The 72,089-nt window shown below is 38.9% G+C and overlaps 3 protein-coding genes and 1 pseudogene across 5 annotated transcripts in view; 1 reads left to right on the top strand and 3 right to left on the bottom strand.

Moving 5' to 3' along the window:
• EIF2S3 (eukaryotic translation initiation factor 2 subunit gamma) overlaps positions 1-13,762 on the bottom strand; it is a 16,887-nt gene extending 3,125 nt beyond the window's left edge. The window contains exons 1-11 of the mRNA XM_055438467.2: positions 13,620-13,762; positions 13,016-13,079; positions 11,929-12,056; positions 11,718-11,839; positions 9,516-9,610; positions 8,148-8,306; positions 6,806-6,940; positions 5,219-5,313; positions 4,664-4,808; positions 2,838-3,007; positions 2,318-2,490 (exon numbers count right to left, since the gene is read on the bottom strand). Coding sequence (XP_055294442.1) covers positions 2,318-2,490; positions 2,838-3,007; positions 4,664-4,808; positions 5,219-5,313; positions 6,806-6,940; positions 8,148-8,306; positions 9,516-9,610; positions 11,718-11,839; positions 11,929-12,056; positions 13,016-13,079; positions 13,620-13,688 — 1,355 coding nt within the window. The 5' untranslated portion in view covers positions 13,689-13,762. The remainder of the gene's footprint in view (positions 1-2,317; positions 2,491-2,837; positions 3,008-4,663; positions 4,809-5,218; positions 5,314-6,805; positions 6,941-8,147; positions 8,307-9,515; positions 9,611-11,717; positions 11,840-11,928; positions 12,057-13,015; positions 13,080-13,619) is intronic.
• A 6,891-nt stretch (positions 13,763-20,653) lies between these two features.
• On the bottom strand, positions 20,654-32,758 carry LOC148772982 (uncharacterized). Its single transcript, XM_088834548.1, has 2 exons — positions 32,148-32,758; positions 20,654-23,195 (listed from the first exon to the last, which is right to left on the bottom strand). The coding sequence occupies exon 1, from the start codon at positions 32,690-32,692 to the stop codon at positions 32,378-32,380; it is 315 nt and encodes a 104-aa protein (XP_088690674.1). The 5' UTR covers positions 32,693-32,758; the 3' UTR covers positions 20,654-23,195; positions 32,148-32,377.
• KLHL15 (kelch like family member 15) lies at positions 32,676-70,939 on the top strand. 3 transcript variants are annotated; one of them, XM_055438014.2, is made up of 4 exons: positions 32,676-32,713; positions 33,280-33,479; positions 47,115-47,826; positions 65,661-70,939. In XM_055438014.2, the coding sequence occupies exons 3-4, from the start codon at positions 47,122-47,124 to the stop codon at positions 66,768-66,770; spliced, it is 1,815 nt and encodes a 604-aa protein (XP_055293989.1). In that variant the 5' UTR covers positions 32,676-32,713; positions 33,280-33,479; positions 47,115-47,121; the 3' UTR covers positions 66,771-70,939. The 3 variants fall into 3 exon arrangements, with proteins under 3 accessions (XP_055293989.1, XP_055293988.1, XP_055293990.1); XM_055438013.2 differs by lacking the exon at positions 32,676-32,713 and having other exon boundaries at positions 33,038-33,479; XM_055438015.2 differs by lacking the exons at positions 32,676-32,713; positions 33,280-33,479 and having other exon boundaries at positions 45,994-47,826.
• On the bottom strand, positions 55,842-56,470 carry LOC129564248 (transformer-2 protein homolog alpha-like; annotated as a pseudogene).
• Positions 70,940-72,089: the final 1,150 nt, after the last annotated feature.

The raw sequence follows: 72,089 nt of genomic DNA, 5'->3' as shown, positions 1-72,089 counted from the left end.
GACTGACCTCTTCCAGTCCTGTGGCCACTGCTGAGTTTTCCAAATCTGCTGGCATATTGAGTGCAGCACTTTCACAGCATCATCTTTCAAGACTTGAAATAGCTCAACTGGAATTCCATCACCTCCACTAGCTTTGTTAGTAGTGATGCTTTCTAAGGCCCACTTGACTTCACATTCCAAGATGTCTGGCTCTAGGTCAGTGATCACGTTATCGTGACTATCTTGGTCGTGAAGATCTTTTTTGTACAGTTCTGTGTATTCTTGCCACCTCTTCTTAATATCTTCTGCTTCTGTTAGGTCCATACCATTTCTGTCCTTTATCGAGCCCATCTTTGCATGAAATGTTCCCTTGGAATCTCTAATTTTCTTGAGGAGATCTCGTTTTTCCTATTCTGTTGTTTTCCTCTATTTCTTTGCATTGATCACTGAGGAAGCCTTTCTTATCTCTCCTTGCTATTCTTTGGAACTCTGCATTCAGATGCTTATCTCTTTCCTTTTCTCCTTTGCTTTTCGCCTCTCTTCTTTTCAGTAGAAGAGGCATATTAGCAATCTTTTGCAATAACTTTTAAGTGTGAAATGATGATGGTATGGGTTACAAAGAGGTCACACAGAATAGAAAGGAAAGGGTAGATTTAGTAACTAAACAGGAAAAGAAAAAAGAGAGAAGAGTCAACAATATGTGTATGTTTCCAAGCTCTATCCACGCAAAGGGCCCTGAAGAAACAGCACCTTTGGAGAAGTGAGCACACCTAGCACCCAAATCTTCATTTCTAACACCATCTCCCACTAAGAGGAATCAGGGCTCCCTGGAGAAATGGCCAATTCTAAACTAGAGCAGGAGAGAGACACAAGGTGACTTCAGAACAACTTGTGCCAGAAAGTAAGGAACTATTAAAAAACAAACCCAACAGAGACATACTGAAGCTTGCGCAGCTCCCAAACTGTCTGTGGGGTTGTGATCTGCTTCAGAAAGCAAAGTAGAGGGTTTATCTTCTGGGAAGACAAAAGTCATTTTCTCTGAAAAGCCCTCTTACATAGTTGGCTTTTGCATCCTCCAGAAATAGGAGGGCAAGGATTGATGCCTCCTGAGTCGGTTTCAGTTGAAGTAGAGAGAATACAGTGGCTATTCCCCAAAAGTCCATAGTGGGGTGTAGTTATCTCCAGAATACGTCACTGTTAATTTAGCATGGGTTTCGTGATAGTCATAGAGATGGATCCCTTAATAAAATAATAGGTTAAAAAAAATGGGGAAATATCAACAGGACATAGGAGCCAGTTTGTCTCCTGGACAAATTCTAGACATCAAAATAAGTAAGGACAGTAATGAATCAGTAAGGGCCTGCTGAATAAAATAGGACTCCATGAACGCATATTATAACTAGGTAAGTAAATAGTGGGGAAGAAAGAAAGTCAAATGACAAATGATGAGTGGCAGAGTTAAGAGTTTTTGGGGCTGGGTAATCACCATTTTGTAACCACTATAATCAAGCTCAATTCAGACAAAAATCATCAGTGGATACTAAGCTAAATCCCTCCCCCTGGGGGGAGGGTGGGGTGTGATAAGGAACAGACTGTTTGCATAGGGTCTCCCCCAAAGAATACCAATTCATTGGAGAAACTGGCTAATGTCTTGTTGGTATGATCCAAATTAACCTCAACAAGGAGCAATTAGATATCATGTGTCTCTAGTTATGACTCCCTGAGGAGACATCACCACCTACCTGAAAATATTCTAACCAAGAATAGATAACCTTAACCTAATCTTAGAAAACATCAAATAAACCCAAACTGAGGAACAATCTAGACAGTAACTAGCTTGTATTCTTCAAAATTGCCACTGACAAGTAAGACAAGCAAAGGCTGAGGAAATTTCAAATTAGAGATCAAAGAGCCATGAAAGCTAAATGCAGTGCATGACCCTAGACAGGAAGGAGACAGAGGACATTATCAGAACAAGTGATAAAACTGACTTTAGACTTTAGTATTTTAACAGTGTTAAGCTTCTTGAAGTGGTTATATAAGATAATCTTGTTTTTAAGAAATATACACCAAAGTATTAAGAGATAAAGGGGCAACCTATTTCTCAAAAAAAGGTTCAGAAAAAGGGAGGTATTAAACCTAAATTCACTGGTTTTTGCATAGGTTGTGTTTATCACAAATCAAGCCTAGAAATACAGATTTCAAAATCATCCGAATAAACAGTTGAGAATTAAAGCCATGGCACAGAACTGTTGCATTCAAGGTAAAGTGTGTTTGTGAGTGTGTTAAGTAAACTGTGTCTTTTTTATTAGACACTGACAAAGGCTAATGAACTTACCGCCAGTGTTTCTCAACTCTTCGGCTAAGTGCAATTTTTTCTCCTACTTCTGTGCACACAGGATTAGTCAAGACAATTTTACCCAAATCAGCCTTGACTGCACTAACTCTTCCTCCTGTCGACAGGGATCCTATATTCACCATAAGCACTTCATTCTTAGACAGCTTTTGTACCTAAGGAAATCAAGTGGCGAAAAATAAACCCCCAAATCAAGAAGATGCTTTCCAACTAACTGCTTATTTTTCTACCACCTTACCAACAAAAGACATCAGCAATTTTTCATCTCTGCCAACCTGATTTCAGTTAAGACTTTTAAGAAAAGCATACATATAACGGGAATTATCATGTCATTGTTATAAAGGACATAGTGTTTCCTGTTTTACTTTAGACTGCCATATGCAACTTTTCGATTTTCAGGAAGTCAAATTTATTTACCTTCTCTCTTTTCTTAATCCTATGTTAACTAAAAAGTATGAACCTCAAAACTAGTCTTAACGTCACTGGCACTTGAAGCACTTACTTTCGCTGCTTTCTTGTCTCCTTCAGTGCGAACACCTAGAAGCCTCCTAAGCAGGAAATAGGAAATTTCCAATTCTGTGAAGATCTCAGGTAAAGCTCCAACTGCACCAAGTACTTGCCCCACCATTCTGTCAGCCCGGCACAAAGTGGGGTCAATTTTTGTTCCAACTCCTGATCCAAAATAAGATATATATGGTTCAACATTTTATTTCCTACAAAGCTGTTTACCCAAAAAACTTATTCAAACTAGTACAGCACATGCCTACCTACACATTTTAATACACAACTTATATTTTCATACTCATTTATTGGCTACATAGATGTGACAATAATTATCTGAAGGAAGAGAATTGTAAACTCACAGGTTTGGGTATTTGAGGATGAGTCTCTAGATTTAAACCGTAAGCAAAGGACAAACAGAGATAACAGCCTAAATAAAAAATGAATCTGAATATCCTTAATGAAGGCTGAAACAATACAAAATTCAGGAGTAGTTTGCAGGATATTTACCTGCCATTTCTCCCCTGAAAGAATAATCAAAAAGATAGCTTAAAGATTTTACGTGATTCCTGGGACTGATTTCAAAATGTTTTAGCTGCATGTCTTTCACGGAGGAGAGAAGACATAAAGATAAGGCAAGAATAGTAAAGTATTGGGAATTCCCTGGCGGTTCAGTGATTAGGAATTGGCACTCTCACTGCTGTAGACCTAGGTTCGATCCCTGGTTGGAGAACTAAGATCCTGCAAGCCATGTAGCACGTCCCCCCTAGAAAACAACTGTAAAGTATTGATAATCTTTGAAGTTGTGTGGTGGCTACATGACCACACGTTACACTATTCTCTGTACTTTTATGTTTGAAAAGTTCTGTAAGTTAAATTTTAAAAGTCCCGAGAGTTTCCTTATTTACAAAACAAACAAAAAGGATAAAATTATACACAGCAAACTCCTAATTACAAAATACAATAGAAAAATGAATTAAACAGCCAAACATCAGAGAACAAAAAGACGAACTCCTTCACACCAAACATTTTCTTTAATCCAAAAGTTATTAACACCTCTGACTAATTGTCACTGTATCTTGCCTTTTTCTGGGTATCTGGTAATACGCTACTGTACGAGACCAGGAAACCCATATATTATTTCAGTAACAGCAAGATAATGGAAGTTATAATCTTTAATTCCCACCTCAATGTTTAACTATGACCTACCATGATTTCGGCTTCCCTGGTGGCTCAGAGGTTAAAGCGTCTGCCTGCAATGCGGGAGACCTGGGTTTGATCCCTGAGTTGGGAAGATCCCCTGGAGAAGGAAATGGCAACCCACTCCAGTATTCTTGCCTGGAGAATCCCAAGGACAGAGGAGCCTAGTGGGCTATAGTCCACGGGGTTGCAAAGAGTCGGACATGACTTCACTTCACTTACCATGATTTAACTGACATTTGTGGGTAACCCTCCATTTGAAAATCATACAAAAACAACAAAAAAACCACCCTACCCCAAAACCATGTTTAAAAAAAACCTACGGTTAGGTATTTTTACATTTTAGGCCATAAAATTTACTTTGGTACTGCTAAAAAGGAGCTACTTTAAAAATTAAACCAAAATTCTTATGTTTAAAAATAATTTTTACAAACATACGAAATCATCATATGACCTAAAATCAAAAGCTTAACCGCATATACATTCCCCTACCCTGCTTGATCATTAAACATCGAATGCTGATTCTTGTTGATGTTTGACAGAAAACAGCAAAATTCTGTAAAGTAATTATCCTTCAAATAAAGTGGCAAACAAAAAACCCCGTAGTGATGAGAGGAAAAGCCTTACCAATAAGACCTCCTGGGGCAGCATACTGAAGATCATTATGCTCTGCGAAAAGCGATACAATTTTGGAAAAGATAGGTTTACACATGAGTTTTCCTTCACTGTCTTTGGAAACAATACCAGGTCTGACTTCTATCTCCTGGCCCACCTGTAAAAATATAAATTAATAATTAGAATTTATGGGACAACACCATTTTCATTACATACGGAAAGTCCTAACAGAAGACCACAAAACTGAAAAGTCATCCTTATTTCAAAGATCGCTATTAAAAAAAAAGATGTGGAAGAGATCTTCAAATTCAGAACCACCCAAATGTTTTAAACAACCTATCATATAAGCCTATCGCCAATTTAAAATGTGCTTCATATTCATAGAAGCCTATAAAGTTTGAGGTCAAACACACTCAAATGATATACTAGTAAACAAAGAAATCTACATCAAGTACTAGACACCGTGAAGAAAAAAATTATTTTTCAATTTGGAGTGTCTATACTATTCTCCTACTTAGGACAAGAGAAAAAATAAAGCAAAAACACAACAATCAAAATCCAGTTTACCTTTAATACTCCTTTTAGAATACTACCACCAGCTACACCCCCCTTAAGGTCATCAACTTCACAGCCAGGTTTGTTGACATCAAAGGATCTAATAACTAAAAGAAAACAAAACAAATTAAAGCCAATTCTATTAACTTTAACTTCAGAAAAATTTATTTTTTTGTAAGTTAACTTTTGTTCAATAGTAGACACATAAAATTTACACAAGGAGACTTTGTCACAAAGTCTAATATTATTCCAGCTAAGTATACTGCAATTTTAATTATGCTGGAAAAAGTAGAAATAACTTAAAAGTACATCAATCGGAGGCATATTATGGTAAACCCATAGTATGGAGTATCATGCAGCTATTAAAAAAAGACTGTTAGAGGGGAGAATAGTTTGAGGGAGAATGGATACATGTGCATGGCTGAGTCCCTCTGCTGTCCACCTGAAACTATTACAACATTGTTAATTGGCTATACCCCAATATAAAATTAAAAGTTGAAAAAAAAAATAATGTTAGAGTATATGTAATGATGTAGAAGGATAACTTTCATCTGTTGTTCAGGAGAAAAGAAAACACTAGTTATGCATAGTATGATGCCACTTTCACATACAAAAACTGAAACAAGAAACGTATTATGTTTATACAGGATGATATGAACAAAGAGAAAGGTGCACAAACAGTACACACCAATTGTTAACTGTAATTTCAGGGCTAAGGGGTGAGGCAGGAATTGTGGACCTTTCTGGTCATATACCTTTGTATGACTTCTGCAACAAGATTTAGTTTCAAAACTTCAAAACCACCCTAGGACTATGTGACCTGCACTTTAGTCCTGAGAGCAGGAACCATTAACAAGGGTCCCTGGTGGCTCAGAAGTTAAAGCATCTGCCCGCAATGCGGGAGACCTGGGTTCGATCCTTGGGTCAGGAAGTTCCCCTGGAGAAGGGAATGGCAACCCACTCCAGTATTCTTGCCTGGAGAACCCCAAGGACAGAGGAGCCTGGTGGGCTATAGTCCACGGGGTCGCAGAGAGTCGGACACGACTGAGAGACTTCACTTCACTTCACACTCATTACAATAATCCAAGAGAACCCTGCCCACAACACACAGAAAAGGCTGGGGGGCACCTAGGTGAAGCTTCAGAGGGTTCAAATGTCTGTTGTGAAAAGGTTTCACCATTTTATGTACAAACCATGAGTTTAAATTATCAAATTATACCAATATTGATACCACAAACTTAAACAAATGAGAGAGACGAATATCTTCATTAATGGTACAGTGAAATCATTTGTCTGGAAGTCCTAATATCCTGTTTCTAACTAAAACATAATTCCATAAGGCATACTTTATTGCTCCATCTTGATCATGTAACATAACACACACTAAGCACAAAAAGACTAAAAGTTGTGTCTGTATTCAGGACTCTCATCCAGTAATGCAATCTAACTCTGCTAATATAATCTCAGAATTGACTGACTTCAAAAAAAAGTTTTTTATGGAGACTGTAATTTATTATCACCTCTGCAGAAATCATTGGTGATTCCTTTAAAGAGGAATCAGCAATGTGGAAAAGATCAGATAAAAATCCTATTACTTACCAATAAGCCTGGGTTCTGAAGTAAAGTCTCTTGGGGGTACTGGAATTTTTTTTACTATGTACTCACAGACAACTTCAATATTGTATTTTAGCTGAGCAGAAATTGGGATAATAGGAGCGCCTTCTGCTACTGTACCTGTAAGACAAAATTTTCAAAAGATCAAAATCTTCAGTTTTATAGAGCTTGTTCTTTATATATTACATGAAACAGTTAAGATTATTAAAATAGACGCCTAAATATACCCACATATACCCAGAGCAACAGGCAGAAAATGATAATTCTTTTCAGAAAAGTGTCAGTATTCTATGTTTGTTTTTACTCCTGAAAATGAACACATTGCATTCAAGGGGAAAAAACTCAAATTTTACTAATAGATATATTTAATATACCAAATCAATAACACTCCTGGGAAAGACCATTTTACTAGTTGAAAGGTTTCTTCAGTTCAGTTCAGTTCAGTTGCTCAGTTGTGTCCAACTCTTTGCGACCCCGTGAATCACAGCAAGCCAGGCCTCCCAGTCCATCACCAACTCCCGGAGTCCACCCAAATCCATGTCCATTGACTCGGTGATGCCATCCAACCATCTCATCCTCTGTCCTCCCCTTCTCCTCCCGCCTTCAATCTTTCCCAGCATCAGGGTCTTTTCCAATGAGTCAGCTCTTCGCATCAGGTGGCCAAAGTATTGAAGTTTCAGCTTCAACATCAATCCTACCAATGAACACCCAGGACTGATTTCCTTTAGGATGGACTGGTTGGATCTCCTTTCTAATAACATGCAACTGACCTCCCAATAAATGTCAAAACAAAACTATAGTCTCTTGCTAATCAAAGACTAATGGCATACATAATATCTGCTCCTTATTAACTAAATGTCTAACAGGTTCATGAAAGAAATGTACCAAACACAATGAGGCTTTAATCAAAATGAGACATTCTTTTTTGTTATGAGAGAACTGGATGCAGAGGAAGTCAACCTTTCTCACAAGAAAAACAAGAATCTAATGTGAACAATAAGATGTCTTCCCTGAAATGAAAAACACCATGCCATTAAAGGAAAGGAATACTAACAATAAATCATTATCAGTTCCAATTCTAAAAGTAGCTACTCAGTAAGGATAGTGTAAGACTGAAGTTTTTTTATGGATTTTAAAAATATTTATTTTTTTGCCCATGCCACAAAGCTTGTGAGATCTGTTTTCCAATTGAGGGATTGAATTGGTACCCTCTGAGTGAAAGCAGAGTCCTAACCAGGGGACTGCCAGGGAATTCTCAAGACCAAAGTTTTGTTTTTTTAAAGCTTTTATTTTACCATCACTGAGGAAGATTATTATGGCTTCTTACCTTGAACAAATGCAAGGATCTGTTCATACTGTTCTTTAGCCTGGCTTTCTTTCACCAAATCAATTTTATTTTGTAGAATCAAAATATGCTTCAGTTTCATGATTTCTATAGCAGCCAAGTGTTCAGATGTCTGAGGCTGAGGACAAGACTCGTTACCAGCTAGATGATAAAGAATAAAAAAGATGCATGAGAATTAGCTAGAACTATCTGTCAGAATAGGAAAATCTATAAGAGGCAGATTAGTGGTTGCCAGGGAGTGAAGGAAAGGGGGATTAGAGTGACTTCTTAATGGGCACAGGGTTTCCTTCTAGGTAGACAAAAATGTTCTGGAACTCAATAGCGATGACGCTTATAAAACACTGTAAATGTACTTAATATCACCAAATTGTATACTTTAAATAGCTATAATGCTAACTTTTATACTATGTGTATTACACTATTAAAAAAACCAAACCAAAACACCTAGCTGACATCTAAAAAAGGAAATGCTTGAATGCCCTAACCCGATTCAAAGCAAAAGTCCTGGATTGTTGCCAAGCATTCAACTTTTGCCCCTGCTCCACCCTTGTGCCTGCATTCACTGGAGTCTCCCGATTATTAGATTCTCTTTCCTGGTCTTAAGCCAGAAACCTAAGAATCCACAAGTTTGGTATTTCAGGGTCTGCCCTTGGCTTTTGCTCAAGCATAAGGTATAGCCCCCTGGCTCTATCCAGTTTTAGAGATGCTCTGACCTGGTCAAGCTCCTGAGAGGCGGGGAGTAATTAAGGGAAGGCACTTAACACAGTCCATGAATTTCAACTACTATCAGACGCTACTCCCTAACAAATAGAGGAAAGAACACTAAAAATAACCATTGGTGTTATCAAGTAGGTACGTTTTGCTGGATACTCCAATGACCATCCTCCCTAAGTGGTGATGTTTAGGTGTCTTATACTCTATCCACTCATCCTACTTTAAAAAATTATATCCCATAGCAACAAAATCTCTTGCCAGCTCACATAAGGTGGCACAACCCCAGACTCGAAAATCGCAGTTCATCTACTAGACTTCAGCACTTATTATAAATGAAATTTGCATCTAATAAAACCATTATACACCAATGATGCAGTAAACAGTTCAAAGATGCACACACACACAAAAATATAAAACTAAAATAATAAATCATTTCATGGAATCTAAGGGGACAAAATGCACTACAGACTTTTGACAGCTGGAAGACAAGGATGTCATACTGGTTGACATGTTAGTTCCCATTCCTATCACCTTTAGATACTGGATGTGGTCCTTAAAGGCCTTAGTTTTCCTTTAAGTATTTCATCTTGGATTTGCTCCACAGCGATTTGTTGAAACCAATTCTGATGTATTTACCTATCAACAGAAGAGCGGCATCCATCACTGCGGCACCGTTCAGCATAGTAGCCATCAGAATATCATGGCCAGGACAGTCAACAAAGGAAACATGCCTAACAAATTAAAAAATAACCATCAGTCCTAAGATCAATACGTCAACATTCAAGTTACAGATTCCCTAAAATTAAATCCCTTGAAGTATAGAATGTCAATAATGCATAAGAATAAGCAAATAATTATTTCTGTAAAGTCAAGCAGTTACAAGACTTGGTGTTTCTAGATTTTAGAAATAAGATCACCTACTGGCTCAATTATACTTCAGAAACAAACAAAAACTTCATAGAAACAGAGATCAGATTTGTAATTAATAGATCTATGGTTACCAACAGTGGGGTTGGGGGAAGAAGGAATCAGATGAAAGCAGTCACAAACTTTTTTAAGATAAAGAAGTACCAGGGGTATAACATACAATAAATATAGTTAACACCACTGTATGTCATACATGAAAGTTGTTAACAGTAAACCCTGAGTCTTCATCACAAGGAAAGATATTTTTTCCATTTAAGTTTATATCTATATGAGATGATGGTCACTAAACTTACTGTGAAAATCATTTCAAAATGTATGTATGTCAAATTATTATGCTGTATACCTTAAAGCTTATACAGTGCTGAATGCCGATTATATCTCAATAAAACTGGAGGGAAAAAAATAAAATATGAAAAGAACAAAAATTACCTATTGGCTAAGAGTAAAATCACTGCAGATCATTACAAAGCAAATGAAATTAGTTATGTATAGAAATAACTGAAGAAACACAAACTCCCAAATCCAATCAAAGAAAATATGATATAAAGTAAATACTGGGAATGTCATTGATTTGAAAGCTAAAACTGTTAACAGAAGGGGCAATGCTATCTGAAAAAATCTGCCAAAACCTTTTCCAGCATCTTGAAAAGCTGGAAATGCTAATCTGAAGTAGAGACGGCAGCACTATCTTAACAAAACTATGCTACTCATTCGGAACCATTATTTTTAATAGTTGTATACTCACACTCATAATCTAAAATAGGGGCAGCAAACTGCCCCACTGTCATAACCACTCAGGCACATCACAACCGCTTTCCTAACACAAGAGCAGAAATAAGTAATTCAAAAGAGAATCTGTGACCTGCAAAGCTGAAAATACTTATTATTGGACAAGCTTGCTGATAAGGGCCACAAGTAGGGTGAGGCAAGAGAGGCACTTGACACACATGTAAAATTTAAGGGTATACCCAAAAAGCCAGTAATCAAAACAAATAATATTTAAGTAGTTAAAAAATCAAAGGACTCCAAGCAACTCAATCCCTGATCACAAGGCATGTGGCACGCCCCCAAAAAATTTTAACTTAAAAGTAAATAAATAACACAGTTTACTTTGACTGTTGTTGTTTAGTTGCTAACTCATGTTCTCTCTTGTGACGTCATGGACCGTAGCCCGCTAGGCTGCTCTGTTCATGGGATTTCCCAAGTAAGATTACTGAACAGGGTTGCCATTTCCTTCTCCAAGATTCTTCCCACCCAGAGACAGAACCTGCATCTCCCGCATTGCAGGTGGATTCTTTACCGCTGAGCCACCTGGGAAGCCCTTATCTTCATCTTGATTACCAGGCCTGATTTTTTTTCCTTAAAGCATTCTCCCTCACCTCAAACTCTGGGCCTCATTCACCTCTCCCTAGTCCCAGCTCTGCCTCTACAACTTCCTTGTGGACATCACCAATCACCATAAACATCACCAGGTGGATATCAGTACCCTTTGATAAAGAATAAATAATAATATTAAGGAAATAAATGGGTTACAAGTCCTTGTATTTAAGAGAGGTGATTAAGAATGGCTTTGTTCCTTTATCCAAGACACAAAACCAACACCGTTTAATAGAAATTTAGGAAGCCTGGCAAAAAGAATCCCTTAAATCCAATGAGCTGTTTCCCTCCGTTTCATTTTGCTTATGTGATACTTTTCCTTAGGAGCACTTACACATATGTGTCTTAAGGTAGTTTTAAAATACCTGACTTTTCAAATTACTGTCATTATGGACCAGAAAAACAAAATAATGGAAAAATAAAGCCATTCAACAATTAGATTCACTGTTTAACATCGCAATTAAATATCTCAAAAACTACAAACCACACAACAAAATATGAAATGTTAAGTGTTTTTAGCACAAAAAAGGTCACCTGACTAATTTGAAGTTCCCTTTGGTCCCTGGAATGTCTGTAGGAAACTCATCGGGTGTGCTACTTCCACAGGATCTATAACATTCTGGCCGAGGACAACTCGGGTCATCAAGTTTATAAATCTAAAAGTTTCAATGAGAAAAGACTTGGATTTGTTACCTGCACATTCAATAATTAAAGTGAGTTTTTCATTTCACTGTACACAGCTCACCTTAGCGTTAGCATAGCCAAGTTTGATTGTAATATTTCTTTCCAATTCATTTTTGAAACGGACAGTGTGGACTCCAGAAATAGCTTTTACAACTGTAGATTTCCCATGAGCTACATGACCAATTGTACCTACAAAGTACAAAAAATTAATTCAAGTGCATTCGGTTACACCACATATTTTTTCAATTTTAGAGTAGAAAACCCAAAGCCATAACTCAGTCAACATCACTGTAAAACCAACAATGACATTGATTTTTCCTCCTACGTATCCCTGATTACAAAAACTTATTATGACACAGGACTGAAGAGAACTTTCCATGTGACAACCTTGTTTTAAACCATATTGAGCATGATAAAAGCTATCCATCTTTAATCACAGAAAACAGTGCCTTCATTTAAAATAAGCACTTGTAAAAAAACTGCATGAAACTTTGTATATCAAGAAACTTTTCAGCATTTTCAGAGCAAAGTATGTATGAAGAGCCCTGACAACACAAAAACGGAACCCAAGGAAACAAGAAAAAAACTCAGGTATGATTATAGTAATGCTATTAAGGCTAGCACATATCTTACAACTTTTTTTTTTTTTTTTTTAAGAATCTCAAGGTAGAGCCTTACTTTTAAAGAGGTTTTACTGTTTTTGTACAGACTCTCAAATACCCCAAATTTACACTCAGTCAACATAACTTCTCCTTTAAAGTTCCAGGTGCCAATTAAGGGGAAAAAAAAAACCACCCTAATTATAGCTTATGCACATACCAAACAAAACTTTCAAAAACTCTGCTCTTGCAACAACCCTGTGTGGCAAGTACAATCACATTTCCCCTCTTTTACTAGATGACTACATATCACGCTATGTTATTAAAAGTTTTCTTTAAGTCTTTACCTTTTCTTCTCACCTAGTCTATAAGCTAGACATAGGCAACAGGGGCCTCCCACCAAAAATCTAGCAGATGCATTGCTCCCAAGAGCTCAACATCTATTTCTCGAATATCGGCATCTTCGTGTAATTCAGGTACTTACACAAAGGGAAAGATTAAAATTATTTGCTGAAAATCAATCAAATCTCCAAGTTAATCTTATCTTACCTATATTAATTGTGGCTTGTCTGCTGATAACTTCATGTGAAAGTGGTGTCAACTTGGAAACATCCTGCAATCAAATATTTCTATGTTAAATCATTGTACATAAGATGAATCAGAAATTTGAGTTTACATTGTTACCTACAGCTCGCTACCATTTGAATAGCCCTCTTCTACTTTTAAAAGCGCTTTTCCTGTACAATCTTGCATTCTGGAAAGCACTAAAAGTTCTTCATCCTTACACACTGATTATGGGAGATGTGGAGGCTCTGGGTCCCCCAACTTTCAGAGCATTAGCACTAAGGAATGTGTAGATACTCCTTTCCCAAAACTTCCAAAGTGAAGAGCCTTAATGACACTTAACACTGTAAGTTTCCAGCCAAATCATTCGGGAGGCTCGGGGCCCCACGACCGCACAGCCCCATGCCCAGCTCCCGACTGAGAGAAGCGCGTGGGGCAGCGCGAGCGCGGCTTAGGGCGCCGGGCTCCAGGTCTCCCTCCTAACTCATGCACCTGACCGCCCGGCACCACCTTGTTTCACAGCCTCTCGGGAGTCCTGGTCATCCCCATTCCTGAGCGCATTCCGCATACTTCCAGAGCCATGCCTTACCAAAGTGGCGAGATCTTGCCGAGAAAGGTGCGGCTGCCCTAAAGTCACACCAGCCTCGCCCCCCGCCATCTTGCCCGGAGAGGAAGGAAGTCGGCCGCGTCCCGGCCTGACCGCGCGCAGGCCCCCTGGCGCAGGGCGGAGCAGCGGAGGCGGAGGACTGGCTAGGGCCCAGGCCTGGGAGAGGAGGATGGCCGCAGCAGCAGAGGCCTCACTGCTTGGACTCGTCTCCTAATTAATTTGTACAGTGCCCGCCGGCAGGCTGACTAAAAAACATAAGGCCAAGTTTCGAGATCTACTCGCGGCAGACCTGTTGGATATTTGTGCAGGCAACGGTGCGGGCAGCCCCAACAAAGGCCCCTGACGAGGGCGGCGTTGCCACCGAGGCGCGCGCTGACTAGGGTGAAGCCACTTCCGGTTTCCCTAGGAATGGCCGGAAGAGTTTCCCGGAACCTGGGATTCTTATCTGGGGTGTGGGGATAGACTGTTGGCATGTCCTTCTTTACCGATTTCCATAATTTAATAAGACTAGATCAGCCCCGGGTCCGTCTCGCTTGTGACGGGGTTCTTGGCCGCGAGGTGGCCGCGTACCGAGCTGGCGGGCGGTGAGGAGGGCGCCCTCACGTGGATGTCTTGCGACCCAGGGATGGCAAAAGCAAAGTCTCTAACTTGTTCTCACAGAGAGGTTTCTAGAGCCTGGGAGGTGGTCCATGGTGACGCTAATGGAGTTAGCACAGGATAGAAGCTAGGTGTCGTAAGAGCGCCCAAAGGTGTTTTGTTTTGGTTTTTTAGCCGATCCAAATCTCTATTTTCTTTACTCTTTCTCATTTCTAAATATTCATTGTTCTTTTCCTGCAGCTAATGAAAACTGAAGGTCTTCAAATGTCATGTTTGCGAATACAGACCGTATTCAGCGGAAATTGGGAGTCATTAATTTTTTTTTAATCCCAAGAACATAACAGTCTGTACACATATTTTTTGGTAAACCTTAAATGTAAGAAAATATAATTAAAAATCACTCTAAAATCAAAAGTAAAATTATTATTTGGGGATTTGTTTTTTAAAAAAACAATGAAAAGCAAAGTGTAGTGAATGTACTAAAGGTACTTAAAATCTCTTAATGTACTTGAAATTTTTTCTGTTAAAAGCTATTGCTTTTTTGTGTGACTTCCTGATTATCAGTAAAATGTGCATATAATAACAATAAGCTGTATTCTGTGTGAAAAAAAAAAAGATCTGAGAGAGCCCATTTTTTCACTGGACCTACTTTACCAATAAATCGGTATTTTAAAATTTAAAGATTTGTGAGACTTTCTTAACCCCTTTTTCAATAACGTTCATTTCTGTTTAAGCATTTCTACACTTTGTAAATTTTCTATCATGTACAAGTCTTCATTTCTAGCCAGAAAAATAATGTAAGGAGAAATGAGTAGGTATTTAGATGATCTGTGGTCATTGACTATGTAAGCAAGATTAAAATGAATATATGTTTTCTATCAGAGAAAGACAAATACCACATAATACCACTTATATGTGGAATCTAAAATATGACTCAAATGAACTTACCTATGAAACAGACTCACAGACAGAGAACAGACTTCTGGTTGTCCAAAGGGAACAGGGTGTGGGTAGGGATGGTTTGGGAGTTTGGGATTAAACTCTGCACTATTATATAGAGAGTGGATAAACATCAGGGTCCTTCTGTGTAGCGCAGGAAACTCTGTTCAATATCCTATGGCAAACCGTGATGAAAAAGAATATGAAAAAAGTGGCTCAGTTGTAGAGTCCGCTTGCAATGCAGGAGACCTGGGTTTTATTCCTGGGTGGGGAAGATCCCTTGGAGAAGGAAATGGCAACCCACTCCGGTATTCTTGCCTGGGAAATCCATGAACAGAGGAACCTGGCAGGCTACAGTCCATGGGATCACTAGAGTCGGACACAACTGAGCGATTAAACCTACCTGCTGCTGCTGCTGCTAAGTCACTTCAGTCGTGTCCGACTCTGTGTGACCCCATAGACGGAAGCCCACCAGGCTCCCCCGTCCCTGGGATTCTCCAGGCAAGAACACTGGAGTGGGTTGCCATTTCCTTCTCCATTAAACCTACCTATCTACCTATATATATATATATAACTGAGTCACTGCTGTACAGCAGAAATTAATACACTGTAAATCAACTATACTTCAATAAAATCCATATATTTTTCTTTTTAAATTTATTTTTAATTGAAGGATAATTGCTTTACAATATTGTTGGCTTCTGTCATATATCAACATGAATCAGTCAAAGGTATACATGTTCCCTCCCTTTTTGAACCTCCCTCCCACCTCCCACCCCATCCCACCCCTCTAGGTTGTCATTTTTGTTTTCTATCACACAAGTTTTGGGTACAACAGTTTACCTAAAATAGGAAGTTACATTTCAATAAATGTATTCATTGGTTGATGGTAGAAACTATACCATATATTGTATTTGGGCGGAGGCAATTTGCTTCCTAAATTTATACTAGGAACCAAATGTCTCCAAAAAAATATAACTTCTAAATTTATAAGTTCCTAAATTTAGAATTTTTGTCTTATATTCTAAATAGTTATACTGTACCAGCCAATTCCGAAAACCTACTGAGGTAATAGAGATGTGGAATTAGTGGTGATGGTTACACAATTATAAATATACTAAAGACAGTGAATTGTACTGTTTAAAAGGATGAAACTTATGGCATGTGAATTATTTTTCAATAAAATATAAAACTTATTGGTAATAATATATAATATGCTTCACTATCAGAAACTTTTATTGGAAGTAGAAATGTCACTGAAAATAATGCTATTAATAATAATAGCATTGGCTCCAACCTGGGGAATTCTCTGGCAGTCCAGTGGTTAGGATTTGGCGCTTTCACTGCCAGAGCTCGAGTTCAGTCCCTGGTCAGGGAACTAAGATCCCACAAGCTGTGAGGAGTGACAAAAAAAAAAGTATACAATTCAGTGACATTTTAGTAAATTTACAGTTGTACAGACAATTTCACAGACAGAGGAGCCTGTTGGGTGACATGAAGTCCATCGGATTGCAAAGAGCCGGACACTACAGAGCGACTAACACACAAAGAATTGTGCAACCATCACACCAATCCAGATTTTGAACATTTCCATCACCCCAAAGAGATCCCTCGTGTCAATCCCCTTTGCAGTCAATCCCCATACCCATTTCTGGCCCCAGGCAATCATGAGTAGTCTCTCTAAAATTATTTGCCTTTTCTGGACATTTTATATAAATGCCATAATACAATATGTGGTCTTTTTCCACTCAGCATAAGGATTTTGAGGTTCATCTATGCTGTAGCATCTATCAATAGTAGTTCATTCCTTCCTATTGCTCAATATAATTCCATTTCATGGACAGATCTCTTGATTTTTTCCACTTTTTGGGTGTTGTGAATAATATTTACACAAACATTTTTGTACCAGTTTTTATGAAAACATTTTTATCTTGGTAAATATCTACTTGTGTGATTGCTGAGTCCTATGGTAAACCTATGTTAAACATTCTGAGGAACAGCCAAATTTTTCCAAAATGACTGAACCATTTTACATTCCCACCACCAATATATGAAGCTCCAGTTTCTCCTTACCAATGCCTGATATTGTCTCTTCTTTTTATTATAGACATTCTTGTAGATGTGGTTTTAATTTGCATTTCTCTAATGAATATATTGCGCATCCTTTCATGTACTTAATAGTCACTCAAATATCTTCCTTGGTAAAGTATTTAAACCCATTTTAAGATTGGGTTGTTTATCTTACTGAGTTGCAAGGATTCTTTATATATTCTGGATACAAATCATCAAATGCATGATTTGCAAATGTTTTCTCCCAGTTTGTAGCTTGTCTTTTCATTTTCTTTTTTTTTTAATCAACATTTTTATTTTTTAAATCTTTTTTATTTTTTATTGGAGGCTAATTATTTTACAATATTATATTGGTTGGTTTTGCCATACATTGACATGAATCCGCCCCGGGTGTACATGAGTTCCTCTCCCACGTCCCTCCTCCCTTTATCCTCCCCTCTGGGTCATCCCCACACACCAGCCCCGAGCATCCTGTAACATGCATCGACCCTGAACTGGTGATTTGTTTCACATATGACAACATACATGTTTCAATGCCATTCTCCCAAATCATCCCACCGTCATCCTCACCCTCTCCCTCTTTTCATTTTAATGGTATCTTTGAAGAACAAAAGTTTCTACCTTTGATGAAATCCAATTTCTTTCTGAGTCTTGCTTTGGGTGTCAAATTTAATAACCCTTTGCCTAACCCAATGTGATGAATACTTACTCCTGTTTTCTTCTTAAAGGTTTATGATTTCAGTTATTACCTTCCAGATATGTGATCTATTTTGAGTTAATTTTTGTGTATAGTGTGAGGTAAGAATTTAACTCCATATTTTTGCATGTAGATATCCAATTGTACCAGCACTATACACTGAAAAGACAATCCTTTCCCTATGGAATTGTCTTGGCATGTTTGTCAAAAATAAATCTGACCATAAAAATGCTTATTTCTGGACTCTCAGTTCTGTTCCATTGATATACATGTCCATTCTTATGCCAGTACTACAATGTCTTGACTTCTGTAGTCATATAGTACCTTTTTAACTATGTTCTTTTTCACAACTGGTTTGGCTCTCCTGGAGCCTTTGCATTTCCATGTAAATTTCAGGATCAGCTCATCAGTTCCTGCAATAAAGTTTGCTGGGTTTTTGATAGGGGTTGTTTTATTTGGGGAGTGGATTATATCCTTTTATTCCTTTGGAAACTCTCATCTTCCTAAATACCCTCCAAACTCTCAGCGTATATTTCCTAGTAATTATTACCGTATACTAGGCATGGTGCTGAGTGGTTTGCAGTCATTTCTGCATTTGTTCCTTACAATTACCCTTGGAAAATTTTCTATAACCTTAGAAAGGTGAAAAAAATTTTTTGATGTGTACAATGACATTTATTTTTCCACAAACATTTTCTGGCCTCTACGGCAGCATGGACAGTAGTAGGCAAGCAGGTTCTGGAATCAGAACAGTTCAAATTTTAACTTCTTCATTTTCCATCTATGTCAATGTAAATCATATACTAGCTACTCTGGGCTTTCTACATGGCGCAGGTGGTAAAGAATTCACCTGCCAATGTAAGACAGGTCAGTTCGATCCCTAGGTCAGGAAGATCCCCTGGAGAAGGAAATGGCAACCCATTCAAGTATTCTTGCCTGGAAAATCCCACGGATGGAGGAGCCTGTTGGGCTACAGCCCATGGGGTTGCAAAAGTCAAACACAACTGATCATGCATGCACCAGTCACTAGCCATTCTGAGTCTCAGCAACTTAATCTGTAACAAAGGGCTAGAAATAGTATTGATCTCAAAAAGGAGTAAATGAGATAATATACATCAAACATTTGACAAAGTAAGCAAGTAATACCTGGTAGGTGTTAAGAAGTCATGTATATCAGATTTCATTCATGACCTTCTTTGTCAGGAACCCTGGAGGAAATGAAATCTCCCTGAAATCAGTACGAACTGAGCATAGTCTTACTTATTATAAATATATTTCTTCTAAATATTTGCTTATCTCCACTTCCATCTTTGTGCTGTCACATCAAAAGGTACAATTGACATGTACTGCTATATTTAAAATAGATAATCAACAAGGATCTACTGTATAGCATAGGGAACTCTGCCCAGTATTCTGTAATAACCTAAATGGGAAAAGAATTTTAAACATATACGTGTCTATGTATAACCAATCACTTTTCTGTACATCTGAAACACAAGATTATTAATCAACTATACTCCAATACAAAATAAAAAATCTTTTTAATTACCCTAAGGCATAAAGCAAAGCAGTGGGGGATCTAGGATTTGAATCCATGCAGTCAGACCCAGAACCCACATGTTGAAGCATCATGCTGAAAGTCTCCTGCATGGCTCTCTGGTGAAGCTGACCCAAATGCCACAAGCACGAGAATACTTCTGACAGGGATTGCTTTGTGTGTGTGTGTGCTCAGTTGTGTCTGACTCTGCGACCCCATGGATTGTGTAGCCTGTCAGGCTCCTTCGTCTATGGAATTCTCCAGGCAAGAATACCGGAGTGGGTTGCCATTTCTTACTTCAGGGGATTGTTTTAAATCTGTAGGTAAGTTTGAAGAGAATCACCATCTTCTTGACCTTGAGACTCCCATTCCCAGAGGGCCATCTAGCTCCACCTATATGGCCCTCCCGGTCACGCTTCCAGGACAGTGGGACTCTCAGCCTTCCTCTCAGCCAGGCCTGGGTCCTGGCTTTTGAAGTGTGCACCCTCCCACCAGCTTCCACTCCAGCTAACCCCGCCCCAAGCAGAAGAGGCCAAACTAACTTACCCAAGTCCCTACATGCCCTGTATGGACAAAGATATTTTGTCCTGAGACAGCTATGCAATCGCTGTTTTTTTTTTTTTTTCAAAGAACTTAGAACCAATAAATAACCTCAGAGCCTAGATTCAATCTCGTCTCTATCCTTAACCACAGTCTCCAAACCCTAAAGCTGTGCTTCTGGCAACAATCATTACTGGCAGCTTTTCTTCACTTCTTTCATCAAGCAAACATCATATAGCAGCTTTTCATTGCTCCCACTCACTCAACTCGGCCACTCACACTTAGGACGTGAGTGTGAGTGTGTGTGTGTGTGAGTGTGTGTGCATGCGCCTCTACTGAAATGCAGAACTGGTGAATGAATATGTGGCTTGCATCCTGAGGCTTCGGAAGTATAGTGCTGCTTTTCACTGAGTAATAAAGAAGACAAAAAAGATTAACTTTAGGAAAAGGGTTCATTCTTTTTAACATTTTCATTTACAAAGAGGAATTGTCTGTACTGTGTTTCAAAGTAAATATATTTCATTATACTGATGACATTAATTTTATCTTTGCTTGATAGTGGATGTTTAACAAATTACAGTACTTTTCTAGCTAAACGAGCATATCACCCTCTTTGTTTTACTCATCTCCCTGGCTACTCCTTCTCTGTGACAGCTCTCTACCTTTGCCTGGATGACTCCTGGTGCTCCAGACTCCAGACCTTGCTCTATTTCCCCTCAGTCCCTTGGTAATCTCCCAAACACGTCATGAATATTTGGCTTCCATGCTGAGGCTTCTGAAACACAGTGTTATTTTTCACTGGTTTGTAAGGAACACAAAAGTGATTAATTCCTTTAAAAAGTTTATTCTTTTTCATGTTTTCATTTTCAAGAGGGCCTTGTCAACACTGTATTTCAAGGTAAATATGTTCAGTTAAAATGGACCTAGAGATTGTCACGAGTGAAGTAGGTCACACAGAAAAAGACAAATATCACGAGATCAATCGCTTATATGTGGAATGGTACAAATGAACTTATTTACAAAACAGAAATAGAGTCACAAATGTAGAAAACAAACTTACAGTTCTCAAGGGGGTTTGAAGGAGGGGACAGGGATAAACTGGGAGATTGGGACTGATATACACACGCTGCTATATATAAAACAGATAACTAAAAGAACCTACTGTATAGCACAGGGAGCTCTAGTCAATACTCTGTAATGACCTATATGGGAAAAGAATCTAAAAAAGAGTGAATATATGTATAACTGATTCATTTTGCTGTACAGCAGAAATGAACACAACATTGTAAATCAACTACTGTAACAAAAATTAATTTTAAAAATGGCGACATTCACTGTACCATTTATTGATGGTGGATGTTTAGCACTTTATGGTACCTGTCTCTGCAGCTTGTAGTGTACCACATTCTAGTCTCCTAGACCAGATCCCAAAGTTCTCCTGGATAGCTCCCTACCCTTGGCATGCCCCAGGTTCTACCCCTCGCACCTTCTCCTTTCTCTCCCATTCCCTTCAAACCTGCTCCTTCTTGAAGTTTTCCAGATCTCAGGAAATGAAAATTCCACCCTTCTTTGCAACCTCTTTTTCCTTTGTCCCTACATCCAGGAAATTCTGTTGGCTCTACCTTCAAGAACAGAGTCTGGCCAGTTCTCAGGCCTCCACTGTGGCTCCCATTTCATTCCATTATTAGAATACTCTCCTTACCCATCTCCTTGCTTCCACACTTGTTTGCCTATTTCTTTCTTTAACTGACCATTTTGTTTCTGTGTGTGTTATCCTCCAGTGTTTTATTCCCCTTTCCATTTTATTGAGACGTAACTGACCTGCTGCACTATATAAGTTTAAAGTATGCAGGATAATGACTTGACTTACATATATTGTGAAATGATTACCACAGTAAGTCTGGTTAACATCCATCACCTCATACAGATAGAAGGGGGGAAAAAGAAAAAAATACTTTTTTCCTTGTAATGAGAACTTTTAGAATCTATTCTTTAAGTAACTTTCAAATATACCATACAACAGTGTTAACTATAGTTGTCTCATTGAATATTACATTATGCCTAAGTTCTATTTTTTACACAACAGTCTGAGTGTTAATCATATTACTCCTCTTCTCAAAACCTTCCAGTGGTTCGTAATTTCTCAAAAGGCCAAAGACCAAAGACCTTATAATGACCAACAAGGCTTTACACAGTCTGGTCCCTTATCTCCTTTAAGTCAAGGCTAAAATGACTACCCAGTCATCCCAGTTAAAAAGCAAACACCTCTCCTCCTTGACACCCCTCATCTCTTTATCCTGCTCTGTGATTTCCTGTATGGTAACATTCTAAGAGACCGTATAATTTGCTTATTCGGTTATTGCCTGACTTATGTAGTCTATAAGAGAGTAAGGATTTTCATGCATGTGTCACTGATAGAACTGCAGTGCTTAGAACAGGACTGTGCGCATAGTAGGCACTCATACACAGAAGAGCTGTACGAAAAAGGTCTTAATGACCCAGATAACCACGATGGTGTGGTTACTCACCCAGAGCCAGACATTCTGGAGTGTGAAGTCAAGTGGGCCTTAGGAAGCATTACTACGAAGAAAGCTAGTGGAGGTGATGGAATTCCAGCTGAGCTATTTCAAATCCTAAAAGATGATGCTGTAAAAGTGCTGCACTCAATATGCCAGCAAATCTGGAAAACTCAGCAGTAGCCACAGAACTGGAAAAGATCAGTTTTTATTCCAATCCCAAAGAAAGGCAATGTCAAACAACGTCCATATTACCATACAATTGCACTCATTTCACATGCTAGCAAGGTAATGCTCAAAATCCTTCAAGGGCTAGGCTTCAATAGTACGTGAACTGAGAACTTCCAGATGTACAAGCTGCATTTAGAAAAGACAGAGGAACCAGAGATCAAACTGCCAACATCTGCTGGATCATAGAGAAAGCAAGGGAATTAAAAAAAATCTACTTCTGCTTTATTGACTATACTAAAGCCTTTAGGGATCCTCCCAGAAGCCCGCGAGTCTGGTTTCCGGCGGGAGCGTAGAGATCCTGGTGTAGGTGAAGCTACGCTTTTGGACCCGGAGCTGGCCATGGGCTTCTCTGTCCTCTGGTAGCTGCCAGAATGCCTCACCTGGAAAATATGGTGCTTTGTCGCGAGTCCCAAGTGTCCACCTTGCAGTCCCTGTTTGGAGAGAGACATCATTAGAAAAAAAAAAAAAAAGCCTTTAACTGTGTGGATCACAACAAACTGTAGAAAACTTTTAAAGAGATGGGAATACCAGACCATCTTACCTGCCTCCTGAGAAATCTGTATGCAGGACAAAAAGCAACAGTTAGAACCGGACATAGAACAACCAACTGGTTCAAAATTGGGAAGAAGTATCTCAAGGCTATATTTTGTCAACCTGTTTATTTAATTTCTATATATATATATAGAAACATATATATTACATATTATATATTACATCATGTGAAATGCTGAGCTGGATGACTCACAAGCTGGAATCAAGACTGTCAACAGGAGAAATATCAATAACCTCAGATAGGCAGATGATACCACTTTAATGGCAGAAAGCAAAAAGGAACTAAAGAGCCTCTTGAGGGTGAAAGAGGAGAGTGAAAAAGCTTGTTTAAAACTGAACATTCAAAAAACGAAGATCATGGCATCCAGTCCCATCACTTCATGGCAAATAGAAGGGGAAAAAGTGGAAACAGTGACAGATTTTATTTTCTTGGGCTCCAAAATCACTGTGGACGGTGACCAGCCACGAAATTAAAAGTCGATTGTTCCTTGGAAGAAAAACTACAACAAACTTAGACAGTGTATTAAAAAGCAGAGACGTCACTTTGCCAACAAAGGTACGTATAGTCAAAGCTATGGTTTTTTCTAGTAGTCACATACAGATGTCCAAGTTGGACCATAAAGAAGTCTGAGTGCTGAAGAATTGATACTTTTGAATTGTGATCTTGAAGAAGACTCTTGAGAGTCCCGTGGATAGAAAGGAGATCAAACCAGTCAACCTTAAAGGAAATCAACCCTGAATATTTGGTGAAAGGACTGATGCTGAAGCTGAAGCTCCACTACTTTTGCACACCTGATGTGAAGAGTTGACTCACTGGAAGATCCTGATGCTGGTAAACATTGAGGGCGAGAGAAGAAGTGGGTGACAGAGGATAAGACGGTTGGAAAGAAAGTCAAGTCACTCAGTTGTGTCCGACTCTTTGTGACCCCATGGACTGTAGCCTGCCAGACTCCTCTGTCCATGGAATTTTCTAGGCAAGGATACCGGAGTGGGTTGCCATTTCCTTCTCCAGGGGATCTTCCCGAACCAGGGATCGAACTCAGATCTCCTGCACTGCAGGCAGTCTCTTTACCGTCTGAGTCACCAGGGAGATGGTTGGAGGCATCACTAACTCAATGGACATGAGTCTGAGGAAACTCTGGAAGATAGTGAAGGACAGGGAAGCCCGGTGAGTTGCACTCCATGAGGTCATAAAGAGTCGGATGCAACTTATCGAGACTGAACAACAACAAAGGCACTCATAAATACTTATGACATGAATAAGTAAATGAGTATAGTAGATTATAAGTGAACAATTTATTTAATTAACTAGGAGTAAAAAAATGCAACAGTGTAAAGATCATTTAATATGTTAATTAGTATAACAACATAATGGTCTTCCCAGGTGGCTCAGTTGGTAAAGAATCTGCCTGCCAATGCAGGAGACCCAAGAGACATGGGTTTGTTCCCTGGATCAGGAAGATCCTCTGGAGCAGGAAATGGCAACCCACTCCAGCAATCTTGCCTGGAAAATTCCATGGACAGAGGAGCCTGGTGGGCTACAGTCCATGGGGTCACGAAGAGTTGAACAGGACTGAGTGACTGAGGACACATAATAACATAACACAGTGGAAAGAGCATGAGGCAAGAGGTGACACAGGAGGGTAGAAGCCCTGAGTGCCAAGGTCTACACATGCCAGCCTTCCTGAGTTTTGCTTCTTTTCCCTCTCCCCTTCATGTCCTACTGTGACTCTACTAAACTTTTGGCGGTTCTCTAAATAAAGGTGCCTGGCTGACTCTTTCAGGCCTGAAAGGCACTGCCCCATGGGTGTCCTTTACCCATTTCCCTTTCCCCTTTCCCTTTGGACTGTACTTAGCAATCACTGCCTCTGAGGAGCCTTGCTTGACCCGTTGAACCCTAGACTGCATCTTCTCATTTGTGATTGCACATGCAGCACCCCATGCTGTCTAAACCTGTCACCATGTGTTGCTGCTGCTGCTGCTAAATCGCTTCAGTCGTGTCCGACTCTGTGCGACCCCATAGATGGCAGCCGACCAGGCTCCCCGTCCCTGGGATTCTCCAGGCAAGAACACTGGAGTGGGTTGCCATTTCCTTCTCCCACCATGTGTTAGGGACTCTGAAACCAAACCTGAATAGTTTTGAACCCCTTTTGGCTGACCACAGGTGCAAAGCAGTTCCTCTAACAACTGCCAGCAGAGAATTGTTTGCCAGGGCCTTAAGGATGGAAGTGAAATATGAAGACGCATTGGGTTTCTGGAAGAATCACAGTGTTGAGTCTTATTGACCATAAAGATATAAATTATCACTTCAGTTTTCCTTTCGGTGGTGTGGTGGCTCCCTATATTGGTGAAATGCCACATGTGTAAATATTTCTGACACAGTTTCATGAGGGGAGGGCCCTTGGAAGGGCCTTTGCTTCTTTTCGCGTCCACAACCCTTTTGGATTTCGTATTCTCCTAGCTGGGCCCAGGGGATGGGTCTGGGGGCTCATGAGATTTGGGAAGAGAGATGGGAGAAACAACTGATATGTTTAACAATGGGTTCACACCAAATTGTCCAGATCTGACTTTGAGATGATCAAAGAGAAAATCCCTGTGCAAGGATCTCTAGAACCTGTGACCTGTTTTTAAAAAGACTGAAGTTTCTTTGTGAAGGCTTTAGGCTTTTGCTTTCCTAGGGAAGTGTACGGAAAATTAAGTTTGTGTGTCATGAAGTGCAAGGAGAGAGTTGGAGAAATGTGGAGAGGTGGTGACAGACCAGAAGGCCAGAAGTAATAGGAGAGAAGCTAAGAAGGGCCATTTCAAGTGACACGTGACCAGTGATAATTGAGATGGGGAAACATTAACCAGGAGTCCTCCAACATTCATGAAAACACCAATTTCCTATTAGTCACGCAACATAAAGATTCAAGTTATTCTATTTGGCTGTTAAAACAACAAACTGTCAAGGCTGGAAAATCTGGGGACCCTCAGATTGCATGTTGAAGGCTCCATCTGGGTTAGGGCCTCTCAGGGGTACCTAGTGGTAAAGAACCTGCCTGCCAATGCAGGGGACAGAAGAGAGGCGAGTTCAATCCTGGGGTTGGGAAGATCCCCTAGAGAAGGGCATGGCAACCCACTCCAGTATTCTTGCCTGGAGAATCCCATGGACAGAGGAGCCTAGTGGGCTACAGTCCACAGGGTCGTAAAGAGGACACAACTGAGCAACTTAGCACTCATCTGGGATAGTGACCGGGAGATAATGCTTAGGGCAAGAGCCGCCAACCTGTTGAATTGGTCAGTGTACAGGTCTTGGTGTGGACTCACAGAAGAAGTCTGTATGGATTTGGGGGATACTGGTGGGCCCTGAAAGACTGAGAGAGACTGGATCCCACAAGTTACTTCTTCATGAAGAGCTATGGAGTGCTTGGCAAAAGTTTTCAAAAGGAAAGAAAATGCATGTGCAGCTTTATTAGGTTTTCCTGAGGGTGTAACTCTGATTCCCTGAGACTGGGGTGGACATTAGTTACATGAAAAGTGATTACCAAGATAATTACTGCAGACTCTGGATTTCTGAAAAGCCTCGATTTATTTAAATAAAAAGAGAGAGAGAGATAGAGAGGGACTTCCCTGGTGGTCCAGTGGTTAAAACTCTGAGGTCCCAATGCAGAGGGCCTAGGTTTGATCCCTGGTCAGGGAGAATGGCAAACCACTTCAGCATTCTTGCTTTGAGATCCCCATGAACAGTATGAAAAGGCAAAAAGATATGACACTGAGAGATGAACCCTGCAGGTTGGTAGGTGCCCAATATGCTACTAGAGAAGAGAGGAGAAATAGCTCCAACAGGAACAAAGAGGCTGAGCCAAAGTGGAAACAACGCCCAGTTGCAGATGTACCTGGTGGTGAAAGTAAAGTCTGATGCTCTAAAGAAAAATATTGCATAGGAACCTGGAATGTTAGATCCATGAATCAAGGTAAATTGGAAGTGGTCAAACAGGAGATGGCAAAAGTGAACAATGGCATTTTAGGAATCAGTGAACTAAAATGGACGGGAATGGGCTTCTTTAATTCAGATGACTATTATAACTACTACTGTGGGCAAGAATCCCTTAGAAGAAATGGAGCAGACTTTATAGTCAACAAGAGTCTGAAATGCAGTACTTGGGTGCAATCTCAAAATTGACAGAATGATCTGTTTGTTTCCAAGGCAACCCATTCAATTACACAGTAATCCAAGTCTATGCCCCAACCACTAATGCTGAAGAAGCTGAACAGTTCTATGAGGACCTACAAGACCTTACACCAAAAATAGATGTCCTTTTCACCATAGGGGACTGGAATCCAGAAGTAGGAAGTCAAGAGATACCTGGAGTAACAGGCAAACTTGGCCTGGGAGTACAAAATGAAGTAAGGCAAAGGCTAACAGAGTTTTGCCAAGAGAACGCACTGGTCATAGCAAATACTCTCTTCTAACAACATAAGAGATGACTCTACACATGGACATCACCAGATGGTCAACAACGAAATCAGATTGATTATATTCTTTGCAGCCGAAGATGGAGAAGCTCTATAACGTCAGCAAAAACAAGACCAGGAGCTGACTGTGGCTCAGATCATGAACTCCTTATTGCAAAATTCAGACTGAAATTGAAGCAAGTAGGGAAAACCACTAGACCATTCAGGTATGACCTAAATCAAATCGCTTATGATTATACAGTAAAAGTGACAAACAGATTCAAGGTATTAGATCTGATAGACAGTGCCTGAAGAACTATGGATGGAAACTCGTAACACTGTACAGGAGGCAATGATCAAAACCATCCCCAAGAAAAAGAAATGCAAAATGGTTGTTTGAGGAGGCCTTACAAATAGCTGAGAAAAGAAGAGAATCGAAAGACAAAGGAGAAAAGGAGAGATATACCCATTTGAATGCAGAGTTCCAAAGAATAGCAAAGAGAGATGAGAAAGCCTTCCTCAGTGATAAATGCAAAGAAATAGAGGAAAACAACAGAATGGGAAAGACTAGAGATCTCTTCAAGAAAATTAGAGATACCAAGGGAACTTTTCATGCAAAGATGGGCTTGATAAAGGAGAGGAATGGTATGGCCTAACAGAAGCAGAAGATATTAAAAAGAGGTGGCAAGAATACACAGAAGAACTCTACAAAAAGATCTTAATGACCTGGATAACCACAGTGGTGTGATCTGTCCGTCACCTAGAGCCAAACGCCTTGGACTGTGAAGTCAAGTGGGCCTTAGGAAGCATCACTATGAACAAAGCTAGTGGAGGTGATAGAATTCCAGTGGAGCTATTTCAAATCATAAAAGATGATGCTGTAAAAGTGCTGCACTCAATATGCCACCAAATTTGGAAAACTCAGCAGTGGCCACAGAACTGGAAAAGGTCAGTTTTTATTCCAGTCCCAAAGAAAGGCAAGGCCAGACAATGTCCATACTACCATATAATTGCACTCATTTCACATGCTAGGAAGGTAATGTTCAAAATCCTTCAAGGGCTAGGCTTCAACAGTATGTGAACTGAGAACTTCCAGATGTACAAGCTGGATTTAGAAGAGGCACAGGAACCAGAGATCAAATTATCAAAACCTCTTGGATCATAGAAAAAGCAAGAGTATTTCAGAAAAACATCTACTTCTGCTTCATTGACTATGGTAAAGCCTTCAATTATGTGGATCACAACAAACTATGAAAAATTCTTAAAGAGATAGGAATACCAGACCATCTTATCTCTCTCCTGAGAAACCTGTATGCAAGTCAAGAAGCAACAGTCAGAACTGGACATGGAACAACGGACTGGTTCCAAATTGGGAAAGGAGTACCTGAAAGCTGTATATTGTCACCCTGCTTATTTAACTTACATGCAGAGTACATCATGTGAAATGCCAGGCTGGATGAAGCTCAAGCTGGAATCAAGATTGCCAGGAGAAATATCAATAACCTCAGATATGCAGATGACACTACCCTTATGGCAGAAAGCGCAGAGGAACTAAAGAGCCTCTTGATGAAGGTGAAAGAGGAGAGTGAAAAAGCTGGCTTAAAACTAAACATTCAAAAAACTAAGATCATGGCATCTGGTCCCATCACTTCATGGCAAAAAGATGGGGAAACAATGGCAACCGTGACAGATTTTACTTTTGGGGGCTCCAAAATAACTGATTGCAGCCATGAAATTAAAAGACAATTGCTCGCTGGAAGGAAAGCTATGACCAACCTAGACAGCATATTAAAAGTCAGAGACATTACTTTGCCAATAAAGGTCCATATAGTCAAAGCTATGGATTTGCCAGTAGTCATGTATGGATGTGAGAGTTGGACCATAAAGAAGGCTGAGCACTGAAAAATTGATGCTTTCAAACTGTGTTGGAGAAGACTCTTGAGAGTCCCTTTGATCAAACTAGTCAATCATAAAGGAAATCAATCCTGAATATTCACTGGAAGGAATGCTGAAGTTGAAACTCCAATACCTGGGCCACCTGATGTGAAGAGCTGACTCATTAGAAAATACCTGTTGCTGGCAAAGATTGAGGGCAAGAGGAAAAGTGGGTGACAGAGGACAAGATGGTTGGATGGCATCACTACCTCAATGGACATGAGTTTGAGCAAACTACGGGATATGGTGAAGGACAGGGAAACCTGGAGTGCTGCAGTCCATGGGGTTGCAAAGAGTCAGACACAACTGAGCAACAGGGAACTAGATCTCACATGTGGTGACTAAGAGTTCACATGCCGCAGCTAAAGATCCCGCATGCCACAACGGAGATCCCTCAAGCCGCAACTAAGACCCGGCACAGCCAAATAAGTAAATAAAAATGAAAAGACCCTTAAAAAAATGGAGAGGAGGGGTTATAGTGGATATGCTGCTGCTGCTGCTGAGTCGCTTCAGTCGTGTCCGACTCTGTGTGACCCCTTAGACGGCAGCCCACCAGGCTCCCCCGTCCCTGGGATTCTCCAGGCAAGAACACTGGAGTGGGCTGCCATTTCCTTCTCCAATGTGTGAAAGTGAAAAGTGAAAGTGAAGTCGCTCAGTCGTTTATACAGTATCCTAAATCCTCAGAATCCCTGGCTGGGAACGTCCTTCCAACTCCACCACTCCCAGTCCCAAGCCTCTAGCATGCTTCAGGACTGCTAGATACCTGGTTTGAGGACTGTATTCTTAACAAGTAAGCCAGCCGGCTAGGAAAAGCAGCTTCCACCTCCCCCATGGGGCTCTATCAGTGTGAAAGGATGCCCTCAAGGCATTCAGGAGCTCCTATTACTTTCCAGTGAGGAAAAGAACTGAAGACAGGAATCACTTGGAGAAGTTAATTTAAAAGATGTGGTTTTACTTTGGTTGGTCTCTTAGAAGCGCAATGCTTCTTATTATAGTAAGACCTTCCCATAAAACTCACTTTAAAAAATGTATTATGCTTCTTTTTTAAAATTTTGTTTTAAAACACATTTTAAAAAGTGGTAGTGAGGGAGGCATCAGTGAGTGAAGGTAACTTTTTTTCAGGGGTGGGCTCTACATAGTAAATATAAAGATTGGTGGAAAGACATGGCTCAGTTTCAGAAACTATATACACACACATTTTGGACTTGATGAAATTTCACAAATAAAACCATGAAATATCATAATAAGGAGTGTACTGATGGGGCTTCCTTATTGATCCAGTGGTTAAGAATCTGCCTTGCAGTGCAAGAGATACAGGTTCGGTCCCTGGTCCCTGAAGATCCCACATACCCCAGAGCAACTAAGCCCATATGCCACAACTACTGAGCCTGTGCTCTAGAGCCCGAGAGCGCCCTAGGGCGGATGCTCCACAACGAGAGAGGTCATTGCAATGAAAAGCCTGCACATGCAAGAAAGAGTAGCCCCCGCTTGCTGAAACTAGAGAAAGCCCACGTAGCAAAGACGACCCAGCACAGCCAAAAATAAATAAATAAATCTTGAAAAAAAAAAAGGAGCGCGTCGAAGGCAACAGCTCATGATGTCCCCCCACTGCGATTATATGTACACCTGCTGCTCAGAATACAGATACATTTCAGTTCCCGCTTGAATAAGGAACAGAAGTCCCTCTCCAACAGGTCAGTGCCACTCCGTAATGCATAGTTTAAGATGTATGTCTGTTAGCTAATGTGCAAAAATAAAAATCCAGCGCTTTTGGATGTGCAAAGTTGAATCTATGCCGTTTTAAAGTTATTTTATGACTTACAGTTTTTAAAAGCTGGTTTTATACTTTAAATTAGAAAAGGGACGCGTATTTCCCTATTTTCAAAAGATGAGAGTGATTCGCTTATTTTTTCCCACGAAGTAGACTACTTCAGCAAAATGGTACACCGTGTGCTATTCTGGCCTCTTGGGAAACATGGCATATTCAAGTTTGCTAGAAAGAGATTAATGATCGCTTTCAGCCATACATCTCACTGTGACTTCTTCGGGATATTTATTGGTCTGAAGAGAAAATGGCGGCGGGGGGTGGGGGTAAGAGAAATTTCTGTTTAGGATCAGAAATGGGCAATGGATGACTTAAGGTTAACTGTAGAACCACTGGCTTCCAACTGTGTTTTTCTGTCATCTACACTTTTCCCACATAGAGATTTCACAACAATAAATTTACAAAACAGTCCTGTAATGCAGTTTTAAATTATTAAATCAAGAGAAGGCGGTATGTAAAAAGCATGAGCTACACCTCTAGAGCCGATTTGTCAGAAACGAACAACAACCCTTAAAATCACTGCTCTCTGAATGTTCGTTCTTGCCATCTATTTTGACGCAAATAGAAACAGAACAGGATTTTTAGATCCGGCATTTCTGTGTGGTGCAGACATGCTGGCTTCTATGAATTTTCTCACCTCTGGGAAATGTACTTCTGAACCGTGTAACTGTTGTGCAACTAGCCAAGTGGAACTATGACGCAACAGTCCGCTGCAAGTTGCCTTTAAAACAATGATGTCATTTGGCGCAGATGTAGTCACGTTTATAACACAGGTAGATACCGCAAAGCACCCTCCATATCGTCCCTGAGTCCCCCACCCCCACCGTGTGCCAGACGCGAAAAGACATTTTCCGGGTTTCCTAACCCTCAACTTGTGGAGGGTGGGCGCACCACAGTGGCTCGAGCCCACCGCTCGTGCAAATCAAGTGGGACCGCGGCGAGGGGACCAGCACTGCCGAGAGTTCTCAGCCCCAACGGCGAAGCCGCACGGGAAACCGCGTTGGGCCGGGCCCACGGCCGCAGCGCCGCCCGCTTTATTCCCTCCGTGAGGCCCGCTGGCGTGGCGGGCAGAACGTGGGGCCCCGCGGGTGTGGGACAGCCCTGCCCCCACCCCGCTCCCACACCCGCTCCGGCTCCCGCGGCGCCGGAAGTGACGCGCGCTGGGCTGAAAGATGGCGGCATTGGCGCTCGACCAGGGGGAAGGTAAACACCCTCCAGGCCGCTGCCCGCGCGCGGGCCCCCTCGAGGCGCCGGCGGGGGCCGAGGGTGCCTCCCGGGCCTGCGTTCCAACTCTCGGCTTCCCACCCTTCGACCGCCCTACCCGCGTGGCAGGCTTCCGCGTTGTACGACGGCGCACCGGGCCCCCTGCCGGCGGGCCCCGCCTCCCTGGGCGGGCCCCGGGCGGCTCCCGCGGCCCGCAGGGGGCGCGCGGCCCGGAGCGGCCCCTGGCTCGTGGCCCCTCAAGCTCCGCCCCTTTCCCGCCCCTTTCCCGCCTTCCTCCACCCCCGGCGTGGGTGATCCTGAGGCTCCGCGCGCTCTGGGGCAGAAGCCCGGAGACGCCGTCGTCGACGTCTTCGCCGCCGGTGCTTCTCCTGCTCCCCGCGGCCCCCCAGCCCCTCTCTCCGCCCGAGGCCCCGCGTCGGCCCTCCCTCCGAACCCCGCCGGGCGCTGCGAAGCCCCTGGCGTTGGCAAGGCCGGCCCCGGCCCCGACGCCGCTCCGCCTCGCCCGACTGTCTCGAATCTCTCCTCAGTGCTGTCTTCTTTCCCAGGACTGGTTTCGTGGGGGCCGCAGGCGCGCAGTCTCGCCCCCAGCCAGAGCGCCCCGGCTCGGCCCGGGAGCGGCTTCTTGTAGACGTTCGAGGAGCCTGCCGAGTGCCGTCCCGGCGCCCGACCGCCCACCGTCCGGCCCTTTGGCCCGCTTCTTCCTGATGCAGACTGCCGTCCACTAGAGGCTGGACAGACCCCCGAGGTGCGTAGCCGCCCCTGGCCCTCCGGCCTGCGGAAGCCCGGGCTTCGTCCGCGGCTCCGCGCTCGGCTCGGATTCGGTAGCCCCTCTTCACTGACCCCAGTCGCACATTTGGTTGACGCCGGGATCTAATTTGAGTTTACTTAGATTGTTTGAAATCTAATTTTTTTCCCAAGGAGAAAAAAAAAAGGAAGAAGCATAATTCAGCCATTTTTTGCAGCACACAGCTGCAGGTACCATGATTATTTTCTCCCTATCCCGCTCCTTCCCTTTAAAAATGCTATTTTTGCCTGAAATAGAACTATGCGAAATGCGAGGCATAAAACGCGAAATCAGAAGGTCTGGGTTCGACTAGGTGACTCTGAGAAAATCGCTTACCGAACCTCGGTTTCTTATCTATGAAATCGAGTCGGTAATAGCCACATCACAGGGTAGTGAGGACTGTATGAGGTCATATATGTGAAAATAATCCGTAGCTGTAAAGTGTTGTAAAAATGCAAGGCAATTTTTAAAGTAACCTTTGCCAGAGTGGTGGATGTTGTAGTGGCTAACTGTTGCTGCCTCTTTTTTCCCTATATTATAAGTATAAGCGATAAGGACGGAAATTAGTAAAGCTCTGCTCTGAATCGATTAGATATAGTCACGTTGTTTGGCCTTCTTCCTCCGAAATGCTAACTGCTTATTTAAATAACGGTATTCTTTAATTCAAATTTAACGTTTCTGAGGTGCTTTGCTTTTCATTTTTCTAGGCCGCTTATGCCCTTTTGCTTACTCGGAATATTAAACACCTTGCATTTGTTGAGTCTTTTCTGTTTTTCGAATTTACATTTTTCTTGTCAAAATTAATATCTTGATAAAATTGTCATTTGGAAAATGCTGTTAAGCTATATACCTTAATTTTTATTGCCTGTTTTTCATATCTAGGAAACAAGATGCCTGAATATCTCTACTAATTTGAAAATTGTTTTTGGAGAGCTTGTACATGCATTCGGATTTCTGTAACTAATAGATTTAGAAATGTGTAGAAAATCTCAGCTTTTTGACACTTAATGTAGTGTTTATGTAATTTAATTCTCTTTTTATTCATCACCACACTTAGTAAGAACCAGGTTTTCTATGGTAAGGGATGTTAATTTGCACTTTTTATTGCTGATTAGCTTGGGGGGGATAATGAAATACACTTGTGGGTTGAAAAATCGAAATTTTTTGTCAGAATTTATAATATATATCTGTAACAGTATGGGATCATTCTTATTTGGCACATTAAAAATATATGGTCTGGCTTTTTAAAATGGGTCATAAAAAGTGAAAGAGAAGCTTTTTAAAATATATAGTTAGTTTTAGCTAATAAATGGGTTTTCTGAGTTTTTTTCCTGAATGTTTTATTTATAATCCAATACCGATTGTCTTTCTGAATATGCTTTTGTTTTTTTTTTTAAAAAAGGCAGAATAATATAAGGCGGCAGGATTAAATTAGCAAGAGGAAGAGCCTACTTTACTGTGCTAGCTTTTATACCTTGGACTTATTGCTTGTCCTGAAGATAAAATTTTGGCAAATCATTGCTTTATTGGGAATTTCAAAGTTTGGCCATCTCTTTGCCTTGATCTGGGTTACCTGGGGCTAAAATTTTGGAACCAAGACTGGTGTGGCTTCATGGGTGTCCAGAAGAACCCCAAACTTGGTTTAATAATCAGCACGTAAAACTGGTATTGTACAATATAAAGATGAACAGTAAAATTCATGATAATGTAAATTTCTGATTTATCTTTACTTAGAATGCATTAAACAGCAAATTAAAAGAACACCATGATATGTAGAGAGAGACCTCAGAAGAAAGGAGAAAGGTTTATACTTTAGTACCTTTTTTTTTAATACTTTAGTACCTTTAATGACACTTTTTTCCAGCTTTTGAACGAGGGGTCCCGCATTTTCATTTTGCCCTGGGCTCCCCAAATTATGTAGCACGTCAGTTGTCAAATTTGCCTTTTCCTATTTTAAATGTTTTGAGAGTGAAAAACATTAACTGTGAGGAGAATAAGTCTGTAGCTTAGGAGGGGTTGGATTAATTTATTAGAATATATTTCCTTTGAATTGGAATGCTGTAGTCTTTGTGGGCTTCCCTGATAGCTCAGTTGGTAAACAATCTGCCTGCAATGCAGGAGACCCCGGTTCGATTCCTGGGTGGGGAAGATCCGCTGAGGAAGGAATAGGCTACCCACTCCAGTATTCTTGGGCTTCCATTGTGGCTCAGCTGGTAAAGAATCCGCCTGCAATGCGGAAGACTTGGGTACGATCCCTGGGTTGGGAAGATCCCCTGGAGAAGGGAAAGGCTAACCACTCCAGTATTCTGGCCTGGAGAATTAAGTCCATGGGGTCGCAAAGAGTCGGATGCGACTGTGCGACTTTCACTTTTAGTCTGTGTGGACTTTTTTACCCCCTAATTTTTAAAAAATTTTGGCCATGCCACACTGCATGTGGAATCCTAGTTCTCAGACCAGGGATCGAACCTGCACCCCCTGCATTGGAAGCGGGGAGTGTTAACCAGTGCACCTCCAGGAAAGTTCTGATGTGGGGTTTTTTTGGGTTTTTTTTTAACTGAAGAGACATGAAAGGCAGTTATTGGTGAAAGATTGCAGGATAGTGGTTAAACTCCAAGGCTCTGAAGTCAGACTGGCCCCATCTTATTAGGAATCATAGCCTTGGGCAAGTTACTTAACCCCCGTGAGTTTTGATTTTTCTCATCTCTAAATCAGGGATGGTTAGCGAACATGGAGGGTTGTGAGAGTTAGACTTATCTAATTCATCCTACAAGTATTTATTAAGCACTTATTGTGTGCCAAGCAGCGTTCCTAGAAAGGTTCTGGGAATACAACAGTGAATGCTGCTGCTAAGTCACTTCAGTCGTGTCCAACTCTGTGTGACCCCATAGACGGAAGCCCACCAGGCTCCCCCGTCCCTGGGATTCTCCAGGCAAGAACACTGGAGTGGGTTGACAACAGAAAAATAAACTGAATAAGGAACATAGCCTGTATCTCATTTAGTATACTGTGGAGAAAAATAGAAAAGGAAAAGGAAATTTTTCTGTTGCATAGGGTGGGTGGGTGGTTTTCACTTTTAAAGAGGGGTTGGGGGGGTGCCTCACCAAGATAAAACACTGGATTAAAGACCTAAAGGGAGCCATGTATGTTGGGATTAGTGATCCACTCAGAGGGAACGACAAGTTTAGGGAATTTAAGGTGGGCGTGTGACTGGTTTTCAAGAAGCAGCAAAGAGGCTGGTGTGTCTGGGACAGGGTGAACAAGGGGCAGCAATTAGGAGATAATTATTATTTATTATTGCTGTTCTAGGAATCACTGGAGAAACTCTCATAGTTCATCTTTGCCATGGGGGTGTGTGTGTGTATATATACACACATATACATACATACTGCCGCTGGTCCAAAAGTGGGAGGCCTTTTCAGAATTAAAAATTTTAACTTTGGAATAAAGAAACTAGAAAAGGCAAGATATTTCTGCAGACTTTCTGTTTTTAATATAAGCCCTTTAAAATTCATCTGGCTGAATCAATGAAGCAGATAGAAACGAATAGAAGATTTATTCTTTGTCTCTGATAAGATCATTGAATTTAGTTAATGATTCTGCATCACTTAAAAGATTTACAGGAAATCCGTATCATAACATCAAGACCTTCCAGAAGGTTCAGTTTAGTTGTTTACTTCTTGTATAAAACTAAGATGTTAACATTATAGTATTGATGATTTCATGTTAGAAAGTAACTTAAAAGATTTGGGGTTTTATTCCCCAGTAGAGGCTTTTCCTAGAATTCTCACTGGATCCAATCTCTAAAGGCTAGGGAAGCTGTTTTCCATGACATCACTCTTGGACTACTTTTACTTGTGAGGAATAAGCAGAGGAGCATTAAATTAAAATCTTCTGATGAAAAAATAGCATTGAAACAGGAGTGATTTTTTTTCTCATAAGGGTTCTTTTTATTATAGGATGACTAAATGCTAAACATACCTGAAAAATGAAGTAATTTAGATAACAGATGCCAACTGGGAGGCTGGAGGACCCAGAACCTTCCTAAAAGCTTAGTTAAATGGTCATTGGCAGTTTGGTACTGAGTTATAAAAACATTTTGATAGATAAGAAAGAATTTCCAGTACTAAACAAATTAGTTAACTTATGCAGCCTTTTCTCTAATATTAGACTTAATTGTTTCTCAATTGAGCAGAGTATCTCAGGGTAAAAGGGCTGCAAATAGAGCTAATAAAGTTGGTCTGTTTTTTAATTTTTCTTTCCTTTTAGATTAAGTTTGTCACTTTGAGGTTGTTGAATAAAAGATTTTTACTTTATAGATTAAAGAAATTGTGAGGAATTTTATGACTCAGAAATTAATTCTATTTTTATCTGTGGTAAGCCTTGCATTTTCTTTTTAGTATACAAGTATGGCATTTTCTACATAGGGTTTAACATTGGTAGGCTAACAGTTTGAGGATGAAGGTAATATAAAGTAATCTCAAATTTTCACTGAAGATACGCATATCAACCTCTGAGAATCTAGTTTTGGTATTGAATAAATCAGGGATTTGTATGAATTTTCAAGCAGCTGTGGGGATAGTGTGAAAGCATTAAATTATTGCTTATGGCATAAACATGGAGGTTAGTTAATTTTGAAACATCTCTACTTGCCTAGAATTTTGCCTTCCAATCAGAATGACAGCCTTCTAGCTGAAAAGGAAGCACTTAATTTCTTTGCCTTTGAGTTCCTCTCTAGTTTTACCCCCACCAGACTTTCTTTACTCGTCACTAGAGAGTTTGAACTGTTAGAAATTTCTGTGGTATAAATAGCAGTAATGGTCTTTCAGAGCAGAGGTAGGAAGAGGTTGCTTTGTGTATGTGTGTGTGTGTATTGTCATTTATCTCTTGTACAGTCAGTGGTACTTAATTTTTTGGCCTTAGAACATCATTATATTCTTAAAATTTATTGGACTCTCAAAGAGCTTTTGTTTGTGTGTGTTGTATCTATATTGAGCATTTTAGAAATTAAAACTGGGAAGTTTGAAAAAAATACTTAAAAAAATGAATTTAAAACCCCATTACTTGTTAATTCTAATTTTTTTTTTCTGGCCTCACCAGGGCTTGTGGGATCTTAGTTCCTGAGCCCCCTGCATTGGGAGCTCAGAGTCTTAACCACTAGACCACCAGGGAAGTTCCTAAATAGCATTTTTTTAATGAAAAATAACTACTTTCCCAAACAACAAAAAACTTAGAAGAATGGCATAGTTTTACATTTTTGCAAATCTCTTTAATGTCTGGTTTAATAAAAGACAATGGCTTCTTATCATTTCTTATCACATGTAGTCTCTGGAAAACACTGAGAGAATGAAAGTAAACAAGAAAAATCACTTAAAATTATTATGAAGATTGTTTTGATCTCACAAAGTCCTCTTCGGGGACTGAAGCCCCTGGACCACACTTTGAGAAATACTATACCACTCATTCTCATGCATAGAGAATGAGGGTTTCTCTTTTCTTTAGTCAGTGCCAAGTTTATGGAATAGGACAAACTCCAGTGTTTCTTTCCTGATAATATAAGTATGCCTTGTCATTTAGTTTAAGTTGGTTCCCCTTTTGAAAAAAACCTACTGTTTGAAATTCTGAAGGCCGAATATAGAATACAGAAGTGTAGAAGGCCAAGGGTATGCAGGTTTATAAACCCATGATTTCTCTTAATCTGACTTACCTGTTTTCAAGAGTGAGGATACATGATTTTTGTACACTGAGCATTTTGTTAGTAAATAACTTTTCTCAAAGCCCCTTAACAGATTTTTTTCCTCCAAACCTCATTGATTTTGTAGAATTATTTGATTTTGTTTACTTTTACAGTGATTAGTTCTTACAATTACTAATTTATTTCTTAAATTGCTATAATTATCTGTAAATTTTGTGTGTTTTCCTTTTGTATCCTTCTTACACTTTTTCTTGTTACGTGTTTATATGTGTTTTTTGTGTGTTATTTTTATTTTAATTTAAGCCTTTTTTTTCTTTATAGCTTCCAGGGTATGGATTGTGAAAAAGGTGGTTTTGTTTCACGTGTTCATTTGTAAGTTTGGTTGTTTGATGCCTTAAACATTTATGTTACAGATCCATGCTGTCTAATAGAATGTAATGCAAGCCACATATGTAATTTAAAATTTTCTCATAGCCACAGTTTTAAAAAGTAGAAAATAGGTGAGATTAATTGTAATGTTTTATATAACTCAGTGTATCCAAAATATTATTCAAGCATGTGATCACTATTAAAAATTTGTATAATGAGATATTTTCCTCTTTTTTGTACTAAGTCTTAAAATATGGTGTTCATTTTACACTTAAAGCACATCTCAATTTGATCTAACCATATTTCCAATGTTCAATAACCCCATAGGTAGTGGCTTTCATATTGAACAGCACAGATACAAAGAGTAGTTACTCTTGTTGGGGCAGAAAAGCTAGAAAATTGTACTGTGTGGATCACAATAAACTGTGGAACATTCTGAAAGAGATGGGAATACCAGACCACCTGACCTGCCTCTTGAGAAACCTGTATGCAGGTCAGGAAGCAACAGTTAGAACTGGATATGGAACAACAGACTGGTTCCAAATAGGAAAAGGAGTACGTCAAGGTTGTATATTGTCACCCTGCTTATTTAACTTCTATGCAGAGTACATCATGAGGAACGCTGGGCTGGAAGAAGCACAAGCTGGAATCAAGATTGCTGGGAGAAATATCAATAACCTCAGATATGCAGATGACACCACCCTTATGGCAGAAAGTGAAGAGGAACTAAGAAGCCTCTTGATGAAAGTGAAAGAGGAGAGTGAAAAGGTTGGCTTGAAGCTCAGCATTCAGAAAACAAAGATCATGGCATCTGGTCCCATCACCTCATGGGAAATAGATGGGAAAACAGTGGAAACAGTGTCAGACTTTATTTTTTGGGGCTCCAAAATCACTGTGGATGCTGATTGCGGCCATGAAATTAAAAGACGCTTACTCCTTGGAAGGAAAGTTATGACCAACCTAGACAGCATATTAAAAAGCAGAGACATTACTTTGCCAACCAAGGTCCGTCTAGTCAAGGCTATGGTTTTTCCCGTGGTCATGTATGGATGTGAGAGTTGGACTGTGAAGAAAGCTGAGCGCCGAAGAATTGATGCTTTTGAACTGTGGTGCTGGAGAAGACTCTTGAGAGTCCCTTGGACTGCAAGAGATCCAACCAGTCCATTCTAAAGGAGATCGATCCTGGGTGTTCATTGGAAGGACTGATGCTAAAGCTGAAACTCCAATACTTTGACCACCTTATGCGACGAGTTGACTCACTGGAAAAGACTCTGATGCTGGGAAGGATTGGGGGCGGGAGGAGAAGGGGACGACAGAGAATGAGATGGCTGGATGGCATCACCGACTCTGTGGACATGAGTTTGAGTGAACTCCGGGAGTTGGTGATGGACAGGGAGGCCTGGCGTGCTGTGATTCATGGGGTCGCAAAGAGTCGGACACGAATGAGCGACTGAACTGAACTGAAAGAGAAAAAATGGAAAACAATGCCATTGCAAACAAGGTCCAGTGTTTTGACTACCAATCCATTTCCTGACCTCTTATAAATTTGTACTGTGGTAAACCTTAGGGTGCTATGGGGTCTACAGAGGGGAGTTTGAAGGGTGTTAAGTTCCTGTGGTTGTGTGGGTGATGAGGACATTAGGTAAGAGTTAGACAGGGAAGGCAGCATTGATTGACCTCTGGTGGGGTGCTTCCCTCTGGGCTAGACATTTAACTTACCTTAATTTATTTGATCATCACACCAACTCAGTAATAATAGATGATGATTGTTCCTAATATATGGATGGAAACTGAGGTCAGGAAGTTAGATTTCTCCCAGACACACTGATGGTAAGTAGTAATAAGTGCTCTAATTTCAAAGATTTTGCTCTTTTCTAGCCACACTATTTTGTATGTTTTGAAAATCAGGTTCTAGCCTTAACTCTTTTTCAAACTAGTTGTATGACCTTGAAGAAAAATATCACCTGTGGATATTAGTATCTTCATCTATCAAATCAGAGTTGACTTGAGTCCTGAGAGACTTTACTAAGAAAATAAGCTGGGTTTGAAGTGCTGTTGCTCAGAAGGGTTTCTCCGCATTAACTGGACTGTTAAAGGGTCGGGGTTATTTTATTCGTTCTAGTACATGAGTTTGAGTGAACTCCGGGAGTTGGTGATGGACAGGGAGCGTGCTGTGATTCATGGGGTCGCAAAGAGTCAGACACAACTGAGTGACTGAACTGAACTGAAGTAGCAGTATGGAGAAGGCAGTGGCAAGCCACTCCAGTACTCTTGCCTAGAAAATGTCATGGATGGAGGAGCCTGGTAGGCTGCAGTCCATGAGGTCGCTAAGAGTCAGACACGACTGAGCGACTTCACTTTCACTTTTCACTTTCATGCATTGGAGAAGGCAATGGCAACCCACTCCAGTGTTCTTGCCTGGAGAATCCCAGGGACGGGGGAGCCTGGTGGGCTGCCGTCTGTGGGGTCGCACAGAGTCGGACATGACTGAAGTGACTTAGCAGCAGCAGTAGCAGTAAGTGAAGGGGCATAATAATAGGCCCTAAGGCTATGGTATACTTAAGGACTGTGTGCTTTTCTGCGCTGTCATGTGTATTAACGCATTTATTTCTCACAGCAGCCTATGAGATAGGCTCTATTAATATTAGTATTGCCTTTTTACAGATGAGGACATTAGAACACAGAGAGGCTAAGTAGCTTGCCCCAAGGTCACAGAGCTAATAAGAGGTACAACCAGGATTCAAACACCGGCATCAGACTGCAGACCTATACTCACTACTGTTTAGAGACTGTATCATGTTGGGCAGTTAATCACTGAGTATTGATATACATGCTTCCCATAAAAGTGTAAGATATTACTCCTTCCCTAAAGCTGTCACACTGATAGATGCACAAAGCTTTTTCATGTAGAAAGAGTGCCAAGCTATTACAAATTAGTAGAAGAACTTTAGATCAGATAAACTTCAGAAATGCATTGCTAAGACCCAAGACATAGCTATAGTTTATTTACTTTGCATATCTTTATAAGTGCATTACACATCTGTAAAATCATATAAAACTAAAATAAATGAAAGTTTTATGACTAAAAATATTTAGAAATCATGTTTAATGCTTCTATAGATGTGGAGATAAAGCCCAGAAAGTTTGAGTAACTTACTCAAAGTATAGCTATTTCTATCATAAAACTGTGATAGTTAGGAACCTTGGTTATAGGTAGTAAAAAACCACCTAAGGTAGTAAAGGCGAGTTGGGGGGATTTATGCTGAACATGTAAGGATTTCTCTCAGCACCCACTGGCAGGAATGGAGCTGAGCCTAGGAACTGGGAAAATGAAGGCGTTAAGGAGCACTCCCTTTCTTCTGTCTTGGCTTTCCTCTTTTTTCTCAGTTGACTGGCATTCTCTGATACTCAGCCCACATGACAGGTAAAAGTTGGTGCCTGCAACTGAGCAGAAGCTACTCTTTGACATGTTCTAGTTCCAGTCATACACAGTGCACGTCTATTTCTTTTTTTCTCTCTCTCTCTCCTCTTTCTAGATTCTCGACACAGGAGCATTCATCTTAATTCCTATTTCCCAGCCCCATCTGACCATATGGAGTGACATACTAGCTGTGCCTGTTAGTGTGTCCATGGAAGCCTGTCTGCTAGGAATCCCCTTTTGTGGGCTGGGTGGCTGGAGGACAGCAGGTGCTGTCCTTACATCTAAAGACCTAAAGGGTCTTTTGCTTCACAGCTCACTAATTCCCTCCCACCTCCTTTGTGCTGTGATGTTTACACCATATTAAGTATCTGGAAGCTAGGTTACTTTTTTTTGGGAAAGCATAGTGTCTCCTTTAAAAACTTTCCTTTAGATGGAATCTTTGTCAGAAAGGTGAATATTAGCTGTTTGAGACTTTATCACGTAATGATAACTGTTGAATAGAGGGTTACTTTGACAAGAAGTGAAATGCATGGTATTTTAGGCACTGTCAGAATAACAGATAGTGACACAAAGCAGTTTCATCTCGAGTATGTGAATGCTGGTGTTCAGCCTTCCATTGTTAAATCTACATTAAAAGTGACCAATAAATCTTGATGAGTCAGAGTGATAGTTGGTATCCTTAATGATCCTGAGAAAGATAGTGAAATACTGAAATTTTCATCCAGTTTAATTTGTTACATTTTTTTATTCAAATTATTTTGAAAACTGCTAATTAGTGTGATGTTGATAGCTCTCTACTAACCAGAATGTTTAATTATTCAGATATAATGGTGGGTGATGTTCCTTTTGTTCACAGTATGCATTTGTGTATATGTGCTTTATATCACTTGGAAAATTCTAAATTCGTTAAATTTGCCTTTAAAAGTAATTCAAGAAATAAAATCTGATAGCTTGCTTTAATCTTGAATGTGTTAGTAAAGTAGTTCTGCCAAGCATTGATTACAGTGTCTAAAATATTTTATATCAATTTTCCAAATTATAGACAGTTCTCTTGTGTTCTCCCTTTCCAAAATGACAGTATATAGCTTTTGGATTAATGGATTACGAATAAAAATTTTGATGTAAAGTATCTTGTGCATACGTTACTGTCTTAAGTTAATGTAAGTGAGCATGTAGTATAATTAATAAGACTTACAGGTAAGTTAGAGACAAATGGGGAGAAAGAGGGACCTAGAATCCTCTTGATAAGAAGGGAATACAAAAGAAAGAACTGATTGGGAAGAGGAGAGAATTAGGATTCTGTCTAGACATGATTTTGAGATCCCTGTGGTGCACCCAGAGATATCTAACAGGAGATGTGCTATGTAGTACTAGTGTAAAAGGCTAGCGATTGGGACAGTGATGGTCAAGGCATTGGTAAAGGTAAATGTTAGTAGAAACCATGGGTTTAGATGAGATCGTGGAGGGAAATACAGTGTTTAGATGAAAGATAAAAGGTCCAAGAATAGAATCCTGGGGAACACCCATGTTTAAGGGATAGCTCAAGAAAAGTAAGTCCAGGGAGGAGACTGAGAAATAAGCAGCCCCAAAATAGGAAGAGAACTAGGAAAATAGTGGCCTGAAGCTGAGAGAGTGATGAACCAAGGGAATAAGTCATGCTGCAGAAGGATCCTGAGAAACAAGGGCCTATGATGTAACCATTGGATTTGACAGAGGATTTTGTAGATTTTTTAAAATGAGCTTTTTGAAAGCAGTAATATGCTTTTATTGAAGATAGATTAGCAAACACAGATCAGCCAAAAGAAAAAAAAAAAGACTTGCTGGATAGTCTCCCGTCCCAAGATAACTTTTTTTTTTTAAGCATTTTAGTTTATTATCCTTTCAGACTTTTTTCTTACTTATTAACAAAGGGTTTTTATTTTCTTGGAGATAACCCCAGACTGGGATAACTACTGAATAAATGGGTTAATATGTCAGGGAGTTAAAATAGAGTTTCAAACCAAGTAGTCAAATTGAGTGATAGCTTGCCCAAAGAGTGGAGAGACAGTGCCTGTTAGTACGTCTGTGGAAGCGCCATTTTTACTGTTGGCAGCTGAGGGCTCCGCCAAACCCAGGGTGCAGAGGGGATCCTGAATGGCACACACCTTTATATCTAATAGTGCCTGGCACACAGAGGTGCTCTTTTAGTTAACAAAGGGAAGGCATCTGTGATAAGAGTGGTAAGGCTGGCAGCGATGGTCTACCTGAAGAAGAGGGTGGAGCAGGTGCCAGCAGTGACTGTGGTTCCAGCTCCTTCGCTGGAGGGTTTGTGGCCCACCCAAATACCCAACCAGGGTAAGGAAAGAGGTTGGGAGTTGGGGTCTGTTACCAGAAGATCTAAGCTAGAGAAGGACAGGTAAAGTTTGGAGGTGACAGACCAAATGAAAGGGGAGGAGAATATTAAGCCAGAGAGTGGGAAGTTGACAGTTAAAATTTCAGGTGTGGATCAGTTCCTGATTGTGGTGAGGCCCAGCAGATTTGAGCATAAGATTTTAAAATGGAGTAAGAAGGGAGATGACAAGAGTTCAGGTTATCAGGGAACTTCACCTCTCAGTTTTTGGGTGAGCGATCTTAGGTGAACATTGAAGAGGTGGAGAAAATGACTCTTAGCCAAGTAACACAGTCATCAGCAAATGTGGAGGGAAGAGAGATCAGGATATGTGTGTGTGATAAATAACAGGGAGCAATAGAAGGTGGATTTTAACTAAGAGAAAAGCCATATTTTAGAAAAAGGACAGTACAAAGCCAAGAGAAGGCTCAGGAGGTAGGTTGTAAGCTATAGAAGAGCATTTTGTTCTAAGAACATAGAAGAGGGTGTTTTGTTTTGTTTTTTAAATCAGACTGCAGAGAAAACTTTTTGTGACCAGCATGATGCTGTAGGGGAGTTTGTTTATACTGAAGGTTCCACAGGGCACAGTGGAAAGGGTTGGGAGGGAATTCGTGGGTGAGGATGTGTCATTGGATGAGGATGTGTCATTGGGGAGGAAGCTCAGAGGTATGTGAGGATGAGAGTTGAGGAGAAGACAGATAGTTGGCCTGGGGGGGTTGTGTGAAAAGAAGAAAATTACTTAGCTTCATAAAACGTTTGATAGACTGAATTATTCTGCTTAAGAGATCTAATTATAATTTCACTATTTTGGCTTCATATCTCCGATATGCAAAAATGCAGTTTAATTTCCTTTAAAATTGTATATTTATGTTTTAAGTACATAAGCAATATAAGCTCACTGTTTTTTAAAATAAGGTTAATGAGGTAGGTGAGTATACTCAAAATTTCCTGAAATCCCACTACCCCAGGGACATAATTTTGGTATATATTTCTCCAGACTTTTTCTCATCTAAACATATATATATATACGTGTGTGTGTATTTAGTGTTTGAAAATATACTGAGCATACTGTAGTTGCCTGCCCTTTTTTTTCACATAACAGTACATAGTAAATGTTATTTGTCAGAATTAGGTATATAGCTGCCATCATTTTTAGTTATTACAGTAATCCACTATAGGACTGCACCATACTTGTTTCTGTTGTTGGGCTTTTGAATACTTTCCAGTTTTTTAAATCATAAATGAGGCTAGAAAGAAAAACCTTTGTGTGTACAAGTTGACATATGTATCTGATTATTTCCTTTGGGTAGTTTCAAGGTCAGTTTAAGTTTGGGTAAGTTTCAAGGTCAGGAGTTTTCAAGGTCAACAGTATACATTTTGGTTTAATTTCTTTTTTGTCTCTTTCTCACGATTTAGCATTTGGCTAAGAAATCCTTCTTGGTTGATGATTTGGGGACATGTTTAAATATATTTGGTAAACAGTGTAAAGTCATTGTGATAGGCATATATTTGTAAGTTAATAATTTACTGTTGTTGAATAGATATTTAATAGATTTTTTCCACCAGGTAGGGAAGCCAAAAATATTAACCTGCAAATCTTTGTCTTCTCCCAAAGGGTTTGTATGTGTGAGACTTAACACAGTAGAATTGAGATAATTTTTAAAATTGTTTAAGTTCTAAGTTAATAATGTCTTTAGAATGCATGGAAATGATTAACACAGTTTTCTTTGATTACTTTTTTCCCAGGTGATCCATGGCAGGGGACATGGAAGGATTCTGTTCCTCCATCCATGACACCAGTGTCTCTGCTGGGTTCAGAGCACTGTATGAGGAGGGATTGCTTCTTGATGTCACTCTGGTTATTGAAGACCATCAGTTCCAGGCCCATAAAGCACTCTTGGCCACCCAGAGTGATTACTTCAGAATTATGTTTACTGCAGACATGAGGGAGCGAGATCAGAACAAAATTCACTTAAAAGGTCTGACTGCTACAGGCTTCAGCCACGTCCTTCAGTTTATGTACTATGGAACTATAGAACTGAGTATGAGTACAGTTCACGAGATTCTTCAGGCTGCCATGTATGTTCAACTTATAGAGGTGGTAAAGTTCTGCTGCTCTTTCCTGTTAGCAAAAATCTGCTTAGAAAATTGTGCAGAAATTATGAGACTCTTAGATGATTTTGGTGTAAACATCGAAGGAGTCAGGGAGAAGTTGGATACCTTTCTGCTAGACAACTTTGTACCACTCATGTCCAGGCCTGACTTCCTGTCTTACCTGAGCTTTGAGAAGCTCATGTCGTACTTGGATAATGATCATCTGAGCAGATTCCCAGAGATAGAGCTGTACGAGGCTGTGCAGTCTTGGCTGCGGCATGATAGAAGACGCTGGAGACATACCGATACCATCATTCAGAACATCAGATTTTGTCTGATGACCCCATCCAGTGTTTTTGAAAAGGTTGGTGCATTTGAAAGAAATAGACAAGACTCTTCATTTAGTTAATAAGGCAGTATGTCTTTAGAGATAAGATTCCCAGGCTTGGTTTGAGCCAAAAAGGGAATGAAGAGTTTTTAAGAATAGTTACGCACAAGAAGTCTCATTTGTTGTAGCTTGTGTATTTAGGTTTTTTAAAAACACATTTTGTGGGTAAAAGATGGACCAGTAGGTGGTAGAGTAGTTTCACTTAGAAGGTACTTTTAAAGTTGAAGTATAGTTATTTAATCTAAAAGATTGTACGTTTGCTTTAGCTTCTCATTCTTTTCACAGAGTAATTAAATCTGAACTGGGTCAGTCTGACACTCTTAAAAATTCATTTAAGTGATACATGCTGAAATTAGAGTCGAGAGGAGTTTTATAATTCTGAATGTTAAACATTAACACAACCTCTTGTTCCTCTAAAATGTAGTAAGGAAGAACATAAAATAGATCTTGAAAAGCAGTAGGCCCCTTCTCTTACTTAGTTCTGTATCCCCCTCTTTGTTCATTCCCCGCCCCCGCCGCCCCGCACTGTGAATACTAACTACATTTAACCATGAAAACATATATTTGTCCAAAACCGTTGTTTTTGGCATTTCAAAGCAAATAAGACTATAAGTCTTCTATCTCCATTGATCAAACATTCCTGTGTACCTTTTCCCATGTAATAGTTCTGCTATCCTAAAATTGTCTTTCTCCAAAACAGCCTTGGCCTTTTTGCATGTAAGCATTTCTCATTTTTTACCAGTCTCAGTTGTGATCCTTTCTTGCCCAAAGGAGAGAAAGCATTTTCGGTAATTGCTTAACTTAATTGGTTTCTAATCACATGGTTACCTCTGGGGCTCTGTTTACCTCTTGCATCTTTTCTTCTTTCTAGAAAGCATACTTAAATCTTTGGTTGACACCCTTCATGTTAGGTAGTTCCTCAGTTTTAGTTACCAGACCAGGTGATAAAAATACTATATTTGCAAAGAAGGGTTGTTTATACCATTTGAAAAATAAGCAAATTTGTGCCTTCAAATAACACTCAGTAGCCTGGAGTGTGTTTTTTTTACCCCCTCTGAAATGGTGTGAAATATCATTAACTTATGCTTTCAATAGGTAACTCAGTTTTGTGGGATTTTATCTTTATTCTCAGAATGTACTGATATGGCAGACATAATTGAAACTGAAGAATACACTTCTTAATTACTTTTTGTTCAGTGTTAATCAGCCCCATGTTAGCAGTGAGAATCATTTTTCTCTGATGTTTTGATTTTTTTCCTTATTGTTTTTATTGCCTTCTTTTCCTGGGGAATCCTGTTTTGTCTTTATATGTTAGATGCAGATGCTTTCCCACTACTAAAGCAAACAACCTCACCCTTCCCAACTTCAGTTTAGATGGAGGTGCTCATGAAATAGAAAATAAAATTTTCCCTCTTGTAATACATTATGATGGATAATTGATAGCAGTAAATGATTTTTTAAGTGCTGAGTTGCAAGAGTGAGGTAATTGTACACAACCATAATACCATTATTGAAATTAACAGTCTTTCCTTAATATCATGTAATATCCCAGTTTATTTTCTGATATTCTCAGTTATCTCCAAGATGTCTTTTTTAAGCTGTTTTTTGAAGATTTATTTAATCAAGGTTCATATAGCACATTAGTTATGATGTCTTTCTTTTAATCTGGAATGGTCCCTTCTTTTTCTTGTTTATGATGAGGATACTCAGACATACAAAAACTTGAAAGACTAGTATAAAGAAAAGCTATGTAACTATGACCTAGATTCAAGAACTGTTAACATTTTACCATATTTTCTCTATATAGATTTTCCTTTGCTGAATCTTGGAGAATAAGTTGAAAATACATCATCTTGTCTCTTAATACTTATTAACTTAACTCTTCTAAGAATAAGGATGTTTTCCTACTGAAGTTCAATACATTCCACCCAGGAAAATTAACAGTAAGACCCTAGTATCAACTAATAGCTAGTTAATATTCAAAGTTGTCCCCCAAATGCCCTAGAATCTAGTCATGGTTTATGCATTGCTTTTAGTTATCATGTCTTTTTAATCTTTCTTAATCTAAAACAGTCCCCCAATTTTTTTTGAGAAAAATCAAATTAGCAATTATCTTAGTGTGTTCCCACATTCTGGATTTATCAGATTTCCTTGTGTTGGTGTTAACTTAGTTGCTGTCTTCCTTATATTTCCTATTAACACATCTAACATCCTGTATTTTCAGGAACAATTACAGGAAAATATTATTGTAATGCCAGAGAAAGTCTTGGAAAACTGCTTAGCAGCTCTGATCAAACTTAGAATTTACCATTCTTTTTTGTATTAGGAGGCTAAGTAGCCCCAAAAGTTCCCCTCCCTTTAAAAAATTTGGAACTCTTCCATTCAATTTATAGAAACTGAAACTAGATAAAGTGTCAAAATTAAAAGATTATTCTTTCTTACATAAAAAAGTTGTATATAACTCTAGAACTGCTCTGTTCAGTACAGGCACTGCTTGTGGCTTTTGAATACTTGAAATGTGACACATCTGATTTGAGATTTCAAAGATTAAAAGATGACAAAAAGGATATAAATCACCTCATTACTAACTTTTATAATGATTATATGTTGAAATGATATTTTGGATATATTGAGTTAAACAAAATACATTATTAAGGTCAATTTTACCTTTTTACTTCTTAAAATATGGCTGATAGAATGTATAAAAATTATATCTCTGGCTCACATTTGTGGCTCAGATTATCTTTCTGTTGCACCAAGCTGCTCTAGAAGTTCAAGGAGTTAAGTTTTAGTGCTTTAAAAACTCTAAAGGTGCATACATTAAACAGCCTTTCTCACATATTTAACCCCTCTCCTGGAGTTCTAGCCTTTAGACATGTTCTGTTAGGTTTAATGTTCAGTGAACAGAAAACTTACTTTATCTAATTATTCTATGGAGTGGCTGATGCAGATAACTTGAGAATAGCATCTCTTTGTCTGAATCCTTTCCCTGGCCTCAGTTCAGTTCAGTCGCTCAGTCGTGTCCGACTCTTTGTGACCTCATGAATCACAGCACGCCAGGCCTCCCTGTCCATCACCAACTCCCGGAGTTCACTCAAACTCATGTCCATCGAGTCGGTGATGCCATCCAGCCATCTCATCCTCTGTCGTCCCCGTCTCCTCCTGCCCCCAATCCCTCCCAGCATCAGAGTCTTTTCCAGTGAGTCAACTTGTCACATGAGGTGGCCAAAGTATTGCAGTTTCAGCTTTGGCATCAGTCCTTCCAATGAACACCCAGGATTGATCTCCTTTAGAATGGACTGGTTGGATCTCCTTGCAGTCCAAGGGACTCTCAAGAGTCTTCTCCAACACCACAGTTCAAAAGCATCAATTCTTCGGCGATCAGCTTTCTTCACAGTCCAACTCTCACATCCATACATGACCACTGGAAAAACCATAGCCTTGACTAGACGGACCTTGGTTGGCAAAGTAATGTCTCTGCTTTTTGTTATCTAGGTTGGTCATAACTTTCCTTCCAAGGAGCAAGCGTCTTTTAATTTCATGGCTGCAGTCAGCATCTGCAGTGATTTTGGAGCCCAAAAAGTAAAGTCTGCCACTGTTTCCACTGTTTCCCCATCTATTTCCCATGAAGTGATGGGACCAGATGCCGTGATCTTTGTTTTCTGAATGTTGAGCTTCAAGCCGACCTTTTCACTCTCCTCTTTCACTTTCATCAAGAGGCTTCTTAGTTCCTCTTCACTTTCTGCCATAAGGGTGGCGTCATCTGCATATCTGAGGTTATTGATATTTCTCCCAGCAATCTTGATTCCAGCTTGTGCTTCTTCCAGCCCAGCGTTCCTCATGATGTACTCTGCATAGAAGTTAAATAAGCAGGGTGACAATATACAACCTTGACGTACTCCTTTTCCTATTTGGAACCAGTCTGTTGTTCCATGTCCAGTTTTAACTGTGGCTTCCTGACCTGCATACAGGTTTCTCAAGAGGCAGGTCAGGTCTCTTTCAGAATTTTCCACAGTTGATTGTGATCCACACAGTCAAAGGCTTTGGCATAGTCAATGAAGCAGAAATAGATGTTTTTCTGGAACTCTCTTGCTTTCTCCATGATCCAGCGGATGTTGGCAATTTGATCTCTGGTGCCTTTGCCTTTTCTAAAACCTGCTTGAACATCTGGAAGTTCACGGTTCACATATTGCTGAAGCCTGGCTTGGAGAATTTTGAGCATGACTTCACTAGCATGTGAGATGAGTGCAATTGTGCGGTAGTTTGAGCATTCTTTGGCATTGCCTTTCTTTGGGATTGGAATGAAGACTGACCTTTTCCAGTCCTGTGGCCACTGCTGAGTTTTCCAAATTTGCTGGCATATTGAGTGCAGCACTTTCACAACATCATCTTTCAGGATTTGAAATAGCTCAATTGGAATTCCGTCACCTCCACTAGCTTTGTTCGTAGTGATGCTTTCTAAGGCCCACTTGACTTCACATTCCAAGATGTCTGGCTCCAGGTGAGTGATCACGCCATCGTGATTATCTTGGTCGTGAAGATCTTTAAGTGATTGAACAGAACTTGGTGAAGGAATCTTGAGAGATTTTAATTCTTCTTGGGTAGTAACGATTAGATCTGAGCAGTGGCTTGATCAGATCTGAGCAGTGGCTTTGTAAGGGGTCATTCTGCCTCTCCCCAAGGAAGAGCCCCCACTGATTCCAGGGACCTGGATCATGCCCTCTAGATCCACCAGAGTTTTTAGGTTTATTATTTTCCCCTAGTCCTCTACTAATATTTCTCCCTAGCTGAAAACAAACTGTCTTAAACTTCTGTACTGAATACTCTGGGATAGGATCTTCACCCAAGAGACCAAGACTCCCAGATTTCCACACCAAGTCCCTTTGAGGCAGTGATTCTCCTAATCTGAACACCTGCACAGGCATGCCAGGCCATGCGCTGAGTGCTGTACACGTAGGCAAAGTCAATAGGCTCAGAATGGTCTGAGAGTCTTATCCCAGAGTAGGCGGCACTGTTCAAACTGGAACCCAGGTCTGCTGGCTTCTCAGTTCGAGCTACCGGAGTAGGGAGAGGAAAGGACTCTGTGGTGCAGGAAGCATGTAGTTAACCCTGTGGCCCTTCTTGGGTGGCTTAAAAGTTGGTACAGAGTTGTGAAAATCCTAACATGTTTGCATGAATGAAGTGAAGAAGTGAAGTGAAGTTGCTCAGTCGTGTCAGACTCTTTGCAACCCCATGGACTGTAGCCTACCAGGCTCCTCCCTCCCTGGGATTCTCCAGGCAGGAATACTGGAGTGGGTTGCCATTTCCTTCTCCAGGAGATCTTCCCAACCCAGGGATCGAACCCGGGTCTCATATTGCAGGCAGACGCTTTACCATCTGAGCCACCAGGGAAGCTCGAAATGAAATGTTGCATGAATGAAACATAGCCTGAAAGTTTTAATGGCACTGATAAAAGTATAAGATATGGGAATAAGATATGAAAGCACAATTCTGGAGTTTTACTGTATAATCAAGAAAAGCTGAAAATAAATTTAAGGATCTTGTCTTTTTGATATAGTTGTTTAGGAGTTCTTATGATTCGTTCCATCTATAGTGGATTCCCAGTTTTAATACTAGACATCAATTTCAGTTTTTACATAATGCAAATGTCAAAGGCATATATTTTTGCTAACTCTAATGGTCTTTGCATCTGTTGACAGAGATTAGACCTGACATTTGTCATTCTGAATTTCAGTGATGTGAAGATTTAAATATTTTTTTTTGTCTTAAACATTTAGATTTAAATAGTTTTAAACTTTGTTCTCTTTTAGTTTTTAAGAAAATTATTGGTTTATCAAAAACATTTTATGAAGTGAACGTATATTTGGCAAAAGGCACATATACTTTTTTGTACAGAAAAGATCTTTTTAGCAAATTTGTTAACGTTAGTCATTAAAATACCCATATGTTGATTTATCTTCCATATCATAAATATGCATAAAGTAAGATTTAGCATACCAATGATGTCCTTAGAAATTGTATTAATTATAATCATAAAATCTTAAAATTTTTCAGAAGAAAATATTTTTGAAGGAATCAGGTTATATAGATGATTTCTGCTTTATTTCAAATATTTTGTTTTATAAACTAGTTTATGACATTCAGATACCCTAATGTGCTTTTTCCCTCTGATCTGTTAAATGTAATTCACCATGTCCCCCCAAATTGAGTTTATATAAACTTTTGAAGAGTAAAACTAATGTTTTAATGAGAAAAGATGTTAATTCTCCTTCACTGAGAATATATTTGTATTTAACAAATCATATCTACATTTGATAAAATTTGTTGTTATAAGGATATTTACAGCCTTGAGATAATTTTGATAGTCCATTAAAAGATAAATTCATTACTAGTGATTATTAATCCTAGGATCAGAGTGAAATTTTATGCTTAGAAAGGCTAACACGTTTTTAAAAAATGTCTTTTACTTAAGGAGCGGAATGTGTGACTTTAAAAGCTACACTACAAACTGGGGATAAGGTAGGTGTCCTGGACTCACCTTGAAACTGTTAGAATTTAAGTATTACAAGTTTACCTTACTAAGACCCTTTATAGTACCTTCCTAAGAACATGGAAGCTCTCAGACCTGTTCTTCACAAAGTACTGATAATCTTCCAAGTATTTCTCTATCAGCGTAGTTGGTTTATATAGCATTAACAATGGACTGTGACACATAAGGAAACTTATTAATGTATCATGCTTGGGTGGTGTGATACTCTGGTTAATTGAGGCACAACACACTTGATAGATGATATAGATTGATTCTACTTTATTCCATTTGCTTTTAGCAAAGACACATCTATAAAAAGTGTAGGTGGTATGCACCCTTCAGAATTCTTTCATTTAGGCACTGTAACATGTTTTGACTAATCTTGCACTTGACCAATCCAAAATTTCTGTCCAGGAACCAAACCAGTAACTCTAGTGTTCCCACAGTTTGCCAAAAATTCAAAAAAAATAATTACTTCTAGTGAGTTAAGCTACAATCAGACAAATCTAGAGGAAAAATAAATTTCCTTCTAACCCTCACAGTTTTAGAAGAAACAAGCAGTGCTGTATTTGACAGTAAAAATATTTTTAAAAGATAATAACCTGGATTTCAAATGTGAACTTTGATTAGAATTTCTAATAAGCTTGAGTTGTTTTTGAAAAAGTTTAAAATCCCCTTCATATATTAACAGGACTTATATAGCTAGAAACTTGAAATTACTTAAGTAAACAATCAGCTCACTTGCCCCTTGGAGTAAAAGTACAAGATTAGCAGGTTTTTGTTTGAAACTAGGTCAATGGGTTAAGCATACTTTCTCAGTTAATTAATTTTATTTTTTTTTAAGTTTCAACAAATGTATTTTAAATACATGTTTTACAGGAGTCCACAAGCTTTTCATTTCTAAAAAAACCCGTAATTTTTAGGGTTCAAAAATTCTGTTCTTCAAAAGAAATGACCAAGTAAGTGTTTTCTTCTATAGCTTCAGACTTTCTACACTCAACTATTTGACTGTTCCCATGCCACCCCAGACAAACTTGACCTGACTGAACTACTACTAACTTCCCCAAAAGAAAGTTAAAAAAGGAGTTTGTAGTAAATGCAGACCTCTAATAAAATGTCTAATACAATATCTAACACAAAAGAAGCTTTAAAAAGATCATTTCTTTCCTCATTTTGATAAGCTAGGAGTGAATTTTCCATAAATGCAAAAAAACAAATCATTTACAAAGCATAACGGGTTCCTTTTTTACTCAAGATGTTTAACTACTCAAAAATGACAATTACATCTTTAAGAATATAATAAAAGGGGTGGAAAATAGCAATACAATTGACAAAGTGTAGATGCTAAACAAACCAAAGATTTTTTAAGGGTTCTTTTTGAGGAGTAGGAAGGATTAGAAGCTTGGAGAAATCCAGAATTAAAAAAGAAAAAAATTTTCCTCAACTGCAACCGCTCTGCTTATTAATAGTGTCTTGGGCTGTAGGATCGAGATCTTGATCGTGATCTGTATCGACTGTAATAAGGAGAAGGTGATCTTCTTCTGTACCGATAATCATAGTCTTCATATCTGTAGTACCCATGATCATATCCTCATCATAGTAAGAATCTCGACGTCTGCCACCTCCACCGCGGCCTCCACCACCACTGCCACAACTGTGAGTTGGTCTGCCCATGTATATGCCTGGTGTTGGCGTGTGTGCTCTCTTGGTGATAGAATAATCCACCCGAATTCTTCTACCATCCAGTTCCGTTCCGTTTGCCCGTTCCATAGCCTTCCTTTCTTTAACAAATGAGCTTCAAAAATTCCTTGAAATGGAATTTTCAATTCAATCACCATGAACTTTTGAAGGCAAGCCTACTGCTTCCTCTACAATCCATTACCTCCTTTGAGTCATCTATTCTTTCAAAATAAACAAAAGCAAATCCCCGAGACCGTCCAGTTCGCTGGTCATAAACCACATTGACACCACTCAACGGTCCATTTCGCGAAGATCTCTCTCTGTTGTGTACAAACTGAGGCCAAACACTCCTAGACAAGTATTGGGATCAGGATTTGCCCTGCTGCCTGTATGTCTTCTCCGGTTAGACATTGGAGAATGACTTTGGCTCCTTCGACGCCGGTATTCTGGGGTATATGACTTACTTCGAGATCGTTTCCTATGAGAGTGAGAATGGGATCTGGATCGAGTGTAACATCTATGAGAATGCCTCCTTGACCTCGACCTGGATTTTGATCTTGATCGAGAATGGGATTCAGAGTGTTTGGAAACCCTTGAAGGACTACGAGATCCTGACCTGCTCTCCGATTTTACACGAGCAGGAGCTCCCGTTGAAGATTTTGACTGAGAGCGAGACTCCTAGGACCCATTCATTCTTACAGATTCTTTTAATTCTACTTCACTCTTGCTTTCTACTTCTCTTCATTCTTCATTGAGTTTTTCATTTTTCATACTTCATGTGTTCTTCCCCAAAACAATTCAAAATAGCCTTAAAAAAATATTCAAGTGCTTCTATCTGACCAATCTTCTGTTCAATTTTTCCCCCATTCAATTTTAATTTTCTGATCTTTAATACTTTTCATTAGCCTTCTTTTATCTTGATTTATCTTCCACATTCTTGGAAAAAACTCTTCAATTTTCTTCACGAACATTAACTCTGCCCTCGAAGTTGTTCTCCTCTACATCACTCATGTCAGCCAGGTGCTCCCCAGAACTAAATAAGAGACAAGTCTCGGCTTGAGGGCCGATGGCCTAATCAACCTGCTGACTGGACCGTGGGGAGGAGGAAAGAGTCGGCAACAACTGCCACTCCACTCCACTCCCACTCGGTCACAGGCTCCGGCTCTCAGTTAATTTAAAATCTTTTTCTACATGTTTCCTTTTTGCCAACCTCTCCCTTCCAGCCCCTTGGATGATTATAATTAATACGTGTACAGTTCTTCAAAAATTACCCAGGGTATTTTTCTCAAGTCTTCTGCCCTTTGTGTATAGATAGGAATGTTATTATTTTCCACCTTTGATTTGCGTTCATTCCAGGTTCAGGTTCCTGGAGAGTGCTGGTAGTCTAGGTGTTGACTGGTGTTATCCCCTGAAAGAGACTATCTTAAGTTGACAGGAACCTACTAAAATTGGAGTTAAAAAAATTCAACCTTACGTGCTAATTTTCCTTTTATATAAAAGGGAGATGAAAACAAAAGCACAGAACTGGAAATTAACTGTAGTAAAAGGAAATGAAGACATGGAATGGGGATAGCATGTTTACCTGTAAAAGGAGAAAATTTTTTTAATGAATTGGGAAAAATTAAGAGAAGGGAACAAACATGATAAATCGAAAAGGATCAGAGAGGTCAGAAAGTGACTGGAGAAAAAGTTAGGAGCAGGAAAGGAAACACGGGCATATTAAGATTTTAGGCTTTAAAGTTTTAATTCTCAAATGTAATATTTACCCAGAAAATGTTCTGTGTCATCGATAAGCCTTGCTCATTTAGAAGTTAGTTTTAGGATTAAACTTTTCACTTCTTCTGCTCTTCCATATTTATAAATAAGATATTTACATAGTTGAGAGTATTTCCATACACAGTAAAAAAGTGTGTAAAAGTTGTGAATTCTAGAACTTAGTTGTATTCTCTAAATATTAGTATAAGCAAATGATAAGATGTTTTTAAGTCTTTCAAAATTTTCTACCTTTAGGCGTGTGTACTCTGATTTCTAGTGGTGCTCTATTACTATTGCGTCAGAATTGGAAGGAAATTAAACTTTCTAAGCACATTTATTTATTTATTTATGTGGCCGCACAGCGGGGCTTGTGGGATCTTAGTTCCCTGACTAGGGATTGATCCTAGGTCCTTGGCAGCAAAAGCTCCAAGTCCTCACAACTGGACTACCAGGGAGTTCCGTAAGCACATTTATTTATAATTAATTTTTTAGGAGTATAGTTGATTTACAGTGTTGTATTAGTTTCTGCTGTATAGCAAAATGAATCAGTTATACATGTTCATGTATCCACTCATTTTTAGATTCTTTTCCCATATAGGTCATTATAGAGTATTGAGTAGAGTTCCTTGTGCTATAGTGTGTATATGTCAGTCCCAGTGTCCCAGTTTATTGCCCATCTACCCTCTTGGTAACCATAGTTTATTTTCTACATCTGAAACACATTTGAGTTAAACATTTTTCACTATATAGAAAAGTTGAGCAGATAAGAGGACTCACATATTGTGCTGAAACTCTTATTAGAATATTGTCCTCAGGGAGTCCTCTCCCTTGCTCCCATTTGCCTTGGTCGATTGCCTTCTGAAGCTCTGTCAATATTTTAGACTCTTGCCTGCTTGGAGAAGACAGGATGGGTAAATCCTTTTTAAAATTTACCTTTACTGTTTGGCATTTGACTGCAATTACAGTATTACTAAGCGGATTTGTGCTTAGCAGGAACTGATATTTTTAAAATAGCCTCATCCCTGGTCATTATTCAGTTTTTCAGGACAAAGGGATTAATTAAAGGCCTTTTGCAGCTAGCTTTTTTGTGATGATTTTATTTCACATAAATTAGAATCAACTTCAGTTCTGAGCATGATTTTGTAAGTAGACTTCTGATATCAGGATAGATGCTTTTACAGTATAACATATAAAGATTTCCAGGTTTTACTGAATATAAAAATCAATATCAAATGTAGCTGTGGTTCCCAAAGATATAATTTGTTTTCCCACTAAAGTTCCATGACAGTCACTGGTTTATTTCTGGGTATTGGAGAATATTGGATCATGTAGGAAGGATGATAAAACTGACAGCCAGGACTCAATCTTCCTTCCACATGACACCTTATATTCATCATTCCAAAAATTAGGTTAGTAGTTGTGAATGTGGGAAGGGCCGGAGAGATGTCTGTTCATGCATCGTACTCCTTTTTATAATGGGAAAATACCTAAATTGGAGGCTTGTCTATGGTCACACAGTGGCCTGTGCACAGTGTCAAGTCTTAGACCTGGGATCTTGAGTTCAGAGATTATTCTAATCCTCAATCCCCACCCCTTCTACCTCCCCCCAACTGGATAAACTAATAAAAGACATTTTGTTATAATTTAGTATAAGTGTATTGGGCATTTAAAAAATCCTTTCAGAAGGTGAAACAGTTGATAATACCTTAAATTAGTTGGCTGAAAACAAAATTTTTTAGACTGTACTCCTTTTTAGTAGATATTTTTAAATTGTAGATTTTAATCAAAAAATAGTAAGCTTTATGGAAATGCCTGTTTTAATTGTATTGTCTGTTTCATTTTAATTCTTTCAAAATTAAGAATAGTATAAATTACCTTTAAAAGTTAAAAATTTAATAAGTGGATTATACAACATTTTGACAGTGAGGGGAGAATCATGGAATTTTTACCCAGTGGTAATGGCTAGCTAATAATTCTTTGACTTAATAAATATATTTCTAGGAATCACATTTAAAATTATTAATTTCTCACATTTTCTCTATGTGCCTACACACAATTACATTAAACTAAAAGATTATTAGAGGAGGAGATGACCAATTTAAAATTTTTAGATCACTGTTTTTAAGAGGTAATAGGCGTGCTGTGATTCATGGGGTCGCGGAGAGTCGGACACGACTGAGCGACTGAACTGAACTGAAATACTTTCACTTCGAAATGCTTTTCATAATACAATTTTTAAAGTATCAAAGCATGAAAGGTGATAATATATTCTTTCCAAGTTTCAAAATAAGACAGCTTTTTAAATCCTAGAAAGGATAAGGAAAGTAGTTCAGAACATGAAAGAAGTGTTGTCCTTCCCATATTCTTCCTTTTAGGAGCACCTGATATACAGATAGGTAAGCTGTTATATGAGGCGCCAATGATGAGAGAAATGCTTTCTCTGTGAAAAGGTGAGCCACACATTGCTTTTTGGATAGTCTCCTTCAGTAATGCATTTTAAGTGATTGCATTCACGGACAAGGTTTCGGCTCTACGCTTTCTGTTCTAAAGCAGAGTATCTGTAATTACTTTGTCTAGGATTATCAGAGAGGCATTAATTTCCTGTTTCTGCCATGAAAGGAGAAGCTAGTTATGCTTATGGATTTTGTGTGGTTTTAGAGTAAAATTGCAGCGATAAGTAGCCCGGAGAAAAGGGCAAGGTAGATCTAGAACTTCTAGCCTTGGCAGAGAGAAGTATGAGCTAAACTTCTTTGGTTAGAAGTTCTCTTATGGTATAACAGCTATCTCAAAAGGCACAACTTCCATTATGGTGGACTTAGAGCAAATTGGTTAAAGGTGTAACTTTGACTGGGACTTCAACATAGTGCTGAAGTGATGCTTGTAAAGCCATTGGAACCCAGATATCAAAGGAGCACAATAGAATGAATAGGGAGAGGACAAAGGGGCCAGAAGATTGGCTATAAACAAAGACAGACTAGGAAGTAGACTGTAGGAAGCCATTAAGCTGATCCCGTTCGATGTGATTTGCAAGAACCCGGGGTTGGAAGGTGGAATGCCATTACAGGCCACGGTGCCTAGTCCCCGTGAGACACTGGATAGTTGGTCACACCTGAAGTCCCTTCAGTGGCAGTATGCTTAGAGGTATACTGCTCTTGACTGCGGGAACATGCACCCTTTTTACTGGAGCCCTTGTGAAAAGTCAAGTCCCTCACAAGCTCATTAGTAACTATATGTTGTACACATATTAAGTACATTTTCCCCTTGCATAGACTACTGACTATGAGTCCATTTTTATTTTTTGAGAATATTATGTATACAGCTCTGCAGGTTTTGTCATTTGACATTTTAAATGTCTGTATTACTGCATATGGATTAATCTCATTCTTTTCGATTGCATATGTTATATACCAGAGTTTGTTCAACCAGTTTCATATTGATATGTGAGTTATGCCCAGTTTTTGTGCTCTTACAAATAATAAGGCAGTGAACATCCATTAAGTTGTCAGTCCTGATTACAAAGCTTTTCCTTATATTGGCCTAAAATCTTTCTTTTAGCTTCTACTTACTGGTCTTGAAAACAGGTGCCATCTTTCTCCTGCGTCTTCTCTTGAATTGAAACATCCGTAGTCTGACCACTCTTCCTATGATTTGGATCCCTTTGCTGTCTTCTGGACATGATCCACTTTGTCATCTAAAGTACAGTGGTGGAATTGAGCGCTGTCTTAGTTGTGGTTTCACCTGAACAGAGAGGGTGGGGTTGTCTGTTCTTTTAATTTGGTCCACAAGTTTATTAGTTCTGAAGACTGTCATATCACATTTTTGGTTCGTAGTGAAGGTAGTCAGTTAAAAGCTTTACGTTTGAACTTTGTCGATCCCTGGAGGATTTGATAAAAGCTGTGGACTTCCCACCTCCCACCCCAAATGCATTAACACAGTCATTGTTGGAACTTCAGGTGTTTCATGGGTCCCTAGTGTTTCAGTTTTCTTTATGATTAGGCTTTGTTGATTACTTTGCCAAAGTCATAAGTTCTCTGATTCTCTATCAGTGTTGTTACAGCATCAAAAATTAAACCAGAAATGGTCAGTCTTGGCATTACTTGGTGATTGTCTGTGTTGCCTCCTGGTTTGTAGTCCTTTCTTATATGCAAGTGCTAACGGTTTTTCACAGTTCAGGATCAACCTCTAGCTAACCAGTCTGTAGTTCAGAAATCTGTCTGGTGGTTTCTAGTCCTCTCCCATTTTTTAGGATTCCACACAGATTACAGAAAGCAATTAAGCAGCCTTATCTGCGAAGCCTCCTAGGATCCCAGAACGTGATTTGTGAGATCAAATGACTTGAACTCGGTGAGAATATCTAGCTGGTTTTTCTTTTTTTCTCGGCCATCTTGGATTTAAGTTTCTTCTTAGTCATTATGTTTGATCTTCAGATTGGAAAGAATATAATATTCTTAGCCGAGAATGGAAATAAAATAGGAGGCTGGTTCTCTTTATCTTTGTAAATATTACATTAACCATGTCACCCAGGGGGTAATTCACTTTTTCCTCTACTTTTGTTTTTTTTACTTTAGCCTCTAAAATGCCATTTATTCACTATCTGGCACTTTGTAAAGTCACAATTCATCCTTAGGCTTTAGCTTTGTTCACAATATTCTTACAGCTCCATTTCATTCTTCATAATACTTGGTTTATATGCCTGTTTTTTTTTTTTACCATCTGTTGTAAATGGTTTTTTAACATCTGAATTCCAGAAAGCTCTCTGTGCAGCACATCAGATTTTTTAGATGCTTTCCCCTTTTCTTCCCCTCATCAGTGTGTTTTGCAGTTATTCAGTCAGCATTATACTTTTGAGAGCCTCCAAGCTTTTTCAAGCTTCTTTACACAGTTTCTGATCTTGGAATTGATCCTAATTTTCCTTTGAAAATCTTGAAATCTGACTATCCAATATGGGCAGCATTCCCCTTCCTTTTCTTTCTTGATCTCCTGACAATACGGCTGCTTCCTTTAAAGCTTCCTCCTACTTGCATGTCACCAGTCATTCTTTCCTGGTTAAGATTAGGTACAAAGTACCAGTTTTTCTAATTTCTCCTCCAGTTTCTGGAAGATTGAATTTTTACACAAACCAAAAGCACATCATCAGATGCACTAACGTTAACTGAGTGATACTTAAACAGATGTCCCCTGGTCAGTAATAAGAGCTAATAGCAGCTGTAATGTTTTCTACACAGCCACATGACCGGCACCATATTAAGTACTTTCCAAGTAGGATCATCTTGCCCATCTCCAATCTTAGGGTTATGAGGTTTAGGTGATATTGTTGTCCCAATAATACAGATGAGGAAATAGGCTTAAGAATGTTGAGTCACTTGCCCAAAATCACACAGCTTGTGAGCAGAAAAGTCAGATATTTCCTAAATCAAATTCTTAATCACCGTACTGGGCTGTTTGATGTGGTTCTGAATTATTGTGCTGATTCTATTACTTTAAAACCTGTGTAACTGTCAGTCTACTGGCTGTGCACAGTAGGCACTTAAATATTTAATTTGAGGTTTGTTTCTTGTTGATTTCCAGGATATTGCCTTTTAGCTCTTAGAAATCAATAAGAAAAAGATGAGAAAAATGGGTGAGGCGCACCATTAGTTCATAGAAGAAACAAATGGAAAATGAAGATTTGAAAAGATGTCTCTTTTTTTTTTACTAATCAGACATTTATGATGGTTTTAGGAGACCCATTGTTTGAATGACAAGACTCTGTAAATGTGACACATGAAAAAGAATGCAAAAATCTGGAATACCAGAAATAATCACTATTAACACAAGCAAACATACACAAAATTTTATTTAATTGGGATACCAGAGTACTATTGCCTTTTAGAAAATATATTGTGATCATTCCATGGTAACAAATAGTCTGTTTTAACTGTTTATATGTGAAGTAAAAGTAGTAGAGGATAAGACCTCAGATCTTAATCATTTTTCTCTTTACTGAAATTGTTTACCATTATTATTTACTATCTTTTCTCTTGGATCATTAGACTAATTCATTGAAACATGTTAAGTGTTTTTTTAATTAATAAGTGTGTAAGAGTGATGGAAGCAGTGTTATACTAGAAATTGAGCCTTGGAATAAGACTGTCCTGGTTGAAGGTTCAGCTCCCAGCTCTACTAGTTTTAGTCATGTAAATAATTTGGGCAAGTCACTTAACATTCTAAGCCTCAGTTTTCTCACTAGGAGACTGGTTACCACTCTCTCAGAGGAGGAATAATTTAACATGAGATGCACACATAAAGCACCCGTTGCAGCAGTAATGTCAGTTTTCTCTGTTTTACAAAGACATGGAGTTCTCAATCTTTTTTGTGCCATTTACACCTTGGCTAGTCTGGCAAGACCCATGGAAGGACCCCCTCCCCCCAGAATAGTGATTTTAAGTACATAAAATGCTTAGGATTACAAAGGAAACCAACTATACTGAAATGCAGTTATCAAAATACTTCAAGTAAACATCTGTAGTGCTTTCTGTTTGAGATAACGTTTTTTTGGACTACGGTGGGGAGTGAATGAGAAAGATAGAAGGGAAGAGAAGGGAGAGCTGCAAAGAAGGAAAGCAAGTTCATAAATACATATGCCTGGTTTTGACTCCCTCCCAAGCTGTCATCCCAGATTTCCAACAGGCTCCTAGACATTTCCACCTCAGCATCCTACTAGCAATTCACATTCATCACCAGTGAAGTTGAATGCCTCTCCCAAACCAGCTTCCTTGTTTCCCTTATTAGTACCACTCTCCCTGTCACCTAGTTCTAAATCCTCAAATCACTTTTGAGTCCTCATTTCTTCATCTTATCTCTACTTCAAATCAGCCACACACTTCTGCCAATTTTATCTCCACAGCGTCTAATTCTACCATCCAAATGGTAACCATCCAAATCCTAACCCTCTTACCTCATCCTTGTCATTATGATACAGGCTCTTTCTGCTTGGTTTCCAACTTCCTACCTCTTTCACAAAATACCCATGAATGTTTTGGACCAGTTTGATATTTTCTTTATCTAAAATTCTATAGCACTCACAGATGTGCTATACAGCTTCATACTTAACTGTCAATTGCTTCACTTACTTAAAATTGTTAGATGTATATATTTTTTATTTCCCCAAATATATTCTAAGTTCTTTGAGTGAATGGGCTACATCTTCTCCTTTTTAAAAAAATCTCCCCACAGTAGTTAGCATAATTCTTAAAAGTTTCATAAGATCTTAGCAGTCATAATTAGGTAGTTCCAACTCCAAAAACAAAGGAAAATGTTTGACCTTTTGTTGTCAACTGAACTATCACTGTAGGAGTTGATGATACTAGACCAAGATTTGATGTCTAAAACCAACTGAGAACTTTTTTGTGTCTTTAAATTTTTACCAACTCACTAACTTAATTCCTGAGATTATTCAGTCATGGTTGTTCTTACAGTGTTCCTTATGGTTAAGAAAACCATGGCCAAGGTTTCCTCTGCTGTGAAACCTCTGCTTGTCCTTCTATAGCCACCACTGGTAGCCCAGGGCCTGACATAGGTGACTAATAACATTTTGTTAGAGGAATTTAGCTTGTGCCTAGAGAATAACTTGTTTACTTGAAAAAGATTGGGAATGTGCATTAATTACCACAAATACAAATTATAAAAACAAGTATAAGAGATTTGTTAAAAATAAAAAGAAAGTATATGATCTTAACAGGAAATCAGTTTTAGGAAAGGATCTTAAAATCATAAGCTAATCTTAGTGGGCTTTGATATTTTGCCATTGATGTTCTTTTCTCTTTTCTTGCTTTTTTTTGTTAAATTCTTTTACTTGTATTCTTAGGTTAAGACATCAGAATTTTACAGATATTCTCGACAGCTGCGCTATGAAGTTGACCAAGCATTGAATTACTTTCAGAACATTCACCAGCAGCCTCTGTTGGATATGAAATCAAGCCGCATCCGCTCTGCCAAACCCCAAACTACAGTATTCCGAGGCATGATTGGACATAGCATGGTTAACAGTAAAATACTTCTCTTAAAGAAACCAAGAGTCTGGTGGGAACTAGAGGGCCCACAAGTACCTCTGCGTCCAGACTGCCTTGCTATCGTCAATAACTTTGTGTTCTTGTTGGGTGGGGAAGAGCTGGGCCCAGATGGTGAATTCCATGCTTCTTCCAAAGTGTTTAGATATGACCCAAGACAAAACTCTTGGCTCCGAATGGCAGACATGTCTGTGCCACGCTCAGAATTCGCAGTTGGTGTTATTGGGAAGTTTATTTACGCTGTAGCAGGCAGAACCAGAGATGAGACTTTCTATTCAACTGAGAGATATGACATCACCAATGATAAATGGGAATTTGTGGATCCTTATCCAGTTAACAAATATGGACATGAGGGGACAGTGCTCAATAACAAGTTGTTTATCACTGGTGGAATCACCTCATCTTCCACCTCCAAGCAAGTATGCGTGTTTGACCCCAGTAAAGAAGGGACCATAGAACAGCGGACCAGGAGAACACAAGTAGTTACCAACTGTTGGGAGAATAAGAGCAAAATGAATTATGCCAGATGCTTTCACAAGATGATTTCATATAACGGCAAGCTTTATGTCTTCGGTGGTGTCTGTGTGATCTTGAGAGCCTCTTTCGAGTCTCAGGGATGCCCCTCCACAGAAGTGTACAACCCAGAGACTGATCAGTGGACCATCTTGGCATCCATGCCAATTGGTAGAAGTGGCCATGGTGTGACTGTGCTGGACAGACAGATAATGGTTCTTGGAGGCCTTTGCTACAACGGTCATTACAGCGATTCTATTCTCACCTTTGATCCAGATGAAAACAAGTGGAAGGAAGATGAGTACCCACGGATGCCCTGCAAGCTGGATGGTTTACAAGTATGCAACCTGCATTTCCCAGAATATATTCTGGATGAGGTCAGACGTTGCAACTGATGACATCTTTCTCCCTTCAAAAAAGCCAAACAAAATCCATCTGCGACAGAGTAGTTAATTAAAAAAATAAGAAAAACCTCACCAGTTTTACTATCAAAGCCATTGGTCTAATATCGTAAAAATGTTTTCATTCTGTGCTAGCATCCTTTTTTTTCTTTTTAGTGGTCTCAAACTCATGCAATAAGTCAGTTGTAAGCGCTAGCTCTTGAAACTACTTCCAGAAGCAGTTTAATAGAACAATTCACTTATCTGGGAAGTTGATGTTATGCTTTAAACATTTCTTTCAAATGTCAGTGTAGGAGTCATGCATCTTCTAAGAGAAGACCTGATAAGTGTCACTGGATGTAATTTCAGTTCCTATCTCTAGCTGAAATCTTTTTGAACATTTATTTCAGTGTATTTCAGTCTGTTAGACTTTTTGATTTTATTATTTAAGTTTAAAACTCTTGACCTTTTTGCATGGCTTTTTGCTGAAAATGCAAAAGTATAAATTTTCTACAAGATTAACTTTTTTATATTCAGAACACTATTTCTAAGCTGCCTTCTCTTATCTGCATTGTGTTAGTGAAAGCATATCCATACTTGCTTACATCTTATGAATATATAAGGCACATCCCCTTTTATGCGTGGTTAGGATTCTATATTTTTAAGCTAGTGCACTTGCACACACGGTTTGCCATACGTGTTGTATTTTAGATGTAACGTCTTTTCATGTATTAACATTTTTAGAAAGATAATAACTGGAGTCCTCGTTTCGTATCAGAGTAGCCTATCTTCAGTCCATACTGAATCAGTAATGTTCAAACTCCTTATATTCCTGAAACGTATGGTTTTATGAAAGCTAACATTTTATGTTTTACTTTCAGAAGTAAACATTAGTGTTCCTTATCGATGTATGTCTTTTTGAAAATGTTTTTCTTTGCAGTCTGTTTAATGTTACCCTGTTTTTAGTGAGAATTGGAGTGGTATGTGACAAGGCCTGGCCCTGCAGCGTGCAAGCACTTTTAAAGAGAACTAGGTAATACCAGACTCCTAAATAAAGGCCCCTTCAAAGTAAGTGCAACTCCCATTCTTTGCATTCAATAAGGCTGCTGCATCTGTTATTGAATGGAAAGTAGCAACTTGTGGAAAATTTGAGCTCAGTTTTGACTTAGAGGTAAGGAATAAAATTATAATCTTAACTGGTCATATCTTCTTGTTTATTTAGTACAAAATATTGAGCGGCGCTGGGGATGTAAGCCCTCAGCTTTTATGTGTTGAAAGCTACTAGCATGAAGGATAGTAACCTCCAAGTTCAGAGTGGATCAAGAATAACTGTTCAAAATCATTCTTAAGTGTTTTAGGATTAGCTGCACCTTTCAACTCTTTCAACTCAAAGGAAAAACATATAGTTGTCAAAATTAAGCAAGAATAACCAGGGAGTGGATCATTCAAATTGATGCCATTTTATCCTGAGTAGAGTCTATATCTGATACTAGATCTACGCTGGCAAAACTTGTCAGATCTTAGATGTTGGTGCAATATTGCAATGCCTTCTGTATGGCTGTTGTAAAAAGTTTCGAGTTTTCACTTTTTTTTTCCTTTTTTTTTTTTTTTGCTGCTGCCACCACTGAACATAAAATGGAAGCTCGAAATCATGGAAATGTGAAGACTTGTTTCATTTTTGAGGTTAAAATAGACAACTGAAAAAAACCTGATTTTAAAACTCCACGGTTGAGGCATTTGAGTTTAAGAAACAGTCAGGTACAGAAGTAGTTTTGTTTTTTTTAAAGCAAAACATTGGGATTGGTTTTAGAAATAAGGTTAATAATATTCTTCGTATATGAGACAGATTTTTATTAAGTGGTCCTGTCATTTATCTTTAGTTTCTAAAAATTCAATTTGATATCTTGTTTCCATGGTTATATGGGTAAAAGTCTTTATATATCTGAAAAATCATTTTTAATCATTTTACTTTTGAAAACTAGGAGTTAGGTGAGCCATTTGATTCTTTTTCTAATATATTAGTTGGTGTAGTGTTTTATATGTGTGCTGTCATGCTTTAAAGAAAGTAACAATGTCTTCATTATTTTCCTCATTGTGTCTTTTGCTGAAAAAGATTGAGACAGGGTACCCCTATCAGGCTTTTACACTCCCGTGGTGGTTCTCTTTAATTGCTTAGATATGATTTCGTAGCCCTAGTTAAAGTAAGATGGAACAAACAATTGAATATTCTTGGTCTTCATTGTAAAAGCACAAGGCCAAGATGAAAGATCACGTTTTGGAAAATTTGTGAAATCTTACGTTGAACTAATTCTGGGTTCAGCTTCACACGTGAGTCATGTCTGACTTGATGTTAGCTGTAATCAGTTTTGAGCTTTAAGAATAGTTGTTATTGCTTGGGTTCTGAATGTATGAGAAAACTCTTCTGTTTATTTGTAGTTCTGACTTAGGTTATTTTAAATCCATGATTAACGTACATTCCCTTTTAAAATTATGGTTTAATTGCTGAAAGAGATTTATTTTTGTTATACTAGACTATGGAAAATTTTTTCATAGAATTTTTTTCAAGTTTATTTTTTGTGTGCTTCATTTGGAACCATTTTTGTTTATATACATTGTATGTGCTCAAAATAGTTTTTTTTTTAATTCAGTAAGAGATTTAAAACTACAGTGTAACACGTTGTGATCTTTCTGTGTTAATTTTCACTTTACATTTTAAATGCCAGACTTTACAAAAGTAGCTGATCTTTATTAATTGCATCTTAATTAGAAACGTTTGTTCTCTTCCATGTCTTTGACCTTCTAAGTTTTTATTTTAGTCTGCTTAAAGAAAATCCTTGCACTACAACCTTTTCATAAAATTAAAGATTCTCACATTGAAGGTTTTGTATTGGAAGAAATACTACTGGTTTTTAAAAAGCAAGGCTTAATTAATAGAATTATTAGCATTTCTTGAGACAGCTTTCTGTGTCATTACTCTGTGTGAGTGTTACTATAATTTGTGAAATATTGACTGAGCCCTTCACTTATCTTTTCTGAAGCAGCACCTTTGGACACCTCATTCTGGGAAGCCTGCTCGAGTTATAGTAAAGGACACACACATTTGTGTGGGGAGAAGTGGTAAAAAATGGAGAGTTGGGTCTTAATTACATGAAACTAAGCTTTAAAATATTTTATAACAAATTATTTGAGCTGCATAATCTAAACATGTCAAACGTTCAGTGGGACTATTTTTATATATGTATATGTGGTTGTAGGTCATAACATTTCAGTTTATAATATAAATTGTTATTTCAGTTTATAAGCTATCTCTCAGAAAAGACTAGCTCTTTTGAGAATACATAATTTAAAGTTTTAGAGTGAAGTAAAACACAACATAGATAATAGTGTAAATTAGATATAAATGAGGGCTATATGGCAGTAAAACTGCTAGTGCCATTTTTCCTCTTTGCCTATTACACATTTTTTATTTTATTTTTTTTTGTACTCTGAACATTTTTAGGGATCATACGTTCTATCAGATTAGAGTTGGTTTGGGAATAAGTATCTTCTAAAAAGAGATTTATCTTAAAAATGAAAGTCCTGAAAAATTAGTTTATCAAGAGTTTATAAAGTCAAATATTCCATAGACATAGACTGGAATAGGTAAACTCATGAAAGTCATATCCTTTCAATATACCAGTATAACTACAATATTACATGAGTAACATTGAGACAATGCCATCAGCTTTGTTCCCCCTTAATATTGGATTTTTGTTTTACATCTTTGGGAACAACTACATTAAGAACCTTATTAATCAGTATATCAGTAAGGATTAGGTGTTTGCTTTCCAAAAGAATGTTCCAGTGAGGTGATCAGAGAGGTTATTTTCTACCTAACTTGTTTATGCCCTACACCTCTTGGGCATACTTTGTCTATAGAAGAAATATTTTGACCTTTAGGTACATTTTGGGCCAGTAGTCAAGTAATCCTAGGACTGATTTAAAAATCTTAGGCTAATTTAAGGTTTGCTTTTTATACCTATTTTGAAAGCCTTTACATTTCTGTCAGGTAATTTTTCCCATGCCGTGAATATAATCTATTCAAAACATGTTTATGCTATCCATTCTGTTTTTAAATTGAAAAAAATGTTAAAAGTGTTTATGAAGAAAAGTTTAAATAAAATATTTTCAATCTTTAAAATATACTTCCATCTCTTCTTATTTACTATCTTAATATAATCTATCACTTTCAAAGTCGCTCATGACTTGATTAACAATATACATTTTATATTCCTTCAACCTGCCAAGGAAGTGCCACAAAAATGTAATTTCTACTGATGCTTTCAGCCACAGATTGAAATGAGAGCATTTGAGTGAAATTATTTACACTTACATGCAATGGAAATTTTATAATGAAGCCAAGTAATTAAGTTCCACTAGCAGAGTTTTGCAGAATGGAAATAGAGAACTAATAAATAGCATTTATAAGCCCTCAAGCTTTAGTTTGGTAATTTTTTATTTTAGCATTTTTGCTTCATTGTTCTTAAAGGCATTTCTGAAATTAGGGAACCCAGCAGAAATGAATCTGCTACAACACAAGCACTTGGGTATTTTTAGGCACGTGTGTGCCTCTCTGGATCTTGGCCTCAAGCCACCTTTCTAGCCTCTTATCACTTCCTGCACTCCTTTCTGTTGTGATCTTTGTATGTTAATTTCCAGCTTCAAATCACTTGCCTTCTTTCCCCTTCCCTGCTTGCAAAATCCATTTATTTTGCAAAGCCCAACTGAAATGCTCTTCTCTCCTCCTGAAACCTATGTTACTTCCATTGAATTAATTGCCTCTTCTGTACTCAACACATTTATAGCTCTTATTTCATTTTGCATACTAGTTGGGTATAATTCCTTCCACAATTAGATCATAATCTCCTTGGATGAAGGGACTGTCTTATTCCTTTTTGTAACCTCATATCTAGCGTGATACTTTTTGTACATAATAGTCACTGAGCTAAATGTTTATCGTAGCATGTGACTAATTCTACCTGAGCTATAGAAAGATGCTGTAGACATTCAGAAGAGGGAGATAATATAGTTCCCCAAGGTTTTTGTCTCTGCTTTTTTCTCAAGTCTACTGCCTGTCCAGTTTCACCCACAGCTATGGCTTCACCTACCACTTTTATTCTAATATCTTGTAAATCTGTATTTCTCAACCGAGAAATATCTCCAACTATCTCATGAACATGTCTTACATGTTTTATAGGAATCTCAAACTGAACAAGTGCAAACCTGAATGCATTATCTTCCCCCCCCAAACTTGCCCCTTGTCCTGTATTCCCTGTATTATGTGGCTCTATCACT

The sequence above is a fragment of the Moschus berezovskii genome, chromosome Y (genome assembly GCF_049115385.1).
Source record: "Moschus berezovskii isolate FMDL1 chromosome Y, NW_MosBer_1.0, whole genome shotgun sequence".
Taxonomy (NCBI): domain Eukaryota; kingdom Metazoa; phylum Chordata; class Mammalia; order Artiodactyla; family Moschidae; genus Moschus; species Moschus berezovskii.
This window is presented reverse-complemented; position numbering and strand designations above follow the sequence as displayed.

What these genes read in the sequence shown, in the direction of transcription:
- KLHL15 (XM_055438014.2), top strand. Translation starts at nt 47,122, where the DNA reads ATGGCAGGGGACATGGAAGGATTCTGTTCCTCCATCCATGACACCAGT. An exon ending in CATCCAGTGTTTTTGAAAAG is followed by an intron (nt 47,827 to 65,660) that starts GTTGGTGCATTT and finishes TTGTATTCTTAG; the next exon opens with GTTAAGACATCAGAATTTTA.
- LOC148772982 (XM_088834548.1), bottom strand. Translation starts at nt 32,692, where the DNA reads ATGCCGCCATCTTTCAGCCCAGCGCGCGTCACTTCCGGCGCCGCGGGA.